At 44.0% G+C, this 72,089-nt stretch overlaps 2 protein-coding genes across 5 annotated transcripts in view; one reads left to right on the top strand and one right to left on the bottom strand.

Annotated features, from left to right (window-relative positions):
• Positions 1-10,301: 10,301 nt before the first annotated feature.
• Positions 10,302-45,683, bottom strand: LOC139390756 (SH3 domain and tetratricopeptide repeats 2). 4 transcript variants are annotated; one of them, XM_071138110.1, is made up of 26 exons: positions 45,341-45,637; positions 39,048-39,206; positions 35,672-35,770; positions 34,400-34,528; positions 33,320-33,447; positions 32,995-33,100; positions 32,541-32,684; positions 31,276-31,474; positions 30,987-31,060; positions 30,496-30,691; positions 27,578-27,714; positions 25,301-25,351; positions 24,319-24,629; positions 23,841-24,035; positions 23,361-23,662; positions 22,911-23,142; positions 22,435-22,761; positions 19,132-19,352; positions 17,481-17,647; positions 16,847-17,024; positions 15,888-16,038; positions 14,979-15,101; positions 14,535-14,685; positions 14,000-14,196; positions 11,971-12,277; positions 10,302-11,893 (listed from the first exon to the last, which is right to left on the bottom strand). In XM_071138110.1, exons 2-26 carry the CDS (start codon positions 39,070-39,072, stop codon positions 11,811-11,813), a joined length of 4,233 nt encoding a protein of 1,410 aa, XP_070994211.1. In that variant the 5' UTR covers positions 39,073-39,206; positions 45,341-45,637; the 3' UTR covers positions 10,302-11,810. The 4 variants fall into 4 exon arrangements, with proteins under 4 accessions (XP_070994211.1, XP_070994208.1, XP_070994207.1 ...); XM_071138107.1 differs by having other exon boundaries at positions 10,302-12,277; positions 45,341-45,683; XM_071138106.1 differs by lacking the exon at positions 39,048-39,206 and having other exon boundaries at positions 10,302-12,277; positions 45,341-45,600.
• Positions 45,684-66,646: 20,963 nt separating this feature from the next.
• Positions 66,647-72,089, top strand: part of LOC139391050 (actin-binding LIM protein 3-like) — an 83,440-nt gene continuing 77,997 nt past the window's right edge. Inside the window, exon 1 of the mRNA XM_071138532.1 lies at positions 66,647-67,017. Within this exon, the coding sequence (XP_070994633.1) occupies positions 67,005-67,017 (13 nt within the window). The 5' untranslated portion in view covers positions 66,647-67,004. The remainder of the gene's footprint in view (positions 67,018-72,089) is intronic.

A 72,089-nucleotide genomic window follows, 5' to 3' on the forward strand; every position in this document is an offset into this window, starting at 1 on the left:
TCCTACTCCTCTGTGAAAAAATTGCCTTTCATCGAACCATCTTTGGCACACATTAAGTCATGAACATTCTATTGTTGTCCGACAACAAACTTGTCCTTATTGTTATGAAAATGGTCAAACACAAAAACGACAGTCTGGAAGACATCGCAGCAGAGGAAAGGGTGGAACATAGCAAGAGATAATGGAAGTGTCATAATGAAGCGCTGATGTTTAGCCAATTAAGAGGTTGTACGTGTATTTGCCTTGGCTACAGTAAGTTCACAGAGAGAGGTCAAAGCTTTCTTTCCCTCATAGGGGATCCATATTTCGTTGTCAATCTACCCCAAATGAAATTCAGAGCTTGTGTGTGTGTGTGTGTGTGTGTGTGTGTGTGTGTGTGTGTGTGTGCGTGCGTGCGTGTGTGTGCGTGCGTCAGGGGTTGAGGCCTCATTGGCTAGAACTCGAATTGCTAGGGGAAATGGCACTGAACAGCTTCCAGAAAACAGTTGCTTTCAAACTAGGGATTTTGTGGCTAATTGAGGTAAGACAGTAATTTCTTCTCATAGGTTTTGCATGTATGAACTACACATTGACACATCCAGCCCAAAGCGGGAGGTTTGTTTAAAACATAATTACTAGTTGACAAAGTGCTGGAGCATGTCTTTAAGTTGTCACACAATAGCATTCCAAAGTACAGCACATTGTGCACCTTTATAAAATGAAAACTTTACAGCTAAGTAGTGGAAGGTAGGCCTATACCCTTACAGCAGGGGTTTTAAGTGTGTGTGTGTGTGTGTGTGTGTGTGTGCGTGCGTGCGTGCGTGTGTGTGTGTGTTGTATGTAGAGAGAAAGAGTGTGGGGGTCAATTCCACCTCTCTCAGCACCAGTCATCACTATTCTGCTAACCACTACAGTGTTTCCAAAACTCCTCCACTCTGCTGTCACTCACACAACCCACTGCCTTCCTGGTATCAGCACAATGAAAAATGAGAGAGCAGGATAGAGGGGGGAGAAGGAGAGAGGGGGGAGAGAGTGGGGAGCGAGAGAGAGAGAGAGAGAGAGAGAGAGAGAGAGAGAGAGAGAGATGAAACAGCACACTCAGTCTGCACCTCATGTGATGTGCTCATGTCCAGCACACATCTCCCACATACTGTTTAGATGCTGTTGTATGGAGTTGTCTGGAGTTGGCAGTTTTGTAAAAAGGGGAGTGTGTAAAATATTTTCTTTTCACTGGAACAAAACAGCCCACTGCTAATACCACGCGTCTCCTCACATCTCCTAAAACAGGGAATATGGCAGGCCCAAAGGAACTGTTCTCTGAACATTTTCCTCTGGTGAATGATGACACAAGGTAGCAGTACAACAGTTCTAGGATAGAAAAGAGGGATGTCACTGCAGCCCTGCATGCAAACACTGTTTGACCTGGCTTATAGAGACGCCAGTCAAGTCTGTGCATATAGTAACACAACAATGAGAGTGAGAGTGAGAGTGAGAGTGAGAGTGAGTGTGAGTGAGTGAGTGAGTGAGAGGGAGAGGGAGAGAGAGAGAGAGAGAGAGAGAGAGAGAGAGAGAGAGAGAGAGAGACCACAATGTGCAGCAAGATTTGTGACCCTCTCCAAATATGGTGCTGACTCAATAGTATTGATTTCTTCCTTACAAACATGCACAGTCCTGATCACTAAAGCTCAGACAGTACCTTTAGGTCTCTGCATGCAAAACAGTCTTCAAGTGATTCAAGTCACTCTTTTCTATTTAATGAGAACCCCCCCCCCCCCCCCCATCCCTCTGTCTTTTTCCCCAGAAGCTCTTGCCAATAGAGAGGTGCTGGAACCAGAACTCGACATACAGTACATTATAGTATGCTGCCATCAGGTGGTGAAACAATAGGTTACATACCGGCTTAGTGAAATCAAGCAGCACAACAACGATCTCTACTGGTTGAAGTACTACACAGTACTACACAGTACTACACAACAATGTGTACATTTGATCGTGACAGTGTAGACTCTTCTAGGGGCTTTTAATACAACATTTTTCCTCTAATGAAGAAATAGATGGAGAAACCAATAACGATAATCACTAGAGAGCACACACTCCTTTCCTGCCTACTCATTTGAAGCCAGACCTCAAATGTTTGTTGATGTTTTTTCATGTTGTAGCGTTTCAAGCGTTGTCAAGCATTGTCCCATAAGCCTGACATGTCGCATATTTGTATATAAAAGATCACACTCGATTAGAAATGTTAACATTGCTCAGTTGCAACCAATATTGAGAACCATATGAAGAGGTGATCTCTCGGTAAACTATCAATACGCGCTAAGATCACACGCACAGCTGATCTCATTGGCAACCACTATTGGCCACTATGGCCTCATATGGGCAAAAATCTGTCCTCCGCCCTCTCTCCTCCGTTTTCTCTCCTCCTTGACCAGAAACCAGTAAGTGGTCGAGGAGCATGTCAATTTGTCAGTAGGAAAATGGAAGACAGTCCTCCCATCCTCGATAGCCTCCTTTTGGTGAGGAAGCACCTTCAAAACAACTGGGAACTCGGAAATCTCTGACTTCCGACTTTAGTGCGTTCAACACAACTGGAACTTTGAAAAAAACCAGCACCAGCTGGAAGAAATAGTTTGGAATGTTCATCAACTCGGAATTCCAAGTCGGACACTGGCATCGTTCTAGAGCTCCGACTTTCCGACGTGAAGATCACTGACATCAATTTTGACCCTGTTTTTTTTCCCAGAATTCCCAGTTGTCTTGAAAGCACCATTAGTCCATCATGGAAGAGAAAAGTAGAAAAGCTTGCAAACATTTAAAAACAATATGCTACTTTTATCTATAAAATGTCTTGCACAACTACCTACATTTGTTGTTATCACTTTATTCATTTGTTCTGGGATTCCATCCTGTAAACGTAATTTGCCTGATGAAGAGCGAACAGAGAAGGAGAGTTTAATTTCATCAAGCACATTTTTTATCCACTTTCCTTCTACTCGCCGCCTCTCCTCGATAGCCTTTTAGACCAGAAAGGCCAGAAGATGCAGGAGTTGAGCAAAGCTCATGTTAATCCTCCTTAAAGGCCCTCACCATCTGAGCAGTTAGCTTGTATGCCCTCACCATCTGAGTGGTTAGCTTGTATGCCCTCACCCATCTGAGTGGTTAGCTTGTATGCCCTCAACCGTCTGAGCGGTTAGCTTGTATGCCCTCACCCATCTGAGCAGTTAGCTTGTAGGCCCTCACCATCTGAGTGGTTAACTTGTATGCCCTCACCCATCTGAGTGGTTAGCTTGTATGCCCTCAACCGTCTGAGCGGTTAGCTTGTATGCCCTCACCCATCTGAGCAGTTAGCTTGTATGCCCTCACCATCTGAGTGGTTAGCTTGTATGCCCTCACCCATCTGAGTGGTTAGCTTGTATGCCCTCACCCATCTGAGCGGTTAGCTTGTATGCCCTCACCCATCTGAGCAGTTAGCTTGTATGCCCTCACCCATCTGAGCAGTTAGCTTGTATGCCCTCACCCATCTGAGCGGTTAGCTTGTATGCCCTCACCCATCTGAGCGGTTAGCTTGTATGCCCTCACCCATCTGAGCAGTTAGCTTGTATGCCCTCACCCATCTGAGCGGTTAGCTTGTATGCCCTCACCCATCTGAGCAGTTAGCTTGTATGCCCTCACCCATCTGAGCGGTTAGCTTGTATGCCCTCACCCATCTGAGTGGTTAGCTTGTATGCCCTCACCCGTCTGAGCGGTTGTCTGGTATGACCTCACCCGTCTGAGCGGTTGGCTGGTATGCCCTCACCCGTCTGAGCAGTTGGCTGGTATGCCCTCACCCGTCTGAATGGTCCTGTCAGAACTTAATGTTGTCTATTACCACAACACACCTTAGAAAGTGATTCATGTGTGATACACAGGACTGGAGTTCTACAGGGAAGAAAAATACACATATGACAGTATTAAAATACTTGTAGCACAATGGGATGGAAAGGGGGATACCTAGTCAGTTGTACAACTGAATGCCTTCAACCAAAATGTGTCTTCCACATTTAACCCAACCCCTCTGAATCAGAGAGGTGCGGGGGCTGCCTTAATCGACATCCTCGGCACCTGGGGAACAGTGGGTTAACAGTGGCCTTAATCAGGGACAGAAATTCATTTTGGGGATTCAATCCAGCAACCTTTCGGTTAATGGCCCAACACTCTAACCACTAGGCTACCTGCCACCCCATGTGTGAAACTTACTCCTGAACCTGAAGTGTCTGGCTTGCGTTGCCTCTTCAGCTAGCAAAGAAGCTTGAGGGTGGACGGTCTCGTGTGTTTGCGAGGCCGAGGTCTCGAGTTCGCGCCAGGTATGGGCCGAACCGGATCGAAGTGGTAATCTCTATGACTTCCTTTACACCTGCAATAGGAATATATAACAGGAATGAAAAGCATATTCATATACCAGCACATACACACCAACAAAACATATAAACATCTCTCTGGTGAGAAAGAAATGAATAACTCTGACATGCTAGATTCTCTCTCTTGACTGGTGGAGATCTTATCCGATCTGCCCTGGTGCCACAGGGTTGTAAATTACTCTGTGCATGTGCCAGCCTCAAGAACTGTCTCTGAAACATCTATTAGGTTCTAGAACTGTCCATAGTACTAGTGAATGCTGGCACAGACAATTTAAAAACATGCAGATGTTGTATCTGAAATATATTTACAAATGAGCTGTATGTTACACAGTACTGAATGCACAGTACCAACGTAGGGAAGCAACTATTTGGGACTGAGAATTGCTGACAGCATAAAAGCCACCACTGGAAACCTACACCTCACTTTATGGATGCACACAGAATGTTCCTAGTAAACACACAGATAACATGGTCGTTAGCCAACAACCACAGCCACTCTTACCTGGAGTCGAGGGGTCAGAGTCCAAATGTGCTTTCGGGCCTTCTGATTGGTGGAAACCAGGAGGCTGTGATATACAGCTGAAAAGGGGATAAATCACAATAACAGGACTGTGGGGAAAGTCAAGTGCACAATTCAAGTTGCTTTAGCAATGGCAAATATACAGCACTTCACATAAGTAGGCAACACTCACCAATAAGCCATCCATCCTCAACAGCTCCCACCTGTTGGCTTATTGGCCAACATGGCTGTTCTGCAGACTGAAGGAGTCGTGCGTTCCATCTGGCCAACATGGCTGTTCTGCAGACTGAAAGAGTCGTGCGTTCCATCTAGCCAACATGGCTGTTCTGCAGACTGAAGGAGTTGTGCGTTCCACCTCGCCAACATGGCTGTTCTGCAGACTGAAGAAGTTGTGTGTTCCATCTGGCCAACATGGCTGTTCTGCAGAATGAAGAAGTTGTGCGTTCCATCTGGCCAACATGGCTGCTCTTCAGAATGAAGAAGTTGTGCATTCCATCTGGCCAACATGGCTGCTCTGCAGACTGAAGGAGTTGTGCGTTCCACCTCGCCAACATAGCTGTTCTGCAGTGTCATGACGTTGCCCTCTTTGGGTACAGCGAGCACCTCTTTGGGCATAGCGAGCACCATCCCCCCTCTCTCTATACTCCCTACGCCAGGCTCTGTTAGGCAGGTCATAAATTCTCCTCATGGCCAGAGTATAAGATAAGTGAGTTTACATAGAGAGAACAAAATAATTTCTTCCCCCTCACATAACTCGAGAACTGAACAGTATTCATGTTCTGGAGAATGTATAAAAGGTTGGTGAAGTAGCTAGCTACGAACTGGTCCGTTTGGTACAATTTTGTGAAACCCATGAGAGACAGTACAGCGACATTACCATAACCCTGTTTAAACAAGAGTCTCAGTTGTGAGGCTTGCATTTCATTGTGATATAAAATGAATGAGTAGAGATTAAACTATTGGTGAAATGATGTGATGCTATGTAATGATGTTAATGTGAGAGAACTGTATTTCTGTTTAAAGTTTCACTAAGTCAATGGCACGCCCCCAGGAGCACAGACATGACCTGGCGTCATGGGACAGCCCTTTTCTATGTTACGAATAAAACTTCCAACTTGGGAATTTGAGTAGAGACCATGCATTTCTCTAGCTGAATTCTTAACCTCGTGGTTAAACTCTTAGACCATCGATACCGACAGAATAAGAACAAATCTTTGATATTAATTACTAGTCTGGAGCTAGGAATTCGGTATCATTGAACGCGAAGACCGACAATCGTGATTTAAGACAATTGTGATTTATGGATGACTCATAGTGAAGACTGGGTTCGTGCAGATAACCAGCAATTTACGACGCTTGGAATGAGACTAACGTGAGGTAAAGAATAATTAATTAATTGGAAGACTAATTGATCAGATATTAAAATATCTGAAAGTTATATTAGGAAAATTATAACCTTGTAATCTGAATATTTTCCTTGGTGCCCCGACTTCCTAGTTAATTACAGTTACATGATTAAGTTAGATTAATCACGTAATAATAATTACCGAGAACTTTTGATAAAGATGAATCTTCAGTATAATGATGTGAAAGACACGACAGCAGAATGAAGGAGTGTTGCGTTCCACCTGGCCAACTTGCCACCATCCAGCAGCGTCTTTTACGCATCACAACCTAGCATCTCCACAATAAGAGTGGAAGCCTTTTCTGTTCACATAGTTGAACTTGTTTGGGGACTGTGCTTTTATGGTGATGTGGATGCCATCTATCCATTCATATTTGGGAACCCATTGATGTCTAATACAGTATGTCATCCATAATTAACTAGTGTTAATACAGTATGTCATCCATTAATAACTAGTCTTATACAGTGTGTAATCTATTAATAACTAGTCTAATACAGTATGTAATCCATTATTAACTAGTCTAATACAGTATGTCATCCATTAATAACTAGTCTAATACAGAACGTCATCCATTAATAACTAGTCTAATACAGTATGTCATCCATTAATAACTAGTCTAATACAGTATGTCATCCATTAATAACTAGTCTAATACAGAACGGCCAAGTGGAAAATAAAGTGTTCCTGAACTCTCCACATCTAAAATTAGTAACAAAATCAAGCCAATTATGATTGTTAATCTAAAATGTTTACATTAAATTATAGTGTAATTTGTCTACTGTACTGTACTACACTGTACTGAACTGAACTATACTCTACCCAAGTTTACTGTTCTCGAGTTCCTTACGATTCACTGGGTCTACATTCTTACAATACATATTTTTTATTACTTTCCAACCTTGCTAATTTCCATTTTCCTGATAGGTCAAGATTTCATTGTGGGCGGGCGTAGAGAACCTAGACCCAGCTGTGTGTACAGTATCTAACTCGGTAACAACTGGAGATCAACTGATCTGCTGGTTTATTCTTGTGTGTTTTTGAAGCAAGCAAGTTTGTTTTAACACACTGGTGCATGTAATCTCCCGGTAGTATTGTTTTAACACACTGGTGCATGTAATCTCCCAGTAGTATTGTTTTAACACACTGGTGCATGTAATCTCCCAGTAGTATTGTTTTGACACACTGGTGCATGCCATCTCCTGTTAGTATTGTTTTAACACACTGGTGCATGTAATCTCCCAGGAGTATTGTTTTAACACACTGGTGCATGTCATCTCCCGGTAGTATTGTTTTAACACACTGGTGCATGTCATCTCCCGGTAGTATTGTTTTAACACACTGGTGCATGTCATCTCCCGGTAGTATTGTATTGTTTCTCCCAGTAGTATTGTTTTAACACACTGGTGCATGTCATCTCCCAGTAGTATTGTTTTAACACACTGGTGCATGTCATCTCCCGGTAGTATTGTTTTAACACACTGGTGCATGTCATCTCCCGGTAGTATTGTTTTAAAACACTGGTGCACGTAATCTCCCAGTAGTATTGTTTTAACACACTGGTGCATGTCATCTCCCGGTAGTATTGTTTTAACACACTGGTGCATGTCATCTCCCGGTAGTATTGTTTTAACACACTGGTGCATGTAATCTCCCCATAGTATTGTTTTAACACACTGGTGCATGTCATCTCCCGGTAGTATTGTTTTAACACACTGGTGCATGTAATCTCCCGGTAGTATTGTTTTGACACACTGGTGCATGCCATCTCCCGGTAGTATTGTTTTAACACACTGGTGCATGTCATCTCCCGGTAGTATTGTTTTAACACACTGGTGCATGTAATCTCCTGTTAGTATTGTTTTAACACACTGGTGCATATAATCTCCCGGTAGTATTGTTTTAACACACTGGTGCATGTCATCTCCCAGGAGTATTGTTTTGACACACTGGTGCATGCCATCTCCTGTTAGTATTGTTTTAACACACTGGTGCATGTCATCTCCCGGTAGTATTGTTTTAACACACTGGTGCATGTCATCTCCCGGTAGTATTGTTTTAACACACTGGTGCATGTCATCTCCCGGTAGTATTGTATTGTTTCTCCCAGTAGTATTGTTTTAACACACTGGTGCATGTCATCTCCCAGTAGCATTGTTTTAACACACTGGTGCATGTCATCTCCCGGTAGTATTGTTTTAACACACTGGTGCATGTCATCTCCCGGTAGTATTGTTTTAACACACTGGTGCATGTCATCTCCCGGTAGTATTGTCTTAACACACTGGTGCATGTCATCTCCCGGTAGTATTGTTTTAACACACTGGTGCATGTAATCTCCCCGTAGTATTGTTTTAACACACTGGTGCATGTCATCTCCCGGTAGTATTGTTTTAACACGCTGGTGCATGTAATCTCCCGGTAGTATTGTTTTGACACACTGGTGCATGCCATCTCCCGGTAGTATTGTTTTAACACACTGGTGCATGTCATCTCCCGGTAGTATTGTTTTAACACACTGGTGCATGTAATCTCCTGTTAGTATTGTTTTAACACACTGGTGCATATAATCTCCCGGTAGTATTGTTTTAACACACTGGTGCATGTCATCTCCCAGGAGTATTGTTTTAACACACTGGTGCATGTCATCTCCCGGTAGTATTGTTTTAACACACTGGTGCATGTCATCTCCCAGTAGTATTGTTTTAACACACTGGTGCATGTCATCTCCCGGTAGTATTGTTTTAACACACTGGTGCATGTCATCTCCCGGTAGTATTGTTTTAACACACTGGTGCATGTCATCTCCCGGTAGTATTGTTTTAACACACTGGTGCATGTCATCTCCCGGTAGTATTGTTTTAACACACTGTTGCATGTAATCTCCCGGTAGTATTGTTTTAACACACTGGTGCATGTCATCTCCCGGTAGTATTGTTTTAACACACTGGTGCATGTAATCCCCCAGTAGTATTGTTTTAACACACTGGTGCATGTCATCTCCCAGTAGTATTGTTTTAACACACTGGTGCATGTCATCTCCCGGTAGTATTGTTTTAACACACTGGTGCATGTAATCTCCTGTTAGTATTGTTTTAACACACTGGTGCATATAATCTCCCGGTAGTATTGTTTTAACACACTGGTGCATGTAATCTCCCAGGAGTATTGTTTTAACACACTGGTGCATGTCATCTCCCGGTAGTATTGTTTTAACACACTGGTGCATGTAATCTCCCAGGAGTATTGTTTTAACACACTGGTGCATGTAATCTCCCAGGAGTATTGTTTTAACACACTGGTGCATGTCATCTCCCAGTAGTATTGTTTTAACACACTGGTGCATGTCATCTCCCGGTAGTATTGTTTTAACACACTGGTGCATGCCATCTCCCGGTAGTATTGTTTTAACACACTGGTGCATGTAATCTCCCGGTAGTATTGTTTTAACACACTGGTGCATGCAATCTCCCGGTAGTATTGTTTTAACACACTGGTGCATGTAATCTCCCAGTAGTATTGTTTTAACACACTGGTGCATGTCATCTCCCGTTACTATTGTTTTAAGGAATCCCAGTGCTGTGCGTTAAGTCCGCCTGTTGGTTGCAAATGATCCATTGGTTTTTAGATTTAAAATGTCCAAATGATCCATTGGTTTTTAGATTTAAAATGTCTAAATGATCGCTGCCGGCCTACTCTCCACCACCGTGGATAGTTTGTGGACTTATAAGAGGAGCACTATCCAGCAGGTGTGACCAAACAGTATTTGGAATGTTCCATAAAAAAAATGGAGGATATTTTCCTAATATCTTTATTCATTTAATATTTCTGTGACAATATGGCCTGATATGCTGAAGTGTACTCTGTATTGGCCAGTGAAACACAAACTATTTAGACATATTGAATAGATGAAATGATCTGTTTGTTATTTTGAGTTTGTACAGTATGTTAGTGTTCGTTGCCAAATCCTTACAACTGAATAATACAAAACAAACACTAAGCTCAAGTCATACATAACTTTAATTCAGTTATAAAAACTACATATTTACAAAAGCTTGATAAACCTCTGTAATATACAGAGCATGTAAACTACAGAAAACTTACGCATTCATAATTACATACAGACATAATATTAATGTTAAAAAAACACACTGTCATTGCTACAGTAGACCATAGTAAAGATGGCCGACATCTTTGTATGTGTGATGTCTGTAGGACTGATACTATCTTTATGGAGAGTGTCTGTGAGGGTGTGAACAGATCTATCATCATCCTGCTCAGTCTGTGGCAGAACAGCGTCTGTCTGTCTTTCTAACGTTACTGTTTGCACAATCAACATCAACAACATGTCCGTGTCTGTAGGGCTGTCTTTGTGGGTTACCTTTGTGTCTGTCTTTGAAAGGAGTCTATGTCTGTATCTGTGTATGTGTGACTGCTGTCTGTAGGGCTGTCTTTGTGGGTTACCTCTGTGTCTGTCTTTGAGAGGAGTCTATGTCTGTATCTGTGTCTGTGTGACTGCTGTCTGTAGGGCTGTCTTTGTGGGTTACCTCTGTGTCTGTCTTTGAGAGCAGTCTATGTCTGTATCTGTGTCTGTGTGACTGCTGTCTGTAGGGCTGTCTTTGTGGGTTACCTCTGTGTCTGTCTTTGAGAGGAGTCTATGTCTGTATCTGTGTCTGTGTGACTGCTGTCTGTAGGGCTGTCTTTGTGGGTTACCTCTGTGTCTGTCTTTGAAAGGATTCTATGTCTGTATCTGTGTCTGTGTGACTGCTGTCTGTAGGGCTGTCTTTGTAGGGTGTGTCTGTATCTGTGTCTGTGGCCGTTGAGTCGCTATGTTTGATGCATGTTTCTGTTGGCATAGTCTCAGTGTTGTTAGGGTCACAAGGTATTCTGTCTATACTGCCAGTGTCCTCTGTTATTGTAGTGTCTACAAATGCACTGCTTGTTGTTGTATAGTCATTCTGTGTGTGTTCAACGTCTGCTTGACAAGGGCTTGTGTCTGTAGTGTCATTGTCTTGGTCTATGTGAGTAGCCCATGGGAGGATCTTGTCTGGATTTGAGTTACTGGTATCTCTGTCTATTTTAAACACATCAGAATCGGCTTCATGGTTATCTGCATTGGTGTGACTGCTATCCTTACAGTTAGCATCTTTGGAATTTGCTTCTGCAACGATAGAGTCACCACATCCAGTCTCAGTCTCTGTTTCTCTCTTTTTGGTAACTGGATGCTGTTTCTCTGTAGTGTCTGGGTGTCCTATCTCTGTCTCTTCCCTCTCCTTGTCTCCAAGTCCTGTGTGTTGTCCCTCTGTGTCTCCCCTCTCCATGACTTCAAGTCCTGTGTGTTGTCCCTCTGTGTCTCTCCCCTCCATGTCCTGTAGTCCAGCAGGCTCCAAACTCAGGCTCTGTGCACTGTCCATGTCAATAGCCTCTTTGGGGATAGTATTTGTATGCTCACTGCATCCAGTCTCTGGCTCGGTCTCCTCCATGACTGTGTTTCTCGTCTCCAGGTCTGTATCACATGTTACTACTCCTCTCCCTTCCGTCTCTTCTCTTCCCTCTGTCTCTGTCTCTCCTCTCCCCTCCATCTCTCCTCTGCCCTCCGTCTCTTCTCTTCCCTCTGTCTCTTCTCTTCCCTCTGTCTCTTCCTCTCCTCTCCCCTCCATCTCTCCTATGCCCTCCATCTCTTCTCTTCCCTCTGTCTCTTCTCTTCCCTCTGTCTCTGTCTCTCCTTTGCCCTCCATCTCTCCTCTCCACTCCTCTGTCTCTCCTTCCCTCCCATCTATCTCTTCCAGCCCAGAGAGTTCCCTCCTCAGGCTCTGTGCTCTTTCCCTGTAAGCCTGGCAGAGCAGTGGGTCTGGCATATGGTTGGCATGGATCTCTGCCAGCTTCATGTAGACCACATACAGCGCCTGCGGGTTGGCACGGTCCTCCAAGGCAGCAGCTAGAGCCAGCTGGAAGTAGCCCACCGAGTCATAGGCATCCTGGGGAGAAGGAGGGTGGGGGAGATGGAGGAGAGGAGAGAGGGGGGGTGGAGATATGGGGGGAGAGGAGGAGGACAGAGGTGTTGGGAATAATTGGCCTTTTAGGTAATGTATTCATTAATAGCTTTAAAGGGTTTGTTACTATCTATCAGTGGTGTAAAGTACTCAAGTAAAGTACTACTTTAGTCGTTTTTTGGAATCTGTACTTTTCACTACATACATTTTCCCTGACACCCAAAAGTACTTGTTATATTTTGAATGCTTAGCAGGACAGGAAAATTGTATATTTCAAGCACTTATCAAGAGAACATCCCTGCTTTGTCACGCCCTGATCTGTTTCACCTGTCCTCGTGATTGTCTCCACCCCCTCCAGGTGTCCCTTATATTCCCCAGTGTATATATCCCGATATTTCCTGTCTCTCTGTACCAGTGTATTTATCCCTGTGTTTCCTGTCTCTCTGTACCAGTGTATCTATCCCTGTGTTTCCCTGGTGTATTTATCCCTGTGTTTCCTGTCTCTCTGTACCAGTGTATTTATCCCTGTGTTTCCCTGGTGTATTTATCCCTGTGTTTCCTGTCTCTCTGTACCAGTGTATTTATCCCTGTGTTTCCCTGGTGTATTTATCCCTGTGTTTCCTGTCTCTCTGTACCAGTGTATTTATCCCTGTGTTTCCTGTCTCTCTGTACCAGTGTATTTATCCCTGTGTTTCCCTGGTGTATTTATCCCTGTGTTTCCTGTCTCTCTGTACCAGTGTATTTATCCCTGTGTTTCCCTGGTGTATTTATCCCTGTGTTTCCTGTCTCTCTGTACCAGTGTATTTATCCCTGTGTTTCCTGTCTCTCTGTACCAGTGTATTTATCCCTGTGTTTCCCTGGTGTATTTATCCCTGTGTTTCCTGTCTCTCTGTACCAGTGTATTTATCCCTGTGTTTCCTGTCTCTCTGTACCAGTGTATTTATCCCTGTGTTTCCCTGGTGTATTTATCCCTGTGTTTCCTGTCTCTCTGTACCAGTGTATTTATCCCTGTGTTTCCCTGGTGTATTTATCCCTGTGTTTCCTGTCTCTCTGTACCAGTTAGTCTTGTATGTTTCCAAGTCAACCAGCGGTTTTCCCTGTTCTCCTGCTTTTTGCATTCTCCTTTTTCTAGTCCTCCTGGTTTTGACCCTTGTCTGTTTCTGGACTTTCAGACCATTCTGCCTGCCTTGACCACGAGCCTGTCTGCCACTCTGTACCTCCTGGACTCTGATCTGGTTTTGACCTTTTTGCCTGTCCACGACCATTCTCTTGCCTACCCCTTGGGATTAATAAACATTGTAAGACTCCAACCATCTGCCTCCTGTGTCTGCATGTGGTCTCGCCTTGTGCCTTGATATGCTTATCCTTACTGACTCTGATTTGGAGGACTCACTAAACATAAATGCCCCTCCTGACTATCTGTAAATAAAAAAAACAAGAAAATCATTAGAATTTTACTCAAGTAGTATTTTACTGGGAGACTTCACTTTTATTTGTGTAATCTTCTGTTAAGGTATCTTTACTTTTACTCAAGAATGACAATTGGGTACTTTTTCCACCACCGCTATCTCTCTCTCCTCGCTCTCTGTTCCCCTCTCTCTCACATGCTGTAGTGCTATTAAACTGGAAAGCCTATACAGATTAATGAACTACCCGATAATAAAGACAATCAGCAGTACTTCTGCCCTTCAGAGCCGGAGCCTTTACCTTTAGTTTGTGCAGGGTCAGGTCCCCCAGCCTGCAGTAGAGCTTGGTGTAGTATCTAGCCTCCAGGGGGTGCTGCAGTACAGCAGGGCTGAGAGACAGAGACTTCAGATAGTAGTTCTCTGTCATCTCATACTGCTCCAGACTGTAGTACACTGTAGCCAGACGGTGGTACGCTGCGCGCTCGTTCATACACACACCTGGAGTACAATAACATAGCAGGATGGTTATCTACATGAATGGAATGAACAGATTCAAACCAAGATTGGTAGTCCTGGTTATAGGAAGCAGGCCAGTAGCTGGAAGCTGAAGGGTTGCTGCTTCAAATCCCGGTCCAGGTAATAAAAGTGCCCCTCCCTCCCTCCCTCCCTCCCTCCCTCCCTCCCTCCCTCCCTCCCTCCCTCCCTCCCTCCCTCCCTACATCCCTCCCTCCTTCCCCACCTCCCTCCCTCCCTCCCTCCCTCCCTACATCCCTCCCTCCTTCCCCACCTCCCTACATCCCTCCCTCCTTCCCCACCTCCCTCCCTCCCTACATTACCTGTTTTGGTACTGATCTGTACAGCCAGAATGGCGTACTGTAGAGCCTCTTCATACTCTTCCTGGGTCATCAGTAGTTCAGTCAGTTTACTCAGCAGTCTGAACTCTGAGTGGATGTCGTGGATGCTCCGAGCAAACGGGAGACTGCCGTCCTAAAACAAGAGCAGAGGACCACTGGTGTTATAATGTGTTGCTTTTAACAGGCTCAGGCCATGGTATAAAGCCTGTTATAAATGTGTGTAAAATGGCACACTAGACCAATTCAAATCTTATGTGTCACTCATTTTCCAATTGAATTGAAACTATTATACAGTAACTTTGAAATACATGTTACCAATAAGTCATAACAATCTATAATCTCATGGAGGAGATGGACCCTCCCAAACCTAATTTCCTCCTCTGGTGATCAATAAAGTTCAATTCAATAACATCCCCTCATCCACACCCTGTAGAAGGGCAGTGACGCCAGTCTGTTCCTGTGGCCTTTGAAGAAGATATCTCCTGCCTCCTCGTAGATACTCATGGCGAAGCGAGGGTCATTCATCCTCAGGGCTGTCTTCACCGCTGCCTGCAAGTCAATCAGAATCAATCCATAATCAATACACCACCATATTAATCCAATGCTCTGAGGGAACATCTCGTATGGTATTTACATTTTGGAAAATGCCAAAGTACCAGTACTATAACATGTGGCATATACTTCATTAAACTCGTACCTTCTTGTTTGGCATTTGGATCATGCAACGCAGGATGTTGTGAACAAGGTTTATCGAGAGACAGATATTGTGACATCATATGATAAAACGTGCTATGAAGATGATAAAATCCAGTGTGATTATAGGTCAGGTATGGGGAGAAGATGGTGATCACTGTGGTTGTTGACTGATAAGAGTCCATAATGTTCATGTTCATGCAGACACACATAGAGAGACTAATTTACTTCCCTCTTTCTCTCCTCTTCTATCTTTCACTCTCCTCTTTGCCTTCTCTACTTCTTCTCCTCCGTCTCTCCCCCTCTCTCATGGTGGTACAGGTGAACCAGTTAATCTTTGTGGATGAGGTAATAGATCTCTCTCTGTCCCTTTCTCTCTTCTCACTTTCTCTCTTCCCCCTTTCTCTATTCTCCCTTTCTCTCTTCCCCCTTTCTCTATTCTCCCTTTCTCTATTCTCCCTTTCTCTCTTCCCCCTTTCTCTCTTCTCCCTTTCTCTATTCTCCCTTTCTCTCTTCTCCCTTTCTCTCTTCCCCCTTTCTCTATTCTCCCTTTCTCTATTCCCCCTTTCTCTATTCCCCCTTTCTCTATTCTCCCTTTCTCTATTCCCCCTTTCTCTATTCCCCCTTTCTCTCTGGACTCACCTGTAGGTACATGTCCGCCAGTTCGTCTTCATGGATGAGGTAGTAGATGCGTCCCACCTGAAGCCACGTCTCTGACTCTTCCTCTCTCTTCCCCAAGTCAATGGAGATACGCAGACTCTGCTTACTGTAGTCCAGAGACTTCCTTGATGATCTGTTTGAAATGAATAACTTTATTAATCCTCAGACTCTGCTTACTGTAGTCCAGAGACTTCCTTGATGATCTGTTTGAAATGAATAACTGTATTAATCCTCAGACTCTGCTTAGTGTAGTCCAGTGACTTCCTCGAAGACCTGAGAATAGCAAAACAGTAATTCACTCCAAATAAGTTATTGATAGGGAGAGAGAGGGAGATAGAGCCACAGCGTGAAAGACAGAGAGAGAGATCAGAATTTAGACAGATATATAAACCTACTTCTCAGTATTGAGGGAGAGGTAGAGACAGACAGTGATATACAAACCTACTTCTCAGTTTTGAGGGAGAGGTAGAGACAGACAGTGATATACAAACCTACTTCTCAGTATTGAGGGACAGGTAGAGACAGACAGACAGATATATTAACCTACTTCTCAGTATTGAGGGAGAGGTAGAGACAGACAGATATATTAACCTACTTCTCAGTATTGAGGGAGAGGTAGAGACAGACAGACAGATATAAACCTACTTCTCAGTTTTGAGGGAGAGGTAGAGACAGACAGACAGATATATAAACCTACTTCTCAGTATTAAGGGAGAGGTAGAGACAGACAGATATATAAACCTACTTCTCAGTTTTGAGGGAGAGGTAGAGACAGACAGATATATAAACCTACTTCTCAGTATTGAGGGAGAGGTAGAGACAGACAGATATATAAACCTACTTCTCAGTTTTGAGGGAGAGGTAGAGACAGACAGATATATAAACCTACTTCTCAGTATTGAGGGACAGGTAGAGACAGACAGACAGATATATTAACCTACTTCTCAGTATTGAGGGACAGGTAGAGGCTACTGAGGATCTCTAGATATTCTCCCTCTAGTCTCTTGTCCTTCAGGTCCCTGGACACAGACACACAGTGCTCATAGTAGAGGATACTCTGTCCATACAGCAGCACGTCGGCATAGTGACGACTCAGGACTTTAGCCACCACCATCTGACCTAGAGAGAGAGAGGGGACAGAGGACTGATAGTGGCTACTTTTGATTTACATGCAATAATCGTCATTGGTTGTTGTCTTTCATAGTTTGGTTGAACTAGCGTTAATGTTAGGTTTTGGATTAGGGTTAGTTTTGACAGTATTATTAAACGTGTCGGTTCCTGGCGTGGAGGGATAGGGTTACGGTAACTCACTATGGAGGTTCCTGGCGTGGAGGGTTAGGGTTAAGGTAACTCACTATGGAGGTTCCTGGCCTGGAGGGTTAGGGTTAAGGTAACTCACTATGGAGGTTCCTGGCCTGGAGGGTTAGGGTTAAGCTAACTCACTATGGAGGTTCCTGGCGTGGAGGGTTAGGGTTAAGGTAACTCACTATGGAGGTTCCTGGCCTGGAGGGTTAGGGTTAAGGTAACTCACTATGGAGGTTCCTGGCGTGGAGGGTTAGGGTTAAGGTAACTCACTATGGAGGTTCCTGGCCTGGAGGGATATGAGGAGGCCCATCTCAAAACACAGCCTGACATCCTGGCTCCTCCCCCTGTCCTTGTAGCTCCGCCCCAGCCATAGGTATGTCTGGACGTGCTCCTCGTCAACGGGACTCTCCCAGATCTCCAGGAACAACCACAGAGACCTGAGGGAAACACAGTAGGAAACAGTTCCACTCATTCAACGGTTTACAACCATGTAGAGATACAGACCAGTCTCACTCAGCAGGTTACAACCATGTAGATACAGACCAGTCTCACTCAGCAGGTTACAACCATGTAGATACAGACCAGTCTCACTCATTCAATGGTTTACAACCATGTAGATACAGACCAGTCTCACTCATTCAATGGTTTAAAACCATGTAGATATACAGACCAGTCTCACTCATTCAATGGTTTACAACCATGTAGATATACAGACCAGTCTCACTCATTCAATGGTTTACAACCATGTAGATACAGACCAGTCTCACTCAGCAGGTTACAACCATGTAGATACAGACCAGTCTCACTCAGCAGGTTACAACCATGTAGATACAGACCAGTCTCACTCATTCAATGGTTTACAACCATGTAGAGATACAGACCAGTCTCACTCATTCAATGGTTTACAACCATGTAGATACAGACCAGTCTCACTCAGCAGGTTACAACCATGTAGATACAGACCAGTCTCACTCATTCAATGGTTTACAACCATGTAGATACAGACCAGTCTCACTCAGCAGGTTACAACCATGTAGATACAGACCAGTCTCACTCATTCAATGGTTTACAACCATGTAGATATACAGACCAGTCTCACTCATTCAATGGTTTACAACCATGTAGATACAGACCAGTCTCACTCATTCAATGGTTTACAACCATGTAGATATACAGACCAGTCTCACTCAGCAGGTTACAACCATGTAGATACAGACCAGTCTCACTCATTCAATGGTTTACAACCATGTAGATATACAGACCAGTCTCACTCAGCAGGTTACAACCATGTAGATATACAGACCAGTCTCACTCATTCAGTGGTTTACAACCATGTAGATACAGACCAGTCTCACTCATTCAATGGTTTACAACCATGTAGATACAGACCAGTCTCACTCATTCAATGGTTTACAACCATGTAGATATACAGACCAGTCTCACTCATTCAATGGTTTACAACCATGTAGATATACAGACCAGTCTCACTCATTCAATGGTTTACAACCATGTAGATACAGACCAGTCTCACTCATTCAATGGTTTACAACCATGTAGATACAGACCAGTCTCACTCATTCAATGGTTTACAACCATGTAGATATACAGACCAGTCTCACTCATTCAATGGTTTACAACCATGTAGATATACAGACCAGTCTCACTCATTCAATGGTTTACAACCATGTAGATACAGACCAGTCTCACTCAGCAGGTTACAACCATGTAGATACAGACCAGTCTCACTCATTCAATGGTTTACAACCATGTAGATACAGACACTAACATTCTAACATGAACTGTAAAGAATTAATCATATTTCAAAAGTAACACTCACGGATGTAAGCATCCACCTACTGTTCACACACACACAACTGACCCACTGCCCCATCCGCCCCAAACACCCTCCCTCCTTGCTGACCTGAATAGGAATCGTTCTGCCAGTGTGGGTGCCCCCACGCCCAGTGCCAGGCAGCCCAGGTTGGCGAGGGCCAGGGCCTGGTTCCTCTGGTTGCCACTCTCCCTGGAGATGGTGAGGGCGTGGTGGAGGTGGCTTCCGGCCTCTGCGATGCGACCCTGTCGCCGCAGACACAGAGCCAGCAGGTTGTGGACCACTCCCCTCTGGGTCGGGCTGTCGGTTCCCTGAAAGAAAGGAGAGGAGATAGAGGTATGATTGATTCATTGATTACAAGATCTTTACAAGTCCTGTTAAAAACTACTGTAACATGAGCAGGTGGCAAGGCAGAGCTGCTACCTTGTTCCTTACATCTGACCAGTTCTTTCAGAGCTAAACAAGTGTGCAGTGGATGAGGACTAGGGGTCAATGTTGACTATGGTAATGATACTCACAATAGTTTAGAGATGTCTGTAATGTAGTTAGTTACCTTTAATAGTTACCTGTAGAGACTGTAGTTACCTGTAGACACTGTAGTTACCTGTAGAGACTGTAGTTAGTTACCTTTAATAGTTACCTGTAGAGACCGTAGTTACCTGTAGAGACTGCAGTTACCTGTAGAGACTGTAGTTAGTTACCTTTAATAGTTACCTGTAGAGACTGTAGTTACCTGTAGGGACTGTAGTTAGTTACCTTTAATAGTTACCTGTAGAGACTGTAGTTAGTTACCTTTAATAGTTACCTGTAGAGACCGTAGTTACCTGTAGGGACTGTAGTTAGTTACCTTTAATAGTTACCTGTAGAGACTGTAGTTAGTTACCTTTAATAGTTACCTGTAGAGACTGTAGTTAGTTACCTTTAATAGTTACCTGTAGAGACTGTAGTTAGTTACCTTTAATAGTTACCTGTAGAGACCGTAGTTACCTGTAGGGACTGTAGTTACCTGTAGAGACTGTAGTTACCTGTAGGGACTGTAGTTAGTTACCTTTAATAGTTACCTGTAGAGACCGTAGTTACCTGTAGGGACTGTAGTTACCTGTAGAGACTGTAGTTACCTGTAGGGACTGTAGTTAGTTACCTTTAATAGTTACCTGTAGAGACCGTAGTTACCTGTAGGGACTGTAGTTACCTGTAGAGACTGTAGTTAGCTGTAGAGACCGCAGTTACCTGTAGGGACTGTAGTTACCTGTAGAGACTGTAGTTACCAGTAGAGACCGTAGTTACCTGTAGACACTGTAGTTACCTGTAGACACTGTAGTTACCTGTAGGGACTGTAGTTGCCTGTAGAGACTGTAGTTACCAGTAGACTGTAGTTACCTGTAGAGACTGTAGTTACCAGTAGACTGTAGTTATCTGTAGAGACTGTAGTTACCTGTAGAGACTGTAGTTTCCTGTAGAGACTGTAGTTACCTGTAGAGACTGTAGTTACCAGTAGACTGTAGTTATCTGTAGAGACTGTAGTTACCTGTAGAGACTGTAGTAACCTGTAGAGACTGTAGTTACCTGTAGGGACTGTAGTTTCCTGTAGAGACTGTAGTTACCTGTAGAGACTGTAGTTACCAGTAGACTGTAGTTATCTGTAGAGACGGTAGTTACCTGTAGAGACTGTAGTTACCTGTAGAGACCGTAGTTACCTGTAGACACTGTAGTTACCTGTAGAGACTGTAGTTACCTGTAGGGACTGTAGTTACCTGTAGAGACTGTAGTTTCCTGTAGAGACTGTAGTTACCAGTAGACTGTAGTTATCTGTAGAGACTGTAGTTACCTGTAGAGACAGTAGTTACCTGTAGAGACTGTAGTTACCTGTAGAGACCGTAGTTACCTGTAGACACTGTAGTTACCTGTAGAGACTGTAGTTACCAGTAGACACTGTAGTTACCTGTAGAGACTGTAGTTACCTGTAGGGACTGTAGTTTCCTGTAGAGACTGTAGTTACCAGTAGACTGTAGTTATCTGTAGAGACTGTAGTTACCTGTAGAGACTGTAGTTACCTGTAGAGGCTGCAGTTAGCTGTAGAGACTGTAGTTACCTGAAGAGACCGTAGTTACCTGTAGAGACTGTAGTTACCTGTAGAGACTGTAGTTACCTGTAGAGACTGTAGTTACCTGTAGAGACTGCAGTTACCTGTAGAGACTGTAGTTACCTGTAGAGACTGTAGTTACCTGTAGAGACTGCAGTTAGCTGTAGAGACTGTAGTTACCTGTAGAGACTGTAGTTACCTGTAGAGACTGTAGTTACCTGTAGAGACTGCAGTTACCTGTAGAGACTGTAGTTACCTGTAGAGACTGTAGTTACCTGTAGAGACTGCAGTTAGCTGTAGAGACTGTAGTTACCTGTAGAGACTTTAGTTACCTGTAGAGACTGCAGTTAGCTGTAGAGTGTCGTGGAAGATTCAGAATTTGTTGGTAACATATGTAAGATGTTTTATATTCATCAAATGTGTGTAAGTTACTTCTCATCAGAATGGTATTTTTGTATAATACTGTGGCGAGGTTGCAGTTATCTGTTCTATGTCAAGACTAAGTTGCATGGGCCACAGAGAGGGGAGAGGTCAAAGTGTCATCATGTGTAAACATATCTTTTGCTCCACAATGTCTGTGTGCCAGTCAGTGTGTCTGTGTGATCTTGTCCAGGATTGGTTGTATTTAGAATTGGTTGTATCTAAATGACAATTTGATATATGCCTGTTGATATGGAGGATTGGTTTATGGTTCTGAGGTTGAGAGAGGAGACAAAGCTGAACAATGAATTATGCCGATGCTGTCTTATCCTGTGTATCTTTGCTATAAAGGATCCCATTTTTCCGTTGTGTGGGAACTTTTCATTAGAGATACTGAACTGTTGAAAGTCAAAAGGCTATTGCAATGTGGAAGGGGCTCTCAGAGAATTCATTGAGAGACACTGAGTTACCTGAGAGTCACCGGATTGTGATAGAGCTGATATAATTAAAGACGGACTTTGATAACGAACTCTGACTTGTGTGTGTGGTTTGCTCCCATGATTTGGTAAATAGAGGAAATTTCCACGACAAGAGACTGTAGTTACCTGAAGAGACCGTAGTTACCTGTAGAGACTGTAGTTACCTGTAGAGACTGTAGTTACCTGAAGAGACTGTAGTTACCTGTAGAGACTGCAGTTAGCTGTAGAGACTGTAGTTACCTTTAGAGACCGTAGTTACCTGTAGAGACTGTAGTTAGCTGTAGAGACTGTAGTTACCTGTAGAGACCGTAGTTACCTGTAGAGACTGTAGTTACCTGTAGAGACCGTAGTTACCTGTAGACACTGTAGTTAGCTGTGGAGACTGTAGTTACCTGTAGAGACTGTAGTTACCTGTAGAGACTGCAGTAGTGGCTGCAGGGTGTGCTGTCCCCTCTCAGGCTCTCCCGTCAGGACTAACAACCATCCCAGCAGTACTGAAGCCTCGAACCCCTCCTCCTCGTTGATACCTCCCCCCGTCTGTACAGCCTGCTGGGCACAGGGCAGGGCCTTCACCAGGGCGCCGTGTTGCTGGTACACACAGGCCAAGCCCAGACACAGGTCCCTCTGGGTCTTAAGGTCCTCACCCCGCTCCGCAATGGCCAGAGCCTGCTGAAGATACACCACGATCTGGGCGGGGAGAAGAGACGTCCCCTCTTTCCATCGCGGATTCAGACGCACCTATGGAAAATGTACATGTTAAACATTTAAAGAACGATTTGTTATTTTGAATTTTTTGGTTTGTGTGTCGGATATTTCCAATGTGTCTGTTGTATACTTTGTATCAATATGTCAATATGTGATGGCCTAACAAACAAACCGTAGCCTACCGAGTTCCTGCTGAACAGTTCTATCCTGTGGAAGGCGTCCTGTAGTGAGTGCTCCTGTCCAGAGTCAAGGCTGAGTGATGCCAGGGCCAGGTAGGGCATGTATTTACGGTGGTAGAGCCGGGACAGGAGCCAGTTGAGGTCCAGGGGGGCGATGGGGCGCCCCTCCTCAGCAGACAGGGTAACGGTGAGGAACTGGAGGCGCTCCACGAAGGGCAGGGCGTCATCTATCTTTCTATATTAATAATCGTACAAATAATAACTATATATTTGATTTATAACAAACTTTATATATATTGAAACAAAGGACACAGAGTGTGTCCAACATGGCACCCTATTCACTATATAGTGCACCATATTTGACCAGAGCACTATGGGACCTGCTCAAAAGAATTGCACTATATGGGGAATTGGATGCCATTTGGGAGCATTGACAACACAGACAACACCAACCTAAGGAGGAGGAAGAGGCTGGCGGTGAGGTAACAGACCCGTGCCTCCAGGTGTTTGTCCCCTTCCACCACAGACCTCCGCAGCACCAGCATCAGCAGCTCAAACTCATCCAGGGAGGTGAAGGTGTGTCTGGGGAGACAGAGGAGCAGAGCACTGGCCTTCTCCAGGGTCGGGGGCAGCTTGTTGGCCATCTTCTGTTTGAGGTAGATGGCTGTGAGGTTGGTGTAGAGGGCGATGAGGAGAGGGAGGTCAGAGAAACCGTCAACAGAGACGCCAAGGGCTTCCTCGTAATACACACGGGCCTGGGAGAGAGGGATGGGAGATTAACATTTAAGTTCATTTAAGAGCACACTCTTAAATGAACTTTTAGTGCTCTTATGTGCTCTTAAATTAACATATTATGCATGTGTGTTTGTGTGTGTATGCGTAAATGTGTGTGTGCATGTGTACATACTCCAGTGTTCCTCCCTTCTGCCCTACCTGGGAGTACTTGAGCTTCTTGGCGCAGAGCCTCCCCAGTAGGAAGCATGCCCGTCGGTGTGCCCAGGCCATGCCCGTTCTCTTAGCCCCCTCCCTGACAATCTCCAGATGGCCCAGTAACTCATCCTCACTCTGTCCTGAGAATGTCAGCCACAGGAAGGAGTGGTTTAGGTCATAGAGGGGCAGGAAGTCCTCCTGGAGGAGAGGAGAGGAGAGGAGAGGGGAGGAGAGGAGAGGAGAGGAGAGGAGAGGAGAGGAGAGGAGAGGAGAGGAGAGGAGAGGAGAGGAGAGGAGAGGAGAGGAGAGGAGAGGAGAGGAGAGGAGAGGAGAGGAGAGGAGAGGAGAGGATGGAAAATTAATATAATAGATTACTTTATTGACAATCAACAGTGAATTAAAAAACAAACACAACTATACAAACCAGACGCAAACCCCTAAATCTCTTCAATTTCAAAACAGTGGTTCTTTGACCTCTCACCTGGAAGTGAGGCATGTTGAGCAGAGTCAGGGTTGGGTCACAGACCTCTGACTCCACCCCCTCCCAGCTCCCCTCCTCCAGGAAAAGGGGTGGGTCTTCCTGGAACTCATTCATCTCTCTGAAGGTGTCGTCCAGACTGAAGGACAGCAACTCCCCGTCACCGCCACGCCCCAAAGCATTCTGGGAGGCGTAGAAGGAGGGGCGGGGCGAGGAGTGAGAGAGAGAGGGGCGGGGGGAGGAGTGGTAGGGGGGTGTAGCGTCACTCTTCTCTGAGATGATGGACTGCCGGGCGCTGACGGGGGGCTTATGCTCTGAGAGAGAAAGATATGAACCCTGAATGTAAAGGTTTCGGTACACTGGATATGAAAATCCATGTACTGTACATTAGAAATGTAGGTATGAAACTTCCTTGACTCTCCTAGCAGTTCAGCTTGGTGCTGCAATATGTGCCTGTTCAACAAATTAATAAAATATTATCTCCCTTGTCATGGGCGCAACTTTGGTTTGATATGTTTTTTTAATTTATCCAGTCGGATTAACACTCCAAACAGTCTACCCGACCACTCGGAGGCGTCCGCATGGTCCTAAAGCACACCCGATCACATTCCAATGGTAAAGCTGACATTTCTGAATGGGCGTCCCCAGTGAAAGTTACGTCCCTGTCCCATGTAAAATGAAATGTAAGCAAAAACTGAAACAGTATTAGTTTCCTTCTCTCCTCCTAAACAGGGAAGAAAAGTAAAGAGTTTGACCATGTATAGAGTTCCCCTTTTAGTGTTCTGGCCTACTTATTCTGTTGTTTCCAAAACATCTACAGCTGTCAGGGAGAAAATGTTCTTGGCTTTGACTGAGACAGAAGGATATATCGACCTCTAAACAATCTTCTACCATTCAGCTGAGGTTGTATTAACAATCTGATAAACAACGTATTAAACTTTCATAAATATCTTATTTCCTTGTTAATAGATAACGTATTACTAACCTTGTTTTGGTTGGTTTCTGATGTACGTAAAGTCAGACTGATCCAGTCTATCTGCAAGAAGAAATATATATTTAACAGCTGTTTCACATACAGTGGTCCTTCCGTTAAATGTTGCTTGGTAATGCAGCACAGACTGCGGGCTCACGCAGAATTCTATGGCACATTATTTAACTGTCAGCCATTGTTGCCATTTATGCTAGTTAATGCTAGTTTGACCACCAGAGGGCATCTTTGAGAGGCTAAGTTATTGAAATGAAATGGGGCTGTAGGCCTAAGGGTCCTCTGTACTGCAGCTGTTTTAGCGTAACTTACCTATTGATAAAGCATACAGTACAGGTCTTTAAATACAGTCAAGCAGCACTCAGTATAACACAGTTGTTCCCTACCGACAATAGTCTGACAGTACTCAGTATAACACAGTTGTTCCCTACCTACAGTAGTCTGACAGTACTCAGTATAACACAGTGGTTCCCTACCTACAGTAGTCTGATAGTACTCAGTATAACACAGTTGTTCCCTAGCTACAATAGTCTGACAGTACTCAGTATAACACAGTGGTTCCCTACCTACAGTAGTCTGACAGTACTCAGTATAACACAGTGGTTCCCTACCTACAATAGTCTGACAGTACTCAGTATAACACAGTGGTTCCCTACCTACAGTATAACACAGTTGTTCCCTACCTACAGTAGTCTGATAGTACTCAGTATAACACAGTGGTTCCCTACCTACAGTATAACACAGTTGTTCCCTACCTACAGTAGTCTGATAGTACTCAGTATAACACAGTGGTTCCCTACCTACAGTATAACACAGTGGTTCCCTACCTACAGTAGTCTGACAGTACTCAGTATAACACAGTGGTTCCCTACCTACAATAGTCTGACAGTACTCAGTATAACACAGTTGTTCCCTACCTACAGTAGTCTGATAGTACTCAGTATAACACAGTGGTTCCCTACCTACAGTATAACACAGTTGTTCCCTACCTACAGTAGTCTGATAGTACTCAGTATAACACAGTTGTTCCCTACCTACAGTAGTCTGATAGTACTCAGTATAACACAGTGGTTCCCTACCTACAATAGTCTGACAGTACTCAGTATAACACAGTTGTTCCCTACCTACAGTAGTCTGATAGTACTCAGTATAACACAGTGGTTCCCTACCTACAGTATAACACAGTGGTTCCCTACCTACAGTAGTCTGACAGTACTCAGTATAACACAGTGGTTCCCTACCTACAATAGTCTGACAGTACTCAGTATAACACAGTTGTTCCCTACCTACAGTAGTCTGATAGTACTCAGTATAACACAGTGGTTCCCTACCTACAGTATAACACAGTGGTTCCCTACCTACAGTAGTCTGACAGTACTCAGTATAACACAGTGGTTCCCTACCTACAATAGTCTGACAGTACTCAGTATAACACAGTTGTTCCCTACCTACAGTAGTCTGATAGTACTCAGTATAACACAGTGGTTCCCTACCTACAGTATAACACAGTTGTTCCCTACCTACAGTAGTCTGATAGTACTCAGTATAACACAGTGGTTCCCTACCTACAGTAGTCTGATAGTACTCAGTATAACACAGTGGTTCCCTACCTACAGTATAACACAGTTGTTCCCTACCTACAGTAGTCTGATAGTACTCAGTATAACACAGTGGTTCCCTACCTACAGTATAACACAGTGGTTCCCTACCTACAATAGTCTGACAGTACTCAGTATAACACAGTGGTTCCCTACCTACAGTATAACACAGTGGTTCCCTACCTACAGTATAACACAGTGGTTCCCTACCTACAGTAGTCTGATAGTACTCAGTATAACACAGTGGTTCCCTACCTACAGTATAACACAGTGGTTCCCTACCTACAGTATAACACAGTTGTTCCCTACCTACAGTAGTCTGATAGTACTCAGTATAACACAGTGGTTCCCTACCTACAGTAGTCTGATAGTACTCAGTATAACACAGTGGTTCCCTACCTACAGTATAACACAGTTGTTCCCTACCTACAGTAGTCTGATAGTACTCAGTATAACACAGTGGTTCCCTACCTACAGTATAACACAGTGGTTCCCTACCTACAGTAGTCTGATAGTACTCAGTATAACACAGTGGTTCCCTACCTACAGTATAACACAGTTGTTCCCTACCTACAGTAGTCTGATAGTACTCAGTATAACACAGTGCTTCCCTACCTACAGTAGTCTGACAGTACTCAGTAATTCCCTTTACTGTATAGACTGAGGGATCCTCTCCTACCTAGTCTGTAGACAGTACTGATGTCAGAAGAGAAGAGTCTCTCTAGGAGGCCGCTGTCTCTGGGTTCACTACTGCAGGGGTTAATCTGGGCCATTGACGCACGTTCCTCCTCACTCAGAAACACCAGTTGTCTGTCTCTGACAAGGAGGGAGAGAGAGCGAGAGTGAGAGGGCAGAGAGAGGGAGTGGAGAGAGACAAAGAAAGCATTATCACCCACATGACTGCTCTCAACCACCCCTCCATCCCTCCACCCTTCCATCTTTCTATCCCTCCACCCCCCATCCCCCCACACCTCCATTTCTCTACTCCTCCATCCCCCCACCCCTCCATCTCTCTACTCCTCCATCCCCCACCCTTCCATCTCTCTACTCCTCCATCCCCCACCCCTCCATCTCTCTACTCCTCCATCCCCCCACCCCTCCACCTGAAGCCTCTACTATTAACAACAGATAAACAGATAGACCAGGTAAATGTGAACATGACACATTGTCCACTGTCCTAACTGTTCCTAGAAGACTGAGTTGAGGGGTGAACAAATACATGTTTTGAAAGAAAATAAATATTTTGAACAAATAATTTATAATAGATATTCTGCACAAATAATTTGGGAACACATAATTGTGGAAAAAAAATTGTATTTGTGTTAAAAATAACTGTTCTCAGCAAAACTATTATAAATTCATAATATTATTCACAGTGGTTTGGTATTGTAATACTGTTGTCAAATCAAATCAAATTGATTTGTCACATACACATGGTTAGCAGATGTTAATGGGAGTGTAGCGAAATGCATGTGCTTCTAGTTCCGACATTGCAGTAATAACCAACGAGTAATCTAACCTATAGCCCTCACAGTGGTTTGGTATTGTGATACTGTCATCTATAGCCCTCACAGTGGTTTTGGTATTGTAATGCTGTTATCTATAGCCCTCACAGTGGTTTGGTATTGTAATGCTGTTATCTATAGCCCTCACAGTGGTATGGTATTGTAATGCTGTTATGTATAGCCCTCACAGTGGTTTGGTATTGTAATGCTGTCATCTATAGCCCTCACAGTGGTATGGTATTGTAATGCTGTTGTCTATAGCCCTCACAGTGGTATGGTATTGTAATGCTGTCATGTATTGCCCTCACAGTGGTATGGTATTGTAATGATGCTATGTATAGCCCTCACAGTGGTTTGGTATTGTAATGCTGTTATGTATTGCCCTCACAGTGGTATGGTATTGTAATGATGCTATGTATAGCCCTCACAGTGATATGGTATTGTAATGCTGTTATCTATAGCCCTCACAGTGGTATGGTATTGTAATGCTGTTATGTATTGCCCTCACAGTGGTATGGTATTGTAATTCTGTTATGTATAGCCCTCACAGTGGTATGGTATTGTAATACTGTCATGTATAGCCCTCACAGTGGTATGGTATTGTAATTATGTTATGTATTGCCCTCACAGTGGTTTGGTATTGTAATGCTGTTATGTATAGCCCTCACATTGGTATGGTATTGTAATACTGTCATGTATAGCCCTCACAGTGGTATGGTATTGTAATGATGTTATGTATAGCCCTCACAGTGGTTTGGTATTGTAATGCTGTTATGTATAGCCCTCACAGTGGTATGGTATTGTAATGATGTTATGTATAGCCCTCACAGTGGTTTGGTATTGTAATGCTGTTATGTATTGCCCTCACAGTGGTATGGTATTGTAATGATGCTATGTATAGCCCTCACAGTGGTTTGGTATTGTAATGCTGTTATGTATTGCCCTCACAGTGGTATGGTATTGTAATGCTGTTATCTATAGCCCTCACAGTGGTTTGGTATTGTAATGCTGTTATGTATTGCCCTCACAGTGGTATGGTATTGTAATGCTGTTATCTATAGCCCTCACAGTGGTTTGGTATTGTAATGCTGTTATGTATAGCCCTCACAGTGGTATGGTATTGTAATACTGTCATGTATAGCCCTCACAGTGGTATGGTATTGTAATGCTGTTATGTTTAGCCCTCACAGTGGTATGGTATTGTAATGCTGTTATCTATAGCCCTCACAGTGGTTTGGTATTGTAATGCTGTTATGTATTGCCCTCACAGTGGTATGGTATTGTAATACTGTCATGTATAGCCCTCACAGTGGTTTGGTATTGTAATGCTGTTATCTATAGCCCTCACAGTGGTTTGGTATTGTAATACTGTCATCTATAGCCCTCACAGTGGTTTGGTATTGTAATGCTGTTATCTATAGCCCTCACAGTGGTTTGGTATTGTAATGCTGTTATGTATTGCCCTCACAGTGGTTTGGTATTGTAATGCTTTTATGTATAGCCCTCACAGTGGTTTGGTATTGTAATGCTTTTATGCCACCAAACCCCTACAAATTATCCAGAACGCTGCAGCCCCCCTGGTTTTCTCATGTCACCCCGCTCCTCCACACACTGCACTGGCTTTCAGTCAAAGCTCACATCCACTACAACATCATGGTGCTTTCCTACAGACCAGCAAGAGGAACTGCCCCTCCCTATGCTCAAACCCTACACCCCATCCCGAGCTCTCCGTTCTGCCGCATCTGGTCCCGCTCAGCCCAGTACAAGCTCTTCTCCGTCCTGGCACCGTAGTGGTGGAACCAGCTTCCCCCTGAAGCTAGGACAACATTCCCTGCCCAACTTCCAAAACCCCCTGAAACTCTGCCTCCTCAATGAGTATCTTAAATAATCCCCCTCCTCACCTCGACCCCCCCACTTCTAGCTCTGACTTTGCTGACAGCTACTTTATTGAGGAAAAGTGCATTTAATATGCCTGAGATATGTGGTTGTCCCACCTAGCTATCTTAAGATGAATGCACTAATTGCAAGTTGCTCTGGATAAGAGTGTCTGCTAAATGACTAAACATTTTACATTTAAATGTATTGCTCTTACGGGGGTTTGGCGTTGAGTGGCTTGACGTGAGCCTTGTGTACGAAGCCGGTGTTTCCTGTAGAGCAGTGTGTTCCTATAAACAGGTCCAGACCTCGAAGTAGCATCCCCTGTATCTCAATCAGGTCACCTTGACTCAGCTGGAGCTCATCAGAACCTACTGGGTTGTGGTCCACTACAGCCTCACAGGATCCGGTTACTGCAAGGGGAGGGGAGAGGAGATGGGGTAGGAGGAAATACCTAGTATGTGTAATGAACACTGGCCATGGCATGAGTGTAGTGTGCTGTAGGTTCCTGCCCTCACCTATAGGGTGATGAAACTGTCATCTATCTGAAGGGTTAGGATTAGGGTAAGGCCCTTACCTATAGGGTGATCAAACTGTCCTCTCTCTGAAGGGTTAGGTTTAGGGTTAGATTTAGGGTTAGATTTAGAGTTAGGTTTAGGACTAGGTTTAGGGTTAGGTTTAGGGTTAGGTTTAGGGTAAGGGCCTTACCTATAGGGTGGTCAAATTGTCCTCTCTCTGAAGGGGAGCATCCGGCACAGTCAGAGTACTTCCTTAGAAACCACCTACACAAACAGGAAACACATCAGCTTGGGACAAAATGGCTGCCATATTTCCCTACAAAATATAAGGCGAGAGGAAATACAAGTGTGAAAATGACAGATAGAGGTTGATAGTGTCATCACTGTGTCATGTTATAAGGTGTACATACAGCATAGGATGTAATGTGACTTACTGGTAGAAGGGGTATAGGTTAGGGGGTAGGGACTAGATAACTCACTGGTAGAAGGGATATGGCAGCGGCTGCATGGTGTTGACAGGCACTAGTCCGTGTTGTCCGGTGGAGAGAAGGGTGCCCTCCCAGTGACTGTCCTGCCCCGTGTCTCTAACCATCAGCAAATCGTTACGTCTGAAACACAACTCCTCTTCCTCATCACTATGCTCGCCACTGCTTACCAGCGCCTTGGCGAAGAACGAACCTGGGGGAGAGAGATACATACAGGTAAATAACACGCAACGAACACCACACCAGATGCAGGTTTCTGTAAAGAATGAACATTCTACTTAACTAAAGGGATCTTTTCATGGAACTGAGGCTCTGTCCTACGTCACAGAATACTGTTTTAAAAATCCATTCTCAACATACACACGCCTTCACTGGCTATTGATTCCTCTCAGCCATTAGGGAGAACAGTACTTCCTCTTAAAACAGTATGTCTACAATGGAAATGCAGTGTAGGAAAATACCTCTCTAAAGTATGTTGAGTTAATGGCTGACAAATTGTAAAGTGAAAAGGGGCACTGTGGTTGTTTTGCTGTTTTACTTGATCTCTGAACATACAGAACACGTCATCAGTTAAAGTGTAGCTCTATGTCATTTCTAGGTATCTGGAACAACTTCTGAAATACCATGAAAATGTCCCTTCAGTTCAGTGGTTGAGTAATAAGTTGACATTTTATGCTTCTGTTCTTCTCTGAGGGGAGTGTAATGTAAACTGATGTTGATGATGAAGGTCAGGAAAGTAGAGCACATAAGCTGTCCATAAGGAGTTCGTAGAGTGTGTAAGGTCTTCATAACGTGTCCATTAGTAGTTTATAAACTGTTCATAAGATGTTTTTAATTTTTTAATTTAACCAGGTAGGCTAGTTGAGAACAAGTTCTCATTTACAACTGCGACCTGGCCAAGATAAAGCAAACCAGTTCCACACAAACAACACAGAGTTACACATAGGACAAACAATAAATAAGTCAAGAACACAATAGAAAAAAAAGAACGTCTATATACAGTGTGTGCAAACGAAGCAGCGAAGTAATTACAATTTAGCAAATTAACACTGAAGTGATGTCTATAAAGACTTCATAAGATGCTGATGTGGTGTTCATAACCTGTCATAAGGAGTTCAAGTGTCCATCCCAAACCTTCTAAACTAGCAGTCCCAGGTAGTGTGGCCAGGTGTTGTTCATAATATGGTTTTAACATGTCATAAGGTGTTCATAAGTTGTTCATAGGGTGTGTATAAAGAGTTTATAAGGTGTTCGTTCACCCTCCTGCAGCAGCAGTCCCAGGTAGAGTGTTGCCAGGTGTTCCTCGTCTATAGTCACAGTGATCTCCAAGTCCCTCAGCAGCTCAGTGTCCAGCCAGAACGACTGGTCACACAGGAAATTCTCCAGGCACCGCGCCACATAGCCTGGACATACAAAATGCACATAATATGTTCATAACATGTCATAAGGTGTTTATAACATGGCATATGCTGTTCATAAGGTTCACCACGCCACACAGCCTAGACACACAACGAAGTAAGAGGAAGTTGTCCCTACATCCTGATGTAAGGCCTGTTTTTTCCAGGTCGATTCGTTAGGATTGGGTGCGGGGACGCTGGTCCTAGATCTGTGCTTATTGGCAACTTCTAACCAGGCTGGACATAATAATCAGCTATCAGACTGTGTAAATGAGAGTTTCATCCATGTCAGGTAGACTAGGATAGTACAGCATACCCAGAGCCAGGTAGGTAGAGAACTTCCAGATCTCCTCTACAGTCTTGAAGGTGATGACAAAGCTGTCCTTCTCAGCGTGGACAGACAGCAGACGGGCAGACAGGTCCTGTATGGAGGCAGAAGAACCAAAGACATTGATGAAGGAGCAGAGAGGATGCAGAGAAGGTCACCTTTATGCTAAACCGACTCCTGGCCCCTACGTCAGGGAGAAAATACTTTCAGCAGGACAACGGTTGGTACTGCACCTTTGGTCTAGGCGGGGTCATCGGTTTTGGCATGCCTTGACCTCTAACTTCTAACAACCGACCTAAGACCTGTGACTAACCTTGAAGAGCTGAATGACGTCCTGACTGTTGCTCTCGACGACCCTGAGTCTTGTACGGAGCGCCTCCTGTAGTTCAGAGTCAGGTATTACACCTGAGCACCGCCGACCGCTGAACACTAGAACCACGTCTACACACACACAAACACACACACAACACACACACAAACGCACGTACACACGCACATATGCACACGGGCACACACACACTGTCAGTCTCATCATCAGACGGTAGGCGTATTGACTGATACTGTGATATTGTCATGTAGAGGTCAATATGCAGAGGTTAAGCTGTTTATGTGACTTTTCACAGAAGGTAAGTGAGTGAATTTTAGAGCCATTCTCAGTGAGTGTATTACAGAGCTCATTGAGTGTATTACAGAGCTCAGTGAGTGTATTACAGAGCTCAGTGAGTGTATTACAGAGCTCATTGAGTGTATTACAGAGCTCAGTGAGTGTATTACAGAGCTCCGTGAGTCTATTACAGAGCTCAGTGAGTGTATTACAGAGCTCAGTGGGTGTATTATCCGTGAGCTCATTGAGTGTCTCAGTGTTAGACTAGGAATAACAGATCTATTACAGCCTTGAGTGACTCTTAGTGGACGTTTAAAAGGGACCTTTAAACATTAGGTCCATTTAGGAGAGAGCTACACAGGAACCTGCTGGAGGAAAGTAACAGATTATCATAGAGTAGCTAAGTAGCTGTGTCTACTGCAACATTAATGTTAAGGGAAGATGAAGAGTCATCAGTTTTCTTGCAGGATGTTGACATACATACAGACAACATGAATGATAAAGTGATCATCTAGATGACTGTATAGAAAGAGACAGGATACAATAGAGATGCTGTGATAGCATCAACACCAACAGATCCACAATAAGCATCACACCACACAACCATGACCAGCAGCTGGTCAGCATGACCAGCACCACCACAACATTAGCAGTTAGCACATCCATAGCAGGAATAGAGAGAGAAACACCCTGGCTGTCCCAAATAGCCCCGTATGGGTCAAAAGTAGCACCTATGGGTAATAGGGTGCCATTTGGAACACATCCGAGTATCTGTGAGTAGAACAGTACCTGAGGAGAACCTCTCTCCCACAGCCAGTGACACGGTGCTTCCTCTGGTGAACGCCTCCTTCCTCGTCCAGTAACTGTCCAGCTCCGCCTCCCCTTCCCCAGACTCCACCCCTGGACCCTCCTCCTCCCCTGGAGAAACCAGGAAACAGAGGTCAGGTCAGAGGAACCCTCAGGAAGGAAAGGGGTGATACAGTTGTTTGGGGGTTGATTTTAAAAATTAACTTTTGTTTCAGCAACATGTGCTCTGTAAGCAAGTTCAAGATCATCCATCAACTTTGTTGTTTGACAACTATGAAGGGGGATGGAGACCAAATAGTGGACATGGCTACAAAACAACACCAGCATTTACCATCATTTAGTGTCCACATTGCTGCATTGTCTATCCTTCTGGAATGCAAACCAGTCAAGGTAACGAGACAAAGTGACAGAATTGGTGGTTTTTCTATGTCACTGTATGAGAGAACATTCACACTAAAGTTGCATATCTGCTGGTGTACAGTGTATTTTGTGATCCAGCTGATGAGGGTTTCAATAGTGATGAGTTTTTTCCTCCAGAACATCAACAGGACATGAAGAGTCTATCATAGCCCACACATCTATTACCGTACTGCAGCTCCCAGATGGTCTGTTACAATATAATGACCTGCTCTGGTTCTCCTGACAGGGCTTTGTGACTGGTGACGGCTTCACACACACGTGCTCACACACACACACACACACACACACACACACACACACACACACACACACACACACACACACACACACACACACACACACACACACACACACACACACACACACACACACACACACGCACACACACACACACACACACACACACACACACACGCACACACACACAGAAACACACACACACAAAGGCTTTATGAGCGGCTGGGCTGGCTTCCCCATGTTGTTGTCCCATTGTCCCAAACACATCCTCAGTCTGGGACTGACCGGTGACCAGTGGCATGACACAACAGCCTGAAAAAATCCTCCCAAACAGCCTGAAAGAATACTCCCAAACAGCCTGAAAGAATCCTCCCAAACAGCCTGAAAGAATCCTCCCGCTTAAACGACCACTGTTATGTTGTTTATGCTACAGCGTAATACAATGTTTCATTGTTTGCTACAGTACAAATCCAGAAACACTCCAAATTAGTCTGGGAAATATAACTCATGCAGGACATGGGAAGGAGGAACATAATTGCGACAGAATCAGCTGGATGTTTTGTGAAGGTCATCGAAGGCTTTTTTACTGTACTCTACCTCGATTCCTAACATAATTTCCTGTGAAGTGCCCATTGGTTCCCGCTAGCGTGTACGGTGGTTCCCTCCATAGTGCATCCAGCTCAGCAGGGGAGATGTCTGGGAGGGGGGAAGGAGATAAGTGTGACACACATCAGTAAATGGTCGCTTTCCCCTGATCAGACGTTGCATGCATCAACCAATGGTTGTCATCGACTGTACCTTCGGGCACCAGATTGCTATAGAATATGATGTGGTTAGCTGATAAAATACCTATCCAGGAGATTAGTCTAACACACATCTGTAAATGTCTGGGAGGGGGAAGGAGAATAGTGTAACACAAAGTAGTAAACACCATCAAGGGGTGCATGTCAATAGTCTAAAGTGGATTCCTCTCCTTATATCTCCATCAATACTTTGATGGGGAGAAGGATACCAGGAAGGACACATTTACTAGTCCTGAAGGAAAATTGTGTTGGTTGAAAATGTTGTATCACAAACAGGTCAAACAGCAAATAGTGAACAGTCTTTACAAGAAAAGCAGCTAGCCATCAGACATCGTAAGACAGCGCTTCCCAATCCTGGTCCTGGGGAGCTAAGGGTTGCAAATGTTTGTTTTTGCCATAGCAGTATGGCCTTACCAGCCACACTGATCTAGAGACAGATACTAGCAATATGGCCTTACCAGCCACCCTTATCTAGAGACAGATACTAGCATTGTGGCCTTACCAGCCACACTGATCTAGAGACAGATACTTGCAATATGGCCTTATCAGCCACCCTGATCTAGAGACAGATACTAGCAGTATGGCCTTATCAGCCACCCTGATCTAGAGACAGATACTAGCAGTATGGTCTTACCAGCCACACTGATCTAGAGACAGATACTAGCAATATGGCCTTACCAGCCATACTGATCTAGAGACAGATACTAGCACTATGGCCTTACCAGCCACCCTGATCTAGAGACAGATACTAGCAGTATGGCCTTACCAGCCACCCTGATCTAGAGACAGATACTAGCAGTATGGCCTTACCAGCCACCCTGATCTAGAGACAGATACTAGCAGTATGGCCTTACCAGCCATACTGATCTAGAGACAGATACTAGCACTATGGCCTTATCAGCCACCCTGATCTAGAGACAGATACTAGCAGTATGGCCTTACCAGCCACCCTGATCACCCTGATCTAGAGACAGATACTAGCACTATTGCCTTACCAGCCACACTGATCTAGAGACAGATACTAGCAGTATGACCTTACCAGCCATACTGATCTAGAGACAGATACTAGCAGTATGGTCTTACCAGCCACACTGATCTAGAGACAGATACTAGCAATATGGCCTTACCAGCCATACTGATCTAGAGACAGATACTAGCACTATGGCCTTACCAGCCACCCTGATCTAGAGACAGATACTAGCAGTATGGCCTTACCAGCCACCCTGATCTAGAGACAGATACTAGCAGTATGGCCTTACCAGCCACCCTGATCTAGAGACAGATACTAGCAGTATGGCCTTACCAGCCATACTGATCTAGAGACAGATACTAGCAGTATGGCCTTACCAGCCACCCTGATCTAGAGACAGATACTAGCAGTATGGCCTTACCAGACACCCTGATCACCCTGATCTAGAGACAGATACTAGCACTATGGCCTTACCAGCCACCCTGATCTAGAGACAGATACTAGCACTATGGCCTTACCAGACACCCTGATCTAGAGACAGATACTAGCACTATGGCCTTACCAGACACCCTGATCTAGAGACAGATACTAGCACTATGGCCTTACCAGCCACCCTGATCTAGAGACAGATACTAGCACTATGGCCTTACCAGCCACCCTGATCTAGAGACAGATACTAGCACTATGGCCTTACCAGACACCCTGATCTAGAGACAGATACTAGCACTATGGCCTTACCAGCCACCCTGATCTAGAGACAGATACTAGCACTATGGCCTTACCAGCCACCCTGATCACCCTGATCTAGAGACAGATACTAGCAGTATGGCCTTACCAGCCACCCTGATCTAGAGAGAGATACTAGCAGTATGGCCTTACCAGCCACCCTGATCTAGAGAGAGATACTAGCACTATGGCCTTACCAGCCACCCTGATCACCCTGATCTGGAGACAGATACTAGCACTATGGCCTTACCAGCCACCCTGATCACCCTGATCTAGAGACAGATACTAGCACTATGGCCTTACCAGCCACCCTGATCTAGAGACAGATACTAGCAGTATGGCCTTACCAGCCACCCTGATCTAGAGACAGATACTAGCAGTATGGCCTTACCAGCCACCCTGATCTAGAGACAGATACTAGCAGTATGGCCTTACCAGACACCCTGATCACCCTGATCTAGAGACAGATACTAGCACTATGGCCTTACCAGCCACCCTGATCTAGAGACAGATACTAGCACTATGGCCTTACCAGACACCCTGATCTAGAGACAGATACTAGCACTATGGCCTTACCAGACACCCTGATCTAGAGACAGATACTAGCACTATGGCCTTACCAGCCACCCTGATCTAGAGACAGATACTAGCACTATGGCCTTACCAGCCACCCTGATCTAGAGACAGATACTAGCACTATGGCCTTACCAGCCACCCTGATCTAGAGACAGATACTAGCACTATGGCCTTACCAGCCACCCTGATCACCCTGATCTAGAGACGGATACTAGCACTACACACCTGGTTCAAATAATCAAAGCTTGATGATGAGTTGATTATTAGATGTAGATGTGTGGTGCTAGGGCAAAATCCAAAACTTGCACCCCCTGGGGTCCAGGGACCAGGATTGGGAAAAGCTGTGGTAAGGGTTGACAGGGGACCGGAAACACAATGGCAAGAAGCAGAGAGGTCACACAATGACCCAGAGACAAACATCTGCACTGACATCATCAGCCAAAAACCCCGCACATCACTGAGCGTTACCCATGAGACATCAGCTCAGCAAGACAAGAGAACAGTCAGACTAGAACACACTCAGACAAGGACAAGCATGCCCTGTAAACGGAACACAACAACGGTAAGCCTTTGTGTATTGTATACAAAACTGTATTGGTAAGCCACAGCTGACAGTCAATGTCAAAATTGTCTTCATGCTTTTGACCTTGTCGTAATACTGGTAATATTACCCAACATAGCAGAGAGACTCTCTACACAGGACCAAGCATAAAGACAATACAATACACAATGATTGACTGGTCCGTTATGCTGCACTGAGACACAGAACACAACAAACTGTACAGTTTAGTAACAATATGACAGACAGGACTGCAACTACAGTACACACAACAAGCACATTCAAACACCACCTAACACAGCGTCACACTGACACACCATGCCCTGTACTATACTATACCTTCATGGGATAGCCTGTTACCCATATCATATAGATATACCTACAGCAGCAGTATCTGTCTGAACGAGTGAGATACTGCTCTCTGTCTTCTCATGTCAGTGACCTACTAGCCTCAGCTACAGGCTGTGGGTACAGACGGCAGAGTGAAGTGGAACCAACCTGGGAAGAGAGGGCAGCGTTTGAGAAGCGGAGAGCAGCAGGAGGACGAGGAGGCCCGGAGAGGAGTGCAACAGCACCACGCCATGTGTACCAGCAGCTTACAGCTCCCAGAAATCAATGCTGCCAACAGCCGCAGCTCTCAGCACAGCTCTCAGCTACTAAGCATTTAGACTGACTGTCTGGTGGTCCGGCTCTGTCTGTCCTCAGAGACAGCTCTATCTTTCTCACTTTCTCTTTTTCTGATTTCTCTCTCTCTCCTGCTCTGATCTATCTCTCTCGTTCTGATCTCTCTCTCTCTCCTGCTCTATCTCTCGTTCTGATCTCTCTCTCTCTCCTGCTCTGATCACTTTCTCTTTTTCTGATTTCTCTCTCTCTCCTGCTCTGATCTATCTCTCTCGTTCTGATCTCTCTCTCTCTCCTGCTCTGATCTCTCTCTCGTTCAGATCTCTCTCTCTCTCTTTCCTGCTCGGATCTATCTTTCTCACTTTCTCTTTTTCTGATTTCTCTCTCTCTCCTGTGAGAGTCTGATCTGTCACTTCCGTTCTCTCTCCAGTTAATTCTCTTTAGAGCTTCTTCCTGTACCCACACATCTCTCTCTCTCTCTCTCTCTCTCTCTCTCTCTCTCTCTGTCTCTCTCTCTCTCTCTCTCTCTCTCTCTCTCTCTCTCTCTCTCTCTCTCTCTCCCCATCTCTCTCTCTCTCTCTCTCTCTCTCTCTCTCTCTCTCTCTCTAGCTGCTGCCCAGTCTGTGAATACACAAAGCACTCTTTTCTGATGGCATGTGTGAGTGGGGTGGTTAGTGAGAGAGAATGTGTGTGTGAGAGACCCCACTGTTTGTGCTGCTGAGACAGAGTAGTGCTGACCAACTGTAAGAGAATGCCAGCAGAGTGCAGCAGGCTACAAGGTCACTCTACAAGAGGTTACTGGGCACAGGTCTAAGATCAGCTTACCCTCCCCCACTCATAACCAGTAGAGGGGACAACACAAAACAAACCTTTCCCATGATCAGGGGAAACACCATCCTACTCTCTGCAAGGTCACCATAGTGACCAGGGCTCGTATTCACAAAGCGGTGCTGATCTAGGAGTGCTGACTGGGGATCAGTTTAGTCTTTCAAATCATAATAAATATGATTTTATAGACAGGGGGAACCTGATCCTAGATCAGCTCTGCTACTCAGACGCATCGTGAATACCCGCCCATAGGGTCAGGGATTGGGATCAGATGGGGAGTTCTGATTGGCTGAAAGCTTGAGTGCTGCACATTGTGGGAGGATGCTACACTGTTCAAAGGAAAAGCTTTGAAACACAAAGCTAGTGGCAACTAAGCTGCCACAAACTTAGGGTATTGAAACATCATCCTGAGATGTTTTGAAACATGACATGGTGTGTTGTAACTCTACTTAATCAAGAGTTGGTCAACACCATGCCAGGGACAGGGAGCACTAACAGAAAGGTTTAAAAAAACAATTTGATGTTTCGTATTTCCAATTCCTGTAAATGAGATTCACTTCTCTTGTTGTTTATTCCCTTCTCATATTGTTTATTCCCTTTTCATATTGTTTATTCCCTTTTCATATTGTTTATTCCCTTTTCATATTGTTTATTCCCTTCTCTTGTTGTTTATTCCCTTCTCTTGTTGTTTATTCCCTTCTCTTGTTGTTTATTCCCTTCTCTTGTTGTTTATTCCCTTCTCTTGTTGTTTATTCCCTTCTCTTGTTGTTTATTCCCTTCTCTTGTTGTTTATTCCCTTCTCTTGTTGTTTATTCCCTTCTCTTGTTGTTTATTCCCTTTTCATATTGTTTATTCCCTTCTCTTGTTGTTTATTCCCTTCTCTTGTTGTTTATTCCCTTCTCTTGTTGTTTATTCCCTTCTCTTGTTGTTTATTCCCTTCTCTTGTTGTTTATTCCCTTCTCTTGTTGTTTATTCCCTTCTCTTGTTGTTTATTCCCTTCTCTTGTTGTTTATTCCCTTCTCTTGTTGTTTATTCCCTTCTCTTATTGTTTATTCCCTTCTCTTGTTGTTTATTCCCTTCTCTTGTTTTCACGTTCTGACCTTGTTTTATTGACTCAAGTCCATGTTAAGTCTGTATATCACAAGTCTGAATAGGGCCCCATGTGCTCAGTGTAACAAGGGTGGTTCATCACAACAGTTACGTCTGAAGACTGGCTGAGTCAGTGTTTTGGGCAGTGTTTTGACAAGCAGGAGACCCAGGTTCAAATTAATATTGTCACGCACATACCAGCTTTATGCTGTAAATGTTATCTCGGCTATAAGTTGGACATGTTATCTCGGCTACAAGTTGGACGTATTATCTCTGCTATAAGTTGAACATGTTATCTCTGCTATAAGTTGGACATGTTATCTCGGCTATAAGTTGGACATGTTATCTCGGCTATAAGTTGGACATGTTATCTCTGCTATAAGTTGGACGTATTATCTCTGCTATAAGTTGGACATGTTATCTCTGCTATAAGTTGGACATGTTATCTCTGCTATAAGTTGGACGTATTATCTCTGCTATAAGTTGAACATGTTATCTCTGCTATAAGTTGGACATGTTATCTCGGCTATAAGTTGGACGTATTATCTCGGCTATAAGTTGGACATGTTATCTCGGCTATAAGTTGAACATGTTATCTCTGCTATAAGTTGGATATGTTATCTCGGCTATAAGTTGGACATGTTATCTCTGCTATAAGTTGGATATGTTATCTCTGCTATAAGTTGGACATGTTATCTCTGCTATAAGTTGAACATGTTATCTCTGCTATAAGTTGGATATGTTATCTCTGCTATAAGTTGAACATGTTATCTCTGCTATAAGTTGAACATGTTATCTCTGCTATAAGTTGGACATGTTATCTCGGCTATAAGTTGAACATGTTATCTCGGCTATAAGTTGGATATGTTATCTCTGCTATAAGTTGGACATGTTATCTCTGCTATAAGTTGAACATGTTATCTCTGCTATAAGTTGGACATGTTATCTCTGCTATAAGTTGGACATGTTATCTCGGCTATAAGTTGGATATGTTATCTCTGCTATAAGTTGAACATGTTATCTCAGCTATAAGTTGGACATGTTATCTCTGCTATAAGTTGGACGTATTATCTCTGCCATAAGTTGGACATGTTATCTCGGCTATAAGTTGGGCATGTTATCTCGGCTATAAGTTGGACATGTTATCTCGGCTATAAGTTGGACATGTTATCTCGGCTATAAGTTGGACATGTTATCTCGGCTATAAGTTGAACATGTTATCTCTGCTATAAGTTGGACATGTTATCTCTGCTATAAGTTGGACATGTTATCTCTGCTATAAGTTGGACATGTTATCTCGGCTATAAGTTGGACGTATTATCTCGGCTATAAGTTGGACATGTTATCTCGGCTATAAGTTGAACATGTTATCTCTGCTATAAGTTGGACATGTTATCTCTGCTATAAGTTGGACATGTTATCTCTGCTATAAGTTGGACATGTTATCTCGGCTATAAGTTGGACGTATTATCTCGGCTATAAGTTGGATATGTTATCTCGGCTATAAGTTGGACGTATTATCTTGGCTATAAGTTGGACATTTTATCTCTGCCATAAGTTGAACATGTTATCTCTGCTATATGTTACCTTACTTAACCCTAAACATTTTGAAAGTAACATAATTTATAACCTCACAATGAGCCTGGCAGATGTGGTATGAATTACTGCCATTGCCTACCCTAGGAAAAGTATTCAATTTCCTGTGTCCTATTTAACATTTGAACATATTTCAGCAAACTGTGGACGAATATGACAGCTCTGTCTATTAATCTCAATACATTTATAAAAATGTGTCACTGGAAATGAATGTATGAGAGAGACAGTCTGAAACATAATTTGTGTGATTTGATGTTGCCTTTTACATGATCTGAAACCCTCAAAAGGTGTTTTCACAAGTTCACAACTCTCTCTTAAATACCAATGTTACCAGAGTGTTCCTTGTGATTCATTCAAATGTCTGTCACAGTACTGTTTCAGAGTACTTCTACTCTGTTTTAAACCACATTCTACTGTATGTATCAACACACATTGGGGTTTACATTCAAAGACAGCTTAGGTGCACTACTTTTCATGGTTTCAGTACACAATGATGGTATTTTGAGTCTCTCTATTTTAACAGTGCAGGGAAAGGAATGGGGTAGGTAGGGCATAACTAATCAAACCCTCATTGCCTACTTTCCACTTCTCTCTCCCTCTTTCTGTCATCCAGTATTTCCATGCTAAAGTGAAGAAAATGAGGATGAAGATGCTCCTTCTCTAGAAACAACACCGGTCACTCCATTGAGGCATCCACGGTTGAGTCCCAAACGGCTCCCTATTCCCTATGTAGTACACTACTTTTGGCCAGAGCCTTATGGGTCTTGGTCAAAAGTAGTGCACTATATAGGGAATAAGGTGCAATTTAGGCCGAAAGCCATGTCCTGATTGAATCAGTGTGTCTTGTGAGTCAGACAGCTGTAAACAGCCTGAGGCTCTTTACAGGAGAAACAACACTCTGTTTCCAGACACCGACAGACACATTACAGATAAATCTAATAGAGCAGGTTGACTCCCAAATGGTACCCTATTCCCTATGTAGTGCACTACTTTAGACCAGAGCTCTATCTGGTCAAAAGCCCTATCGGCCCTGACAAAAAGTAGTGCACTACACTATAGGGAATAGAGAGGCCCCTGGAAGGCAGGCTCCTGAGCTCCTCATTACACAGGCTGGAGCACAGCATGTTGAAATGACAAACTGTTGTCCAACAGAGGATTTATACCCATATCTTCATCATCATGTCACAGACTGGATCATGCTGTGCTGGGGATTTTAATAGAACAAATCAATCATCTGATTATAATGCAGACTAAGTCACAATGCCCTCCAGACACCTTGGCTGCTGTTGATCTAGCTAGACGTTGTTACATTCAAAGATACGTTTGCAGAAATGCTTCGGAATTTATGTAAGGTGCTTCCGTACGTTGTGGAATGTTCTACTACATTCAATTTGATGACATCACAATGACACACTAACTCATTCTCATTCCGTGGCATTCTGTAATGGAACGTTGCTGCCAGCAGAACAGTAAACGTTCTAAACTACTCAAGAGGTTAACAGTTCATGGATGTCAATGAGGAGCAATGGAGAAGAGCAGAGTTAGAAAAACTGACACAGAGTTATTTTAAACTGCTCTCCACGTTAGCACCATTATTCCAATTGGGATTCGAGATCAATATAATATCATTGTTACAGAACTTTTGATGCCAATATGAAGCCTAATAACCTTCATAAACCTCAAACCTATATAGCTGGGCTATGGGTTCAACTGTAAGGCTGTGGGGTAAGCGTGTGTGAAATGAGTGTAAGTGAGGGACAGGGGTAACATGAGACAGACAGGGGGCTCTATGTTTAGCCTAACCCCCTGGAACAACACACGCCTGTGTGCCTGTGACTGAACTACAGCTGAGAGATCCCCTCACTACAGTACAGTGGCTAACACAGAGAAACACACACACACGTATCTACTGCAAATCATAGTCTAACGATCACACATTATCCATTGATCTCTTTTATTTGCTATGTCCTCTGATGGGAAGGAGAGAGAGAGAGAGAGAGACAGAGAGAGAGAGAGAGAGAGAGAGACAGAGAGACAGACAGAGAGACAGACAGAGAGACAGACAGAGAGACAGACAGACAGAGAGACAGACAGACAGAGAGACAGACAGACAGAGAGACAGACAGACAGAGAGACAGACAGACAGAGAGACAGACAGACAGAGAGACAGACAGACAGAGAGACAGACAGAGAGAGAGACCACTGTAATTGTATGAAGCCATAATATAACATTTGAAATGTCTCTATTCCTTAGAAACTTTTGTGAGTGTAATGTTTACTGTTCATTTTTTATTTTTTATTTCACTGTTTATTACCTATTTCACTTGCTTGGCAATGTAAACATGTTTCCCATGCCAATAAAGCCCTTTGAACTGAGTTAAGTTGAATTGAGAGAGAGTAGGACTAACACACACACACAGCATAAGTTCAAGACAAAGTGGAACACAAACATACTCAATGAATACAGACAGATAGTTAGAGAGAAGAGTGTGTCTCACCTCTGTCCTGCTGTCTGTTCTCTCCTGTCACTTCATTCCTCATGAGGGTGGTAGTGGTACAGTAGTCCAGTATAGTAGTCCCAGTGTGTCCTCTGTCTGTTCACTGAGCAGTGAGGGAAACTTCCCCATCCGCCAGGCTAAAGCCCAGTCACTCTGCTCCTGTCCCTGTTCCTGTGTTTGGATAGAGCAACGGACAGCTGTGATTTCAGCCGTGAGAGAGTGTGTGACAGTGTGTGAGAAAGAGTGTGTGACAGTGTGTGAGAAAGAGTGTGTGACAGTGTGTGAGAAAGAGTGTGTGACAGTGTGTGAGAACAGAGTATGTTTGTGAGAAGAGACTGTGTGTATGTCAGGGGCAGCATGACTCTGACCACTGAGGAAGTACTGAAACTCCTCCCCCTCCACTAACTTCTATGGGACAGGGTTCCACTAGATAACAGCAATAAACTCAGATTCCACGGTCACAACATCAAAACTGGCAGTAACAGAAACATTTGGGAAAAAAATCAACTTAATTTAAGATTAGGGTTAGGCATAAGATTAGCCGTGTGGTTAAGGTTAGGCATAAGGTTAGCCGTGTGGTTAAGGTTAGGGTTAAGGTTGGCAGTGTGGTTAAGGTTAGGGTTAAGGTTAGCAGTGTGGTTAAGGTTAGGGTTAAGGTTAAGGTTATTTTAAAAGGAGGAATTGTAGAATTGGGCAGGGTTTAGCCATGATTATGACTGTTGGTGTGTTAACTAGTGGTGAGTCTTACGACACATGCTGCGGTTACTGTCTCTGATGGCGTGTAATCCACCGAGACTCTGTGACACAAACAGTGACAAAACCTGGTCAGATCATTTCAAGTCATCGGTCTCAAGTCAAAGTCGAGTCCCGAGTCTGGAGGCACCAAGTCCAAGTCAAGTCTCAAGTTATTTTATTTTCTATCAAGTTGAGTCTAAAGTCAGCAAATTTGTGACTCGAGTCCACAACTCTGGTGATGATCATGGGACAGGGCCAGCTCTCTCTCTCTCTCTCTCTCTCTCTCTCTCTCTCTCGCTCTCTCTCTCTCTCTCTCTCTCTCTCTCTCGCTCTCTCTCTCTCTCTCTCTCTCTCTAGTTCAAGTACAAAAGGGAAAATAAATAAACATTAATATGGGTTGTATTTACAATGGTGTTCGTTCTCCAGTTGTTGCCCTTTTCTTGTGACAACAGGTCACAAATCTTGCTGTTGTGATGGCACACTGTGCCTCTAATATGGTCATACATTTGGCAAGAGGTTAGGAAGTGCAGCTTAGTTTCCACCTCATTTTGTGGGCAGTGAGCACATAGCCTGTCTTCTCTTGAGAGCCAGGTCTGCATACGGTGGCCTTTGTCAATGCCAAGGCTATGCTCACTGAGTCTGTACATAGTCAAAGCTTTCCTTCAGTTTGGGTCAGTCATAGTGGTCAGGTATTCTGCTGTGTACTCTCTGTGTAGGGCCAAATAGCATTCTAGTTTAATCAGTTTTTTTTTAAATTCTTTCCAACGTGTCAAGTCATTATCTTTTTGTTTTCTCATGATTTGGTTGGGTCTAATTGTGTTGCTGTCCTGGGGCTCTGTGGGGTGTGTTTGTGTTTGTGAACAGAGCCCCAGGACCAGCTTGCTGGTCCTCTTCTCCAGGTTCATCTCTCTGTAGGTGATGGCTTTGTTATGGAAGGTTTGGGAATTGCTTCCTTTTAGGTGGTTGTAGAATTGAATGTCTCTTTTCTGGATTTTGATAATTAGTGGGTATCGGCCTAATTCTGCTCTACATGCATTATTTGGTGTTTTATGCGGAGTCTCAATTTGGAGTTTGTCCCATTTTGTGAATTCTTGGTTGATGAGCGGACCCCTAGACCTCACAACCATGAAGGGCAATGTAACTGATTCTCTCTCTCTGTCCTCTCATGCTCTCTCTTCTCTCTCTCTATCTCATCTTCCTCTTCACTCTCTCTTCTCTCTCCTCTCTGTTTTCTTTCTCTGTAGCTCTCTCTCTCTCTTTCTCAACCATTTACTCAATCACTTTCTGATATTTCTCTGTAGACAAATTATAAACCTACTTCTGTGTATTCTTTGTTGTGTGTGTGCATGTATGTGTGTGTGCGTGTGTGTGTCTGTGTGGGTGAGTGTGAGTGAGTGTGTGACTGTGTTTCTCTATGTGTTCCCCCTGATAGCTTGGTTAAATATAAACTCAGCACCTGATTGTGTATCCCTGGCCCCAGTGAGCCTTGACAAAGTCACCCTGAGAAAGAATAACACACCGAACATGTGACCACAGAATTCAGGATTGGCTGTGCTAGCCGCGGTGTGTGTGGCTTTGCAGGCCGCGGTGTGTGTGGCTGTGCAGGCCGCGGTGTGTGTGGCTGTGCAGGCCGCGGTGTGTGTGGGTGTGCAGGCCGCGGTGTGTGTGGCTGTGCAGGCCGCGCTGTGTGTGGGTGTGCAGGCCGCGGTGTGTGTGGCTGTGCAGGCCGCGGTGTGTGTGGGTGTGCAGGCCGCGGTGTGTGTGGCTGTGCAGGCCGCGCTGTGTGTGGGTGTGCAGGCCGCGGTGTGTGTGGCTGTGCAGGCCGCGGTGTGTGTGGCTGTGCAGGCCGCGGTGTGTGTGGGTGTGCAGGCCGCGCTGTGTGTGGGTGTGCAGGCCGCGGTGTGTGTGGGTGTGCAGGCCGCGGTGTGTGTGGCTGTGCAGGCCGCGGTGTGTGTGGCTGTGCAGGCCGCGGTGTGTGTGGCTGTGCAGGCCGCGGTGTGTGTGGGTGTGCAGGCCGCGGTGTGTGTGGGTGTGCAGGCCGCGGTGTGTGTGTGGGTGTGCAGGCCGCGCTGTGTGTGGCTGTGCAGGCCGCGGTGTGTGTGGCTGTGCAGGCCGCGGTGTGTGTGGGTGTGCAGGCCGCGGTGTGTGTGGGTGTGCAGGCCGCGTTGTGTGTGGGTGTGCAGGCCGCGGTGTGTGTGGGTGTGCAGGCCGCGCTGTGTGTGGGTGTGCAGGCCGCGGTGTGTGTGGGTGTGCAGGCCGCGGTGTGTGTGGGTGTGCAGGCCGCGGTGTGTGTGGGTGTGCAGGCCGCGCTGTGTGTGGGTGTGCAGGCCGCGGTGTGTGTGGGTGTGCAGGCCGCGCTGTGTGTGGGTGTGCAGGCCGCGGTGTGTGTGGGTGTGTGTGTACGTGTTTTCCTACCTTATCAGGACCCCAATAACCTAACAATTCATCCAAATGTCCTGACAAGTTTTAAGGTTTGGGTTAGGGTTAAGTTTAGGGTTAGGTTAGGATAAGGCTTACTCCCCAAAAAGGCCTGAAATTTCACAAAAACAAAAATCTGTGTGTGTGTGTGTTGTGTTAACCTATAGCAACAGTAACATTGACAGAGTCTGGGTGTGTTGTGTTATCCTATAGTAACAGTAACATTGACAGAGTCTGGGTGTGTTGTGTTAACCTATAGCAACAGTAACATGACAGAGTCTGGGTGTGTTGTGTTAACCTATAGCAACAGTAACATGACAGAGTCTGGGTGTGTTGTGTTAACCTATAGTAACAGTAACATGACAGAGTCTGGGTGTGTTGTGTTAACCTATAGTAACAGTAACATGACAGAGTCTCTATGTGTTGTGTTAACCTATAGCAACAGTAACATGACAGAGTCTGGGTGTGTTGTGTTAACCTATAGTAACAGTAACATGACAGAGTCTGGGTGTGTTGTGTTAACCTATAGTAACAGTAACATGACAGAGTCTGGGTGTGTTGTGTTAACCTATAGTAACAGTAACATGACAGAGTCTCTATGTGTTGTGTTAACCTATAGCAACAGTAACATGACAGAGTCTCTATGTGTTGTGTTAACCTATAGCAACAGTAACATGACAGAGTCTCTATGTGTTGTGTTAACCTTTAGTAACATTAACATGACAGAGTCTGGGTGTGTTGTGTTAACCTATAGCAACAGTAACATGACAGAGTCTCTATGTGTTGTGTTAACCTATAGTAACAGTAACATGACAGAGTCTGGGTGTGTTGTGTTAACCTATAGTAACAGTAACATGACAGAGTCTCTATGTGTTGTGTTAACCTATAGCAACAGTAACATGACAGAGTCTCTATGTGTTGTGTTAACCTATAGCAACAGTAACATGACAGAGTCTGGGTGTGTTGTGTTAACCTATAGTAACAGTAACATTGACAGAGTCTGGGTGTGTTGTGTTAACCTATAGCAACAGTAACATGACAGAGTCTCTATGTGTTGTGTTAACCTTTAGTAACATTAACATGACAGAGTCTGGGTGTGTTGTGTTAACCTATAGTAACAGTAACATGACAGAGTCTGGGTGTGTTGTGTTAACCTATAGTAACAGTAACATGACAGAGTCTCTATGTGTTGTGTTAACCTATAGTAACAGTAACATGACAGAGTCTCTATGTGTTGTGTTAACCTATAGTAACAGTAACATGACAGAGTCTCTATGTGTTGTGTTAACCTATAGTAACAGTAACATGTGTTGTGTTAACCTATAGTAACAGTAACATGACAGATTCTCTATGTGTTGTGTTAACCTATAGTAACAGTAACATGACAGAGTCTGGGTGTGTTGTGTTAACCTATAGCAACAGTAACATGACAGAGTCTGGGTGTGTTGTGTTAACCTATAGTAACAGTAACATGACCGAGTCTGGGTGTGTTGTGTTAACCTATAGTAACAGTAACATGACAGAGTCTCTATGTGTTGTGTTAACCTATAGTAACAGTAACATGACAGAGTCTCTATGTGTTGTGTTAACCTATAGTAACAGTAACATGACAGAGTCTCTATGTGTTGTGTTAACCTATAGTAACAGTAACATGACAGAGTCTCTATGTGTTGTGTTAACCTATAGTAACAGTAACATGACAGAGTCTCTATGTGTTGTGTTAACCTATAGTAACAGTAACATGACAGAGTCTGGGTGTGTTGTGTTAACCTATAGTAACAGTAACATGACAGAGTCTCTATGTGTTGTGTTAACCTATAGCAACAGTAACATGACAGAGTCTGGGTGTGTTGTGTTAACCTTTAGTAACAGTAACATGACAGAGTCTGGGTGTGTTGTGTTAACCTATAGTAACAGTAACATGACAGAGTCTGGGTGTGTTGTGTTAACCTATAGTAACAGTAACATGACAGAGTCTGGGTGTGTTGTGTTAACCTATAGTAACAGTAACATGACAGAGTCTGGGTGTGTTGTGTTAACCTATAGTAACAGTAACATGACAGAGTCTGGGTGTGTTGTGTTAACCTATAGTAACAGTAACATGACAGAGTCTGGGTGTGTTGTGTAACATGACAGAGTCTGGGTGTGTTGTGTTAACCTATAGTAACAGTAACATGACAGAGTCTGGGTGTGTTGTGTTAACCTATAGTAACAGTAACATGACAGAGTCTGGGTGTGTTGTGTTAACCTATAGTAACAGTAACATGACAGAGTCTGGGTGTGTTGTGTTAACCTATAGTAACAGTAACATGACAGAGTCTGGGTGTGTTGTGTTAACCTATAGTAACAGTAACATGACAGAGTCTCTATGTGTTGTGTTAACCTATAGCAACAGTAACATGACAGAGTCTCTATGTGTTGTGTTAACCTATAGTAACAGTAACATGACAGAGTCTGGGTGTGTTGTGTTAACCTATAGTAACAGTAACATGACAGAGTCTGGGTGTGTTGTGTTAACCTATATGTGTTGTGTTAACCTATAGTAACAGTAACATGACAGAGTCTGGGTGTGTTGTGTTAACCTATAGTAACAGTAACATGACAGAGTCTGGGTGTGTTGTGTTAACCTATAGTAACAGTAACATGACAGAGTCTGGGTGTGTTGTGTTAACCTATAGTAACAGTAACATGGGTGTGTTGTGTTAACCTATAGTAACAGTAACATGACAGAGTCTGGGTGTGTTGTGTTAACCTATAGTAACAGTAACAGTTGACAGAGTCTGGGTGTGTTGTGTTAACCTATAGTAACAGTAACATGACAGAGTCTCTATGTGTTGTGTAACATGACAGAGTCTCTATGTGTTGTGTTAACCTATAGTAGTAACATGACAGAGTAACCTATAGTAACAGTAACATGACAGAGTCTGGGTGTGTTGTGTTAACCTATAGTAACAGTAACATGACAGAGTCTGGGTGTGTTGTGTTAACCTATAGTAACAGTAACATGACAGAGTCTCTATGTGTTGTGTTAACCTATAGCAACAGTAACATGACAGAGTCTGGGTGTGTTGTGTTAACCTATAGTAACATGACAGAGTCTCTATGTGTTGTGTTAACCTATAGTAACAGTAACATGACAGAGTCTGGGTGTGTTGTGTTAACCTATAGTAACAGTAACATGACAGAGTCTGGGTGTGTTGTGTTAACCTATAGCAACAGTAACATGACAGAGTCTCTATGTGTTGTGTTAACCTATAGTAACAGTAACATGACAGAGTCTGGGTGTGTTGTGTTAACCTATAGTAACATTAACATGACAGAGTCTGGGTGTGTTGTGTTAACCTATAGTAACAGTAACATGACAGAGTCTGGGTGTGTTGTGTTAACCTATAGTAACAGTAACATGACAGAGTCTCTATGTGTTGTGTTAACCTATAGTAACAGTAACATGACAGAGTCTGGGTGTGTTGTGTTTGTTCTGAGTGGAGCTGAGAGAGGAAGCTAAGTCCATAACAGAGCACAGAGGAAACAAGACAATAGAGGGATGTAGAGAGGCGCCTCTCTCTCTCTCTCTCTCTCTCTCTCTCTCTCTCTCTCTCTCTCTCTCTCTCTCTCTCTCTCTCTCTCTCAGAGCCACAAAACTTCAACCCCCCTAATGATTGCTATGGGCACAATACATCCCTGCTCTACACCTTGCCAATATTTTTGTTTATTATGTTCACCCACTAACCCTCCAATCAGCAATCCCAATTCATATTAGGTCATATGATTCACCTCATTGGATTCACTGATTCCAACCCTTATTATCTCAACTTTGGAGTTACTCATTAGGACTGTGTAATTGTATGAGTGTACGTGTGTGTGTGTGTGTGTATGTGTGTGTGTGTGTGTGTGTGTGTGTGTGTGTGTGTGTGTGTGTGTGTGTGTGTGTGTGTGTGTGTGTGTGTGTGTGTGTTGTGTGTGAACTGAAAACAGGAAACTTATGAGGGCAGGAGGGTTCTGCACCGGCATATTCTCCTCACCAGTGTGTATAAGGAATAATTAACAAGGGGCTATTCATTCTCTGGAAAATAATGCATGACATGGAAGCAGAGAATGCATAGAGCCCTGAGTTGACTATTCTGCTTATACCACAGCTATAATTTAACACATTTGCCGTTAGAAATGTGTTTGTTTGCTTGTTGGAATGCACTGAAGTAACTACAGAAGCTAGCAACTTTACTAGAGCTACTACACAGTGTTTCCCCTATCATCAGCTGAATGAGAGACGATGAGAACCCTCCAGCAGGGTCTGCATATCAGGGCATGTCAAGTGACGACAGTGACAATGACAGGGAGGCTTTGATCCAACATTACGAAACGTACTGTCCTACCTGGATCTCATGGTAAGTTGTCACATTTGGTTAAGATAATGCTGAAATTAATTACTAATTACTAATATTAATTACTACATTACAAAATTAACCTCATGAAGACACTCTCTCTCTCTCTCCATCTCTCCTGCACACACCCACTCACTCTCACACACACAGTCAAACACACACGCACGCACGCACGCACGCACGCACGCACACACACACACACACACACACACACACACACACACACACACACACACACACACACACACACACACACACACACTTTCCCTGCAGGTGGTCTAAAGCAAATAAGCACAACCTGTCTTGTACTTTACTAATCGTGATCATGTATAATTTACAGATGTTTCACATTTCAGAGCAGCAGGTCCAGTACATCCTCAGTTTAAGGTCTTTCCAAGAACTATGCAAGGTAACAGGAGGAAGGCATTCAATGTCTCTTGGTACAAGTATCATCCGTGGCTCGAGTACTCACAAAGCCAGGAATCGGCCTACTGCTTTGCATGTAGACACTTCTCGCTGCCAAATGCCCCAGAATCTGCCTTCAAAATGTCGCATTGTACAAAGACGCTGGGTTTAAAGTACAGGAGAAGTCAGAGAGTCATGTCAACACCACGTTTGCATGGCCTGAGCATAAGAAGGCAATATTTCCAAAAATCCTGTTAGATTCCATAGAGGAGGAGTACCAGAGAAAAGGCAAAGAGAGTCACAAGTACATAACAATAGAGGCTGAAGTACTTCTCTTGACGGCAATGCAAAATATTGCACAAAGGGGTCACAGTGAGACAGAAGAGTCCGTTAACAAGGGGAAATTTTTGTTGCTGAGACCACAAAGCATGACCCAGTGGTAATGAAAACAGGTAATGCAGGTAATGTAAAATGCACCGCCTATACAAGACAAGAGTGTTCTCAGTCACTGCTGAAGAAGGAAGGAGCAGCTATTATTGGTACTGAGGTACTACTACAATGCGGCATGCATGAAAGCTTCCTAGACTTCCAACAAGCCACTCGTTTAAATGCAGAAGGACTCACAGAAGAAATAATCCACTGCCTGGAAAGACATGGCCTAGAGTAAAGACCCCATCTTGTTTGGCAAGGTTATGATGGATCATCAGTGATGAGAGACAGCCAGAATACGGGAGAAGCTAAACATGCTTTCTATGTAGACTGTAATGTGCATTGCCTTAACCTGGCGCTAGTTGACACTGTTAAGTCGTTGAGGCTGAACGCTTCTTTAGTGAATCATTATAGAATTAAGCTCTATATGTTCAAGTCTGGATCCTACCTGCACCAGAAGGCTCTATGTGTTCATGTCTGGATCCTACCTGCACCAGAAGGCTCTATGTGTTCATGTCTGGATCCTACCTGTACCAGAAGGCTCTATATGTTCATGTCTGGATCCTACCTGCACCAGAAGGCTCTATATGTTCATGTCTGGATCCTACCTGCACCAGAAGGCTCTATATGTTCATGTCTGGATCCTACCTGCACCAGAAGGCTCTATATGTTCATGTCTGGATCCTACCTGCACCAGAAGGCTCTATATGTTCATGCCTGGATCCTACCTGCACCAGAAGGCTCTATATATTCATGTCTGTATCCTACCTGCACCAGAAGGCTCTATATGTTCATGACTGGATCCTACCTTCACCAGAAGGCTCTATATGTTCATGTCTGGATCTTACCTGCACCAGAAGGCTCTATATGTTAATGTATGGATCCTACCTGCACCAGAAGGCTCAATATGTTCATGTCTGGATCCTACCTGTACCAGAAGGCTCTATGTGTTCATGTCTGGATTCTACCTGCACCAGAAGGCTATATGTGTTCATGTCTGGATCCTACCTGCACCAGAAGGCTATATGTGTTCATGTCTGGATCCTACCTGCACCAGAAGGCTCTATGTGTTCATGTCTGTATCCTGCCTGCACCAGAAGGCTCTATGTGTTCATGTCTGGATCCTACCTTCACCAGAAGGCTTTATGTGTTCATGTCTGGATCCTACCTGCACCAGAAGGCTCTATGTGTTCATGTCTGGATCCTACCTGCACCAGAAGGATCTATGTGTTCATGTCTGGATCCTACCTGCACCAGAAGTGGTTAGATGATCAGAAAGACATGTACAGAGGTGAGGCCAGGGAGCTGCAGAACTCAGAGACAACAGATGGGTATGTAAGCACAATGCTGGTGGGAATCTTATGGATAGGTTACCTGCTGTACTGTGGGTCTACAGGTAGGAATCTAATGGATAGGTTACCTGCTGTACTGTGGGTCTACAGGTAGGAATCTAATGGATAGGTTACCTGCTGTACTGTGAGTCTTCAGGTAAGAATCTAATGGATAGGTTACCTGCTGTACTGTGAGTCTTCAGGTAGGAATCTAATGGATAGGTTACCTGCTGTACTTTGAGTCTTCAGGTAGGAATCTAATGGATAGGTTACCTGCTGTACTGTGGGTCTACAGGTAGGATTATAATGGACAGGTTACCTGCTGTACTGTGAGTCTTCAGATAGGAATCGAATGGACAGGTTACCTGCTGTACTTTGAGTCTTCAGGTAGGAATCGAATGGACAGATTACCTGCTGTACTGTGAGTCTTCAGGTAGGAATCTAATGGACAGATTACCTGCTGTACTGTGAGTCTACAGGTAGGAATCTAATGGACAGGTTACCTGCTGTACTGTGAGTCTTCAGGTAGGAATCGAATGGACAGATTACCTGCTGTACTGTGAGTCTTCAGGTAGGAATCGAATGGACAGATTACCTGCTGTACTGTGAGTCTTCAGGTAGGAATCGAATGGACAGATTACCTGCTGTACTGTGAGTCTTCAGGTAGGAATCGAATGGACAGGTTACCTGCTGTACTGTGAGTATACAGGTAGGAATCTAATGGACAGATTACCTGCTGTACTGTGAGTCTTCAGGTAGGAATAGAATGGACAGGTTACCTGCTGTACTGTGAGTCTACATGAGATAGACAATGAACACAGTGGGGACAGATCTTTAGACGCTCGAGGTATACTTGCTCAAATGGACCTCACTTTAATTAGCCTTCTAGCTACCTTTAGAAAAACCCATGGAGATGCCACAGTGATCTCTGATCTGCTTCAGTGAACTTTACTTGACCCAGCTATGGCAGTATATTTACTTGAAGCACTTCAGGGCACATTGCAGAGCTACAGGAATCTTGCATTTGTTGATGAGCTGTTGGAACGGATTCAAGACACAGCCAAACAGTGCAATGTTGCTGTTGAAAAAGCTTAGGAGGTCACGGAAACTTGGCGGTGCAATTGTAACATCCACAGTGGGCCATAGATGGGGACAAAATAGTGGGTGAGGTGCAGAGGCGTTTCTCCAGACCAAATTATGAAATTATGAAGAGGACTCATTCACTTCACCCAAAAAGCAAGACGTTCTTGGAAGAGGCTGCAGTCTTTCACTTTGCTGAGCTATATGACTGTGATATTGAAGACCTCAGTCATGAGCTGCATCAGACAAGAAGAATAATGGAACGGAAATCCCAGAGTGGACAGCAGCTGTCAAGTATGTTGGAACTTCGGTGTTCCTTGAGCCTTACAAATTCTTCTGTAGTGAACTTTCACGCCTGTGCTCTGTAGCAGTAGCTCTGCCTGTGCTAGGTAGCCATAGCTCTGCCAGTGCTATGTAGCCGTAGCTCTGCCTGTGCTCTGTAGCAGTAGCTTTGCCTGTGCTAGGTAGCCGTAGCTCTGCCTGTGCTAGGTAGCCGTAGCGCTGCCTGTGAGCAGTGCTGCACGTGAATGCAGACTCTTAGCTCTCAAACTCATTAAGACCCATTTGCGCACAACTACGCCAGAAAAACAGATAGAATAACCTAGATGTTCTCAGTATTGAGGCTAGAAGAGCTAAGGCACTTGACATGGACAAGTTCATCAAACTTTATTTCTGGTCACAGAACGCACAGTGGCCAACGTACCAGAGCCATGGGCGCACAAAGGTTACAGTCAGAGTTAGTTCAAGATAAGATTCTCCTCAGAGTCAGATCATACAAGAAACATCCAAGGTAACCATCCAGCTTGTAAGGTGTAGCCACTAGTCAACCTGACATTGATATTGCCCTCGCTTTACAGAGAGTTTCTGCACTACTTTCAAAGGGAGAGAGGTGACCAGGAAGATGACCAGGAGATGACCAGGAGATGACCAGGAAGATGACCAGGAGATGACCAGAAGAATGACCAGGAAGATGACCAGGAAGATGACCAGGAGATGACCAGGAAGATGACCAGGAAGATGACCAGGAGATGACCAGAAGATGACCAGGAGATGACCAGGAAGATGACCAGGAAGATGACCAGGAGATGACCAGGGGATGACCAGGAAGATGACCAGGAGATGACCAGGAATATGACCAGCAAGATGACCAGGAAGATGACCCGGAGAGGACCAGGAAGATGACCAGGAAGATGACCAGGAAATGTGCAGGGACAAGAGTGTCATGTGACGTTAGTTAGATTCCTTAAACACTATGGGTCGGGCGCCAGGGTGGGAAATGAACACTTCACTTCAGATTTTCTCATAGGTGGGTACATTTCACTAGCAGGGGGCAGCTGAACATTTTTGTCTCAGCTAATGACTCAACTGTTAAAGGATAAATCTCAACCCCAATTTCAGCCTTTGCCCAACCCCTTAAAGTGCATTCAGGAGAGAAGTTGTGGGTGGGTAACGCAGTTGTACCTGATCCCAACACTTTCTCACTAAAGCATACTTAGCAGAAGTCCACTGGCACGCTCTGATAATACAACTATGAGCATCGTGAGCCAATATGGCTCTGGACAGTTGACAGTGGTAAGGTGCTGAGTTCCTGACATCGATTGCCACTTGCAGTGAAAATTCAAAACCCTCCAAAAAAAGTCTGAAATGTGGACTCACATTTATTGAGGTATTGTGTTGGGAAGAATAGTGCATTCATCATCTTGAAAATGAAGATTAGGGGCTCAAATTCAATCCAACCAGCATTGCAGGTCTTTTTCCAATGGTCAAATGAACTCACAGATTGCGAATTGGGTAGTGTATAAAAACCTACAACTACTACCAGGGTGCCCCTCTCACAGGTATGCTTTCACTTTCAGAATTAGAAGTGTGTGAGCACAGGATGAATGTTGTAAATAAAATGTATAATAATAATATCTGGCCCATGTGGGATTAGAGCTCACAACCATTTAACTATGCGCCAACCCTTTTAGCAGACTGCTACGCTAATCAGCCATAGCAGTTGGGAAAATATATGAGTTGATATGTCCACCATTGTCATCTAGGTCTTGTTACAATGGCTGTGGCTATGAATATAAACATATAATTCTCATAGCCTCCATGTTATGTTTTCTTCGTAAAAGCACATACATTATATATGTATGAAATGGTCAACAAAAACGTAGAATTTGTTCATATGCATAAATGTGCCTTTACTGCCCTTTTGAATGTTGTGTAACGTCAGTAGTCTGGTCAAGGAAGCATCATGCTACTGGCACACTCCACTTACCAAGACCATTGCCAAATAAGGCACACTGTCACCTGCTTTTATAGTAAGCCTCGAGGTGGTACCACCCAGCACATCTAGAAGGGAGTGTATTTCATACCGAACCCCTCCCTTGAGATGCCTCTACATCACGATTTCAATGGTAGAGATGAACTGCTAGAGGCAAAAACAGCTAGATTTAATACTAAAAGACTATAATACATCCCTTTTGTAATGAACTGTCAACAGAAAGACCATAATTGACATGTTTCACTCTAACTAATAAAAAATGTACAATATAATAAAAATAATCATAAAAGTTACTCTTTAAGGGTAGCCTACATTGTGCTTGATTGAACATGGAACTCAAAACAAACAAAAAAAATCATCAATGAAATGAAATGCTTCCATTGTGGTCCTAGATGTACTTCTGTGATTTTAAATTTATACTGAGGAGGAAATGATGTAATCCTTGTAAAAAAATGTGGGCCTGGGGCCCTGAACTATAATAATATAGTTCACACATTTTGTGCCAGGGCAGGCACTTTGTTGATTAGTGATGTTCAGTTGTAAAACTGTTAATTTGTTTTTACTATGTTATGTAAATTATTTATTTTAACATACATTGGTTAAAAGACACAGGTCACAAAAATGAAATGAATAAGCAATATACCACATTACTTCTTACTAGTAATTCATTTCTTGTTTTACAAACATTTCATGCTGTAGCATGCTCGTCCATTTAAAAAACATATATTCCTAGGGGAAACACTGTCTAAAGCCTTGCTCACCAAGTAAACAGACTTGCTAGCAGAGAAGAATGACTGCCACCCTCTTATTGAAGCCATGGAAGTTGAAGGCCGACCGTGGTACTGCAGGCATTGTTTGAAGAAAACAGGATCCCCTATAATGAATGTAAAAATGTCAATCTTCGAGGAAATATAAATATAAAAAATAATCCAAAATATATTTTGAGGACAATCATGGTACCAATAATTGCTTCTAATAAACCAGATGTTTGTCATTGAAAAATTCCAGCCACCCCAAAGACTCCAGCCACCCCATAGACTGATCTCTCTGCTACCGCACGGCAAGCGGTACCGGCGCACCAAGTCTAGGTCCAAGAGGCTTCTAAACAGCTTCTACCCCCAAGCCATAAGACTCCTGCCCCCCCTTTTGCACTGCTGCTACTCTCTGTTATTATCATCAATGCATAGAAACTTTATTAACTCTAACTAGATGTACATATAACCTCAACTATCTGGTGACCCAGCACATTGACTCTGTACTGGTACCCCCCTGTATATAGTCTCGCTATTGTTATTTTACTCCTGTTCTTTAATTACTTGTTACTTTTATTTCTTATTCTTATCCGTATTTGTTGGTTAGGGGCTCGTAAGTAAGCATTTCACTGTAAGATCTACACCTGTTGTATTCGGCGCAGGTGACTAATAACATTTGATATGATTTGATTTATTTGAGTTGCTAATAGCAGCCTGGAGTACCCTGGTCGGCCTTCAACTTGAGTTACTTAATGAGAGGGGGCAGCACTGAGCTAGCCTGCAACTTCACTTATTGGAGTAGCTCAAACTGCGAATGTCTCCGTGAGAGGACATCTTAATCGACTTAATTTGGCTTCAATGCACTATTGGGTGCGTTCAAGCCGATCACTTTTGTCAAGTCGATGGTCACCGCCTTTCAAAGTGTGTTGTTTTATGGGTATAAAAATGTGGGTTAGGCGAGGGTTTGGCGTTCCAGGATGTCCTTGTCGCATCGTGCTCTAGCAACTCTTTGTAGTGGGTTCCAGCGCAGGTATGCTGACTTCAGTTGCCAGCTGTACAGTGTTTCCTCCAACACATTGGTGGGGCTGCCTTCCAGGTTAAGCGGGCAGTGTATTGTGTATTGGAGGATGCATGGCTCTCAACCTTTGCCTCTTAGAGTACATACGGGAGTTGCAGTGATGGGACAAGACTATAACTACCAATTGGGGTGGAAAAAAATGTGAGGATTCATGTTGACTGCATTAACTTTACAGAAATCATGTGTTTTTGATGAAGTCGCCTTCAAGTCGCTGCAGTTGCTTCTCACCATTTGCACCATGCAGCCATCACCTGCATTGTGGGTGGATTTATTTGTCAACCAATCTATAGGGGGATTTTGTTTAACCCACAGGAACATGGCCAAATACGTGACTGAAACAGGAACTTACTTGTTAGTTGAAAGTGATATTTGAGACCTCTCTCTAGGGTTTTAGGTTTTCTTTATTTGCAAAGGAAATAAGTGAATGACAAAACAGTGCAGATGAAAACCTGATAAAATTGGTATGCAGGTGTGGTTGGAAGACCAAATGGGCTGATATGAAAACTACACCACAAATGTATAAGTACAAAACAAAAGTGTGTTCAATCAGTTAAACAAAACCTATTCATTATAACTGAACAAGACAAACTCAGTAAACAAGAAAAAGCATGTTTGATTATGTGAGAGAGAGAGTTAGGCTACACGGAGGGATTATTGGGTAGTTTGGTTCATCAGACTGACCCCCAGTCTTCACTTGAAGTTATTGAGGGATGATGAGGTTTTGGCAATGCAAAGATAAGAATTCCAGAGCATGGTACCTCTGTATCGAATAGATAATTGACTATATGAGGTGGGGCTGTGGGGAGGGTGAAGGTTATAGCAGTGTCTTGTATTATATGGATGGATTTCAGAATTAACCTGGAAGAATCCACTGAAGGATTTAGGTAAACTGTCTGGTGGGTATGTGCATTTGTAGATGAAAGTACATAATTGCCGTAGATTAATGTCGTAATTAGACGAGATATTGACTTTCTTAAACAAAGGTGCAGATGGAGCCAGGTAATTAGAGGACGTGGCGAGTCTTGCAAATGTCTTCTGGTAAAATGATAATTTGTGTAGGTAGGAGGCATACGCAAATTGGTCTTCCAAATGGACAATGACCCAAGCATACTTCAAAAGTTGTGGCAAAATGGCTTTAGGACAACAAAGTCAAGGTATTGACACCAGCTCTGTCAGGAGGAATGGGCCAAAATGCACCCAACCTATTGTGGGAAGCTTGTGGAAGGCTACCCAAAACGTTTGACCCAAGTTAAACAATTTAAAGGCATTGCTACCAAAGACTAATTGGGTGTATGTAAACTTTTGACCCTCTGGGATGTGATGAAAGAAATAAAAGCTGAACTAAATCATTCTCTCTACAATTATTCTGACATTTCACATTCTAAAATAAAGTGGTGATCCTAACTGATCTAAGACAGGGAATTGTTACAAGGATTAAATGTCAAGAATTGTGAAAAACTGAGCTTAAATGTATTTGACTATGTATGTACTGGCCCAGACAATATTACAGTAAATGAAATATGGGTCAATTAAGCTATAGTATAGAGTTAGGAAGCAATCCTGATGAACAAAACTACTAATCTTTCTGATGATACCAACTGTTCCCAAGAAAGCTAAGGTAACTGAGCTAAACGACTACCCGTAGCATTCACTTCCGTCATCATGAAGTGCTTTGATAGACTAGTCAAGGACCATATCACCTCCACCCTACCTGACACCCTAGACCCACTCCAATTTGCTTACCGCCCAAATAGGTCCACAGACGATGCAATCTCAACCACACTGCACACTGCCCTAACCCATCTGGACAAGAGGAATACCTATATGAGAATGCTGTTCATCGACTACAGCTCAGCATTTAACACCATAGTACCCTCTAAACTCGTCATCAAGCTTGAGACCCTGGGTCTCGACCCCGCCCTGTGCAACTGGATACTGGACTTCCTGACGGGCCGCCCCCAGGTGGTGAGGGTAGGTAATAACATCTCCACCCCGCTGATCCTCAACGCTGAGGCCCCACAAGGGTGCGTTCTGAGCCCTCTCCTGTACTCCCTGTTCACCCACGACAGCGTGGCCATGAACACGCCTCCAACTCAATCATCAAGTTTGCAGACAACACTACAGTGGTAGGCTTGATTACCGACAACGACGAGACGGCCTACAGGGAGGAGGTGAGGGCCCTCGGAGTGTGGTGTCAGGAAAATAATCTCACACTCAACGTCAACAAAACTAAGGAGATGATTGTGGACTTCAGGAAACAGCAGAGGGAGCACCCCCCTATCCACATCGATGGGACAGTAGTGGAGAGGTTAGTAAGTTTTAAGTTCCTTGGCGTACACATCACAGACAAACTGAATTGGTCCACCCACACAGACAGCGTCGTGAAGAAGGCGCAGCAGCGCCTCTTCAACCTCAGGAGGCTGAAGAAATTCGGCTTGTCACCAAAAGCACTCACAAACTTCTACAGATGCGCAATCAAGAGCATCCTGTCAGGCTGTATCACCGCCTGGTACGGCAACTGCTCCCCCCACAACCGTAAGGCTCTCCAGAGGGTAGCATCACCAGGGGCAAACTACCTGCCCTCCAGGACACCTACACCACCCGATGTCACAGGAAGGCCATAAAGATCATCAAGGACAACAACCACCCGAGCCACTGCCTGTTCACCCCGCTATCATCCAGAAGGTGAGGTCAGTACAGGTGCATCAAAGCAGGGACCGAGAGACTGAAAAACAGCTTCTATCTCAAGGCCATCAGACTGTTAAACAGCCACCACTAACATTGAGTGGCTGCTGCCAACACACTGACTCAACTCCAGCCACTTTAATAATGGGAATTGATGGAAATTGATGTAAAATATATCACTAGCCACTTTAAACAATGATACTTAATATAATGTTTACATACCCTACATTACTCATCTCATATGTATATGTATATGTATATACTGTACTCTATATCATCTACTGCATCTTTATGTAATACATGTATCACTAGCCACTTTAAACTATGACACTTTGTTTACATACCCTACATTACTCATCTCATATGTATATGTATATGTATATACTGTACTCGATGCCATCTACTGCATCTTGTTCTGTACCATCACTCATTCATATATCTTTATGTACATATTCTTTATCCCTTTACACTTGTGTGTATAAGGTAGTAGTTCTGGAATTGTTAGGTTAGATTACTCGTTGGTTATTACTGCATTGTCGGAACTAGAAGCACAAGCTTTTCGCTACACTCGCATTAACATCTGCTAACCATGTGTATGTGACAAATACATTTGATTTGATTTTGATTTGATTTGATTTCATCACTTTGCTGCAGACAAATTGAGTCTTTCCAGGATAACTTTTCATCAACTAGAACTCTGAGGAATCTACCGGATGTGAGTTGTTCCATTTCTCTAACCACTGCACACACGGTATGTTTTCAGTTTGTGACTGTGTGATATGGAGGTTATACAAAAGTTTATTTTGGCATTTATACAGAAGAACTTTCAGAAACAATAGCAGCTATGTTGACACTGCCATGTTGATCTGAGCCTTGCTGTTGGAAAACAACAACAGTGTCAGACTTTCGGCTGTTGCAGACGCACCTCCCTGGACGTCGTCTACAGTCAGCTTCGTTAGGCATACCGCTCGAACACACCCGTTGAGTCTTCACATAGGAATGAATGGTGTCACGTGAGTGATGGCTTCGTCCATTTATATATACAGTCATTGCTTGCTAGCTTAGCTAACCAAACCATCAGTTCTCTTAGCTTGCTATTATGAAAATATAATTCAACAATGTCAATAATGTTTTGACTTCAACTTCTGCTTTTAGAAGCAGCTCTAACATAGAACACGTAAGAATGAACGTAATAGCCGTTGGTTATTGCTGTGCATTACAGAAGAATAATGCACACTCGAGAATGCCTTTCAAGCCAATCAAAATCGAGTATTCAACTATTCCACGGTATCAGATTGTATTATAATGCGTTAGAACAGTCTGCTGGTAAGTCAAGTGTTACCCATTGCCATAACAACAGCAGTGTGTTGTTATGTGCTACGTTGATGTGTGTGTGTGTGTGTGTGTGTGTGTGTGTGTGTGTGTGTGTGTGTGTGTGTGTGTGTGTGTGTGTGTGTTGTTATGTTGTTATGTGCTACGTTGATGGTGTGTGTGTGTGTGTGTGTGTGTGTGTGTGTGTGTGTGTGTGTGTGTGTGTGTGTGTGTTGTTATGTTGTGATGTGCTACGTTGATGGTGTGTGTGTGTGTGTGTGTGTGTGTGTGTGTGTGTGTGTGTGTGTGTGTTGTTATGTTGTGATGTGCTACGTTGATGGTGTGTGTGTGTGTGTGTGTGTGTGTGTGTGTGTTGTTATGTTGTGATGTGCTACGTTGATGGTGTGTGTGTGTGTGTGTGTGTGTTGTTATGTTGTGATGTGCTACGTTGATGGAGTATTGTGTCCAGTCTGTCAAAGTCACACTCAGCTCAGCGCACTGTATCCCTTTGTCTGCTGCATTCCTCTCCTAAAGCCTACAATCCCAACCTTTTGTCCAGGCACACAGTCTAACAACCTCCTGACACACACACACACACACACATGCACGCGCACGCACACGCACACGCACACACACACACACACACACACTCACACACACACTCACACACACACACACTCACACACACACCCACACACACACCCACACACACACACACACACACACACACACACACACACACACACACACACACACACACACACACACACACACACACACACACACACACACACAGCATTTGGATGAATTGTTAGGACATTGGGGTCCTGATAAGGTAGGAAAACACGTACACCCACACACACACAAACGTTCACCCTGATCATAATATTCTGAGATATTCAGTGGGCTTCACTATATCTCTAACTGTCCTTACTGGCAAACTGTCCCACGGGGCTTGGATGGACATGGAAGACTTTGGGTAGAGAACGGTTTTGTTAAGTCTTCTGATGGACGGCTAGCTTACCTGCTGCCATTAGTCTACGATATGTTTTGATCCAGGACCGTCTCTCCCTTTACCCAGGAGTTACTACGAGGTACAGTGGGCTCCCAAATCAAATCCTGCTCAGGGCCCCCACATAGCTTAACTTGTTTTGATCACTCGGCATCAGTAGTCTCGTATCATCTCTTCCCACGTGGCTCCAAGCAGCAGGTTCAAATGAGCACTAATGTCTGACAGGTGGCGACAACATCATGAGGAGCACAGCCCTGGCAGCTCCATTCAGTCTCTGTACAAGCATGAAAAGCTACTGATTGATATCAATGGTTCCATACCTGTATATATAAAACTCATCCTTTGTGTGTATTATAGACATCCAATTGATGGGAAACTCATTCACAACTCTCACTTTATCGTATGATTATAAGGTGAAAGTTAACCTGTTTTTTAATAGCAATATTTTATTAAAAACGAGGGAATTAACTTTTGTAATGATAGCTGTTTGGTTTAGTTTTACGAGCCCTATTGTTTGACAGTGTTGGGGAGTAGTAAACTACATGTAATTTAACTAGTAATTAAGCTACATTTTGCAGTAGCTTGGTGGTAGTTGAACTAAATTCTGATCTTGGTAGTGTTTTCAGTAGTTAGTTACTTTTTTACCATGTAGCGGTGTAGCTAACTACTGGAACTACACACTACTGTTTTACCATGTAGCGGTGTAGCTAACTACTGGAACTACACACTACTGTTTTACCATGTAGCGGTGTAGCTAACTACTGGAACTACACACAACTTTTTTTTTTTATAAAATAAAATATGGGTGAAGTATAGGCAAGAATCTCCTTTCTTTTTCAGGATCAGACATTCATAATTCTCAATTGAAACATATGTGTTTGTGTTTAATAGGCTAGATTTAACATCTGACCCCAGATTGATCTGCTCTTTCAATTTGTAGTCTATGACATTTCAGATTCAGATATTATAATTTTTCAAACAACTTTTTCAAAGTAACTTTAGTTCAGTAACCTATATTTCTCTTCGGGCTAGCTTTAGTGTAGCTTAACTTTCTTCCAGTGTAAAGTAATTGGTAGGTTGGTAAACTATGATTTCAGAGTAGCTTCCCCAAACAGTTTGCTGTATAAAGCTGCAATTAATATATTAGTGTGCACTAGAATATACTTCCAGAAGAGGGCGGTGTGATCCCTGTTAATTATCCGCGGATTTTAAATCCCATGCCGCCGGTGCGCCTGTTCTCCGCTCCTCTCCCTTGAGAAAACGCGCTCATTGTTGGCTCCCTGGTTCGCTCGCGTGCCACACTGAACCCGCGCGCTCTGCTCCGGTGACGCCGCTCCAGTGGGATGGGAGCTTGACGTTGGAGCGCGAGCGCTTTTCACATACCAACCGGGAGAGAGAGGAGAGCGAGCGCACAGCAGTGCCAACCATGGTCAGCGATTTGAGAGAACACTGTGGAATCAACCGGGAGGGACAACATCAAAACATGGAATGCGACCCAGCAACATTGTATCTTTCCTGTCTGCCTGAAGTTATTTTTCTCCTCGACCACTGAAGAAGAGGAGGAGGGTTGTCGTTTACGAATTGGATTCCAGAGCACCCTCTCTCATCCTCTCTTCCTCTCTCTCTCTCTCTTTCTCTCTGTCTTTCTTCGGGTCTCCTTATATTCGCATTGAAAAGTCACAGAGTGGAAAGGATATTTTGGTTTATTGGAATTATAGTTGTTCTGAAAATAATTTTCTGGGAACATCGTATTGGATGAGAACCTGTGAGCATCATGAGTACCAGTGGTGAGTCAGTCCATTCCTGTGCGCCTCTCTTCTCTAGGTTATTGTGAAGCTCTCTTCTCTAGGTTACTCTGAAGCTCTCTTCTCTAGGTTACTGTGAAGCTCTCTTCTCTGGGTTACTGTGAAGCTATCTTCTCTAGGTTACTGTGAAGCTCTCTTCTCTAGGTTATTGTGAAGCTTTCTTCTCTAGGTTATTGTGTAGCTCTCTTCTCTAGGTTACTGTGAAGCTATCTTCTCTAGGTTACTGTGAAGCTCTCTTCTCTAGGTTACTGTGAAGCTTTCTTCTCTAGGTTATTGTGAAGCTCTCTTCTCTAGGTTACTGTGAAGCTCTCTTCTCTAGGTTATTGTGAAGCTTTCTTCTCTAGGTTATTGTGAAGCTCTCTTCTCTAGGTTATTGTGAAGCTCTCTTCTCTAGGTTACTGTGAAGCTCTATTCTCTAGGTAACTGTGAAGCTCTCTTCTCTAGGTTATTGTGAAGCTCTCTTCTCTAGGTTACTGTGAAGCTCTATTCTCTAGGTTACTGTGAAGCTCTCTTCTCTAGGTTATTGTGAAGCTCTCTTCTCTAGGTTATTGTGAAGCTCTCTTCTCTAGGTTACTGTGAAGCTCTATTCTCTAGGTTACTGTGAAGCTCTCTTCTCTAGGTTATTGTGAAGCTCTCTTCTCTAGGTTACTGTGAAGCTCTATTATCTAGGTAACTGTGAAGCTCTCTTCTCTAGGTTATTGTGAAGCTCTCTTCTCTAGGTTACTGTGAAGCTCTATTCTCTAGGTTACTGTGAAGCTCTCTTCTCTAGGTTATTGTGAAGCTCTCTTCTCTAGGTTACTGTGAAGCTCTATTCTCTAGGTAACTGTGAAGCTTTCTTCTCTAGGTTATTGTGAAGCTCTCTTCTCTAGGTTACTGTGAAGCTCTCTTCTCTAGGTTACTGTGAAGCTATCTTCTCTAGTTTACTTTGAAGCTATCTTCTCTAGGTTACTATGAAGCTTTCTTCTCTAGGTTACTGTGAAGCTCTCTTCTTTTGTTTACTATGAAGCTCTCTTCTTTTGTTTACTATGAAGCTATCGTCTTTAGTTTACTGTGAAGCTCTCTTCTCTAGTTTACTTTGAAGCTATCTTCTCTTCTCTAGGTTACTGTGAAGTTTGCTTCTCTAGTTTACTTTGAAGCTATCTTCTCTTCTCTAGGTTACTGTAAAGTTTGCTTCTCTAGTTTACTTTGAAGCTATCTTCTCTTCTCTAGGTTACTGTAAAGCTATCTTCTCTAGTTTACTTTGAAGCTATCTTATCTTCTATTGGTTACTGTGAAGCTCTCTTCTCTAGGTTACTATGACGCGTTGCTCTCTGAGGAGTATAAAGAGATAAGACAGATGAACAATAAGACACAACAATAGAGAATAGACATGTTTAGTAGCATTCAACGAAACATTAGTTGCTAATGTGCATTAAATTCAAGATTTGATTAACATGTGTTCTCATTTACTCTGTATTGATTTTAAGTTATTCTCACAGAGAGCTAAAGACAAAAGCCTTTTCTGTTGCTTTCACGTCTTTCCTCTTTCCCCTCTTTTCTGTTGCTTTCCCCTCTTTCCTCTTTCCTCTCTTTTCTGTTGTTTTCCCGCCTTTCCCCTCTTTTCTGTTGCTTTCCCCTCTTTCCTCTTTCCCCTCTTTTCTGTTGCTTTCCCGTATTTCCCGTCTTTCCCCTGTCTCCCCTCTTTCCTCTCTTTCCCCTCTTTCCTATCTTTCCCCCCTTTCCTCTCTTTCCCCTCTTTCCTCTCTTTCCCCTCTTTCCTCTCTTTCACGTCTTTCCTCTCTTTCCTCTCTTTCCTCTCTTTCCTCTCTTTCCCCTCTTTCCTCTCTTTCACGTCTTTCCTCTCTTTCCCCTCTTTCCTCTCTTTCCCCTCTTTCCTCTCTTTCCCCTATTTCCTCTCTTTCCCCTCTTTCCTCTCTTTCCCCTCTTTCCCCTGTCTCCCCTCTTTCCTCTCTTTCCCCTCTTTCCCCTCTTTCCTCTCTTTCCCCTCTTTCCTCTCTTGCCTCTCTTTCCTCTATTTCCCCTCTTTCCTCTCTTTCCCCTCTTTCCTGTCTTTCCCCTCTTTCCTCTCTTTCCCCTCTTTCCCCTCTTTCCTCTCTTTCCCCTCTTTCCTCTCTTTCCTCTCTTTCCCCTCTTTCCTCTCTTTCCTCTCTTTCCCCTCTTTTCTGTTGCTTTCCCCTCTTTCCTCTCTTTCCCCTCTTTCCCCTCTTTCCCCTCTTTCCCCTCTTTCCCCTCTTTCCCCTCTTCCCTCTCTTTCCCCTTTTTCCCCTCTTTCCCCTCTTTCGTCTTTCCCCTTGTTCCTCTCTTTCCCCTCTTTCCTCTTTTTCCCCTCTTTCCCCTCTTTCCCCTCTTTCCTCTCTTTCCCCTCTTTCCCCTCTTTCCTCTATTTCCCCTCTTTCCCCTCTTTCCCCTCTTTCCTCTCTTTCCCCTCTTTCCCCTCTTTCCTCTCTTTCCCCTCTTTCCCCTCTTTCCTCTATTTCCCCTCTTTCCCCTCTTTCCCCTCTTTCCCCTCTTTCCTCTTTTTCCCCTCTTTCCCCTCTTTCCCCTCTTTCACCTCTTTCCCCTCTTTCCCCTCTTTCCTCTATTTCCCCTCTTTCCCCTCTTTCCCCTCTTTCCTCTCTTTCCCCTCTTTCCCCTCTTTCCTCTCTTTCCCCTCTTTCCCGTCTTTCCCCTCTTTCCCCTCTTTCCTCTCTTTCCTCTCTTTCCCCTCTTTCCCCTCTTTCCCGTCTTTCCCCTCTTTCCCCTCTTTCCTCTCTTTCCCCTGTTTCCCATCTTTCCCCTCTTTCCTCTCTTTTCCCTCTTTCCTCTCTTTCCTCTCTTTCCCCTCTTTCCCCTTTTTCGTCTCTTTCCCCTCTTTCCCATCTTTCCCCTCTTTCCCCTCTTTCCCCTGTTTCCTCTCTTTCCTCTCTTTTCCCTCTTTCCTCTCTTTCCCCTCTTTCCTCTCTTTCCCCTTTTCCCCCTCTTTCCTCTATTTCCCCTCTTTCCCCTCTTTCCCCTCTTTCCTCTCTTTCCCCTTTTTCCCCTCTTTCCTCTCTTTTCCCTCTTTCCTCTCTTTCCTCTCTTTCCCCTCACATCTTCTCTGATTCATCAATGCTTTTTATTAGCCCATCCTTGGTAATATTTATTGAAGAAGTTGCTTCAATTAGGGGACTGAGTATCAGGATGGTGTTACACCAAGCCTGGACAGCTCAGCCCCTGTTAACCCCAGTCCAGCTCCACACCAAGCCTGGACAGCTCAGCCCCTGTTAACCCCAGTCCAGCTACACACCAAGCCTGGACAGCTCAGCCCCTGTTAACCCCAGTCCAGCTCCACACCAAGCCTGGACAGCTCAGTCCCTGTTAACCCCAATCCAGCTCCACATCAAGCCTGGACAGCTCAGTCCCTGTTAATCCCAGTCCAGCTCCACACCAAGCCTGGACAGCTAGACCCCAGCCCTGGGGCCACAGATCTACTGAGCTGGAGACAGCTCAAATCAAATCAAATTGTATTGGTCACATACACATGGTTAGCAGATGTCATTGTGAGTGTAGTGAAATGCTTCTGCTTCTAGATCCGACAGTGCAGCGCTATCTAACAGGTAATATCTAACAAACTCCACAACAAAACCTAATATCTAACAGGTAATATCCAACAAATTCCACAACAAAACCTAATATCCAACAAATTCCACAACAAAACAAACCTAATATCTAACAAATTCAACAACAAAACCTAATATCTAACAAATTCCACAACAAAACCTAATATCTAACAAATTCCACAACAAAACCTAATATCTAACAAATTCCACAACAAAACCTAATATCTAACAAATTCCACAACAAAACCTAATATCTAACAGGTAATATCCAACAAATTCCACAACAAAACCTAATATCTAACAAATTCCACAACAAAACCTAATATCTAACAAATTCCACAACAAAACATAATAGACCCAATCACAGACACACACAGGCCTTCCCCATAACCACTACTTTGATAAGAGGAGCCTGTGTGCTAGTGTTGGGCTGGAACTCCAGAGATCCCCCAGGACCCACACTGCTACACTGTCTTCAGTCTGTCCAGAGATCCCCCAGGACCCACACTGCTGTACTGTCTTCAGTCTGTCCAGAGATCCCCCAGGACCCACACTGCTGTACTGTCTTCAGTCTGTCCAGAGATCCCCCAGGACCCACACTGCTGTACTGTCTTCAGTCTGTCCAGAGATCCCCCAGGACCCACACTGCTACACTGTCTTCAGTCTGTCCAGAGATCCCCTGGACCCACACTGCTACACTGTCTTCAGTCTGTCCAGGCTCCCCTCCCCTCTCCTCCCACTGTCTCCCCTCCCCTCTCCTCCCCCTGTCTCCACTCCCACTCTCCTCCTCCCCATCTCCCCTATCTCCCCTCACCCTATCTCCCCTCCCCCTGTCTCTCTTCCCAAATGTCCAGGTCTGTATGATTTAGGTCGACATCAATCTTTCTCCTGTTATTGGACGTTGTTGCATTATTCACTATTCATTCTTTAGGCTCCAATGTAGTTCCTTGCCTTATTGTGTGTGTGTGTGTGTGTGTGTGTGTGTGTGTGTGTGTGTGTGTGTGTGTGTGTGTGTGTGTGTGTATGTGTGTGTGTGTGTGTGTGTGTGTGCGTGTGCGTGTGTGTGTGTGTACAAATTCTATGGTGGCTATATAAATGTTTGGAATTGTTTTGTTAGTCTGTAGAATTATTGTGTCATCTGACAGGAGACGGAGGGGTTAGGTCACTATGTGGAGAACTGTCAACAGAGCAACAAGCACGAGCTGTCTGTAGACACACACAGACACACACACACACACCCTCTCAGCAGCGTGTGCTTAGAGTCAGCTGTGTCACAGCAGGCAGATGGTTGTGTGACGTGTCAGTGCTCTGGCTCCAGGCATACACACACACAGCAGATAAAGCATCTCCTCTCCTCTCCTCACCCCTCCTCACCTCTCATCCTCTTATCTGTTTTCCTCTCCTCTTTTCTCCACTCCTCACCTCTCCTCTCCTCTCCTCTTTTCTCCTCTCCTCTCCTCACCTCTCCTCATCTCT

Source organism: Oncorhynchus clarkii, chromosome 31 (genome assembly GCF_045791955.1).
Source record: "Oncorhynchus clarkii lewisi isolate Uvic-CL-2024 chromosome 31, UVic_Ocla_1.0, whole genome shotgun sequence".
NCBI classification, from domain to species: domain Eukaryota; kingdom Metazoa; phylum Chordata; class Actinopteri; order Salmoniformes; family Salmonidae; genus Oncorhynchus; species Oncorhynchus clarkii.

Bases quoted from the DNA above. Each gene is read 5' to 3' on its own strand.
- LOC139390756 (XM_071138109.1), bottom strand. From the start codon at position 39,291: ATGGCGTGGTGCTGTTGCACTCCTCTCCGGGCCTCCTCGTCCTCCTGC. The intron at 33,101-33,319 runs GTTAGTCACAGG...GCCTCCATACAG, and splicing joins ACGTCATTCAGCTCTTCAAG to GACCTGTCTGCCCGTCTGCT. The intron at 31,061-31,275 runs GTGAGTTATCTA...CTGTTTGTGTAG, and splicing joins CTGCCATATCCCTTCTACCA to GTGGTTTCTAAGGAAGTACT.